We start from the raw sequence: 60948 nt of genomic DNA on the forward strand, positions 1-60948 counted from the left end.
TTAAATTTGCTTCAAACTGTATTTTTTCCCCTGGCTTCTTGTCACATCTCTCTCCCCTCCCTTTTTAAACATTATTCCCTGTTTTTTTCACAGAGCAAGCAAAAGCCAACCCAGATTTTCATATGTCACACACTTTGGCATTTTATAATGAACCCCTCTGGCCTAGGATTAGCCCCGTGAGATAACCTGTGCTTTTTTTGCAGCCAAAGAACAAAAACGTTTTGGTTACACACAAAACCAGAGCTCTCCTCAGCTAACAGTCACAGCAAGGGAGAAGGGCAGAGCCCAGCCATGGTCACAGCAAGTGCTGCCGACGTGCTTCAGACCACACTGGATCTGCTGCCAATGTGGGCAGCCTCTTCACTGCCTATAGCTACAGTAAATTAAAGAAGTTATAGTTGAAGGAAAATGGCTTAAGTAATGACATCCTATCATTACAGGATGGCCATCACCTGGAAAGAGCAGAGGGACATCTGCCCTGGACCGAGGAGGGATGGATGGGCTCCCACACCTCCTGACTCTGCTCCCAAGCAAGGCTTGCTGCTCCTTGTTCCTAAATGCAGGTTGATTTCTGACTTTAAACTACTTGGCAGGCTTCCCTGGAGTATCCACCGTGGTTTCCATGGAAGTCTCCTCTTTACAATGAGATAAAAATGTGTCTGAACTCTTCCTAACGTGTTAGCAAACAGTGAAGGAAAACAACAGAAGCCTCCGTGAGGAAATATTTCAGCTGTTTTGCAAAGACATAAAAATCAGTGATATAAAAAATAATCCATATTAAACATATTAAAGATCGAAGCCAAAATCTCTCTTCTCATTATGAATTATATTTTACGAAGCAAACAACCTCCTTCAAGTAGATGCAGTTATCTGTAGCAAGCAAACAAGGGGTACAAAGCCTGCTCTCAGATAGCATTTCAGGCAACACTTAATGAAACTCCAATGATTTCGGTGCCATTTGCCACACCGTATAGGCATATAGGATGTCTCCAAACAACAGATTAAACATAGGCTGGACTTTTCAAACATCTCTGTCCTGTCTAAAAAGCTTGAAATGCTGAAAGTGTGGTTACATTTTACCTGACATGAGTCTGAGAGGAAACGGGAAGAGGGGCATGGATGGAGTGAGTCAGTAACACACAGAGGGAAAAGCAGTCGCCATCACCTAGACAGTACAGCATGGATCATACAGTTCAATTCTGGATTCATACAGATCCTGGATACATTCAACTATTAGCATGGTGTCCCTGGCAAAATTGGTTCAAGGTAAGTCAAAGAAGCCGTAACTGCATTCACAGGAGACCCAGGATTTAAAAACAATTAATTCAATTTCTGTTTGTTTCATTTCATACTAACTTTGACCCTCGTATCTTATTATATTTCAAAGCACGTGGAACATCTTTAAGTTGCAATGTTGTGGTGTGACATTGCTGAACAGCAACACAGCAGCTCCGTCTGCTCTCTTAACTGGTAATGGTACTTGTTAAAACTCCATTAATAAGACACAACCCTGCTCTAGGAAGTGTTTCACCTCTCTCTTCATCTGCAGATGAATGACAACCTCTCTCATTCCCATTCCCTCTCTTGCAGGCCCTGTCATTTCGTTACCATTCCCCCACACCACAGTGATGGCCATGACTGAAACCACTATCGAAATGAAACCATCTGGATACTGCGCGGGTGAATTTGTGTTGTGAGGTTTTCCTGAGTCACAGCACATCAAGAGCTGGGTGAGACTTGGCATGTCTTGGAATAAAACAGTGACAGGTTAAAAATGTCTCACGATTTCAGGGAAAAAATACCAGGAATTTTAAAATGAGGGGTTTAAAATATTTCTTTCAACAAGGCCAAGACACTCCAGTGTTATAGTTCTGACAGCTACAGCTGCTGAAACAACACTAAGAAGCATTTTGAACTAACCATAAGGTTTTAAAACTGTTGTTCAAATACTGATGAATTCCACATGCATGAAACACTTTCATTTCAGTAAAAGTTTATGAGTATATTGTTTTCAAACGGATACACTTTGCTTCCAGCACGCAGGTAATGCATATCTAGGCTCTTAGGAGCATCCCTGGCAGTGTTCAAGGCCAGGTTGGTCAGGGCTTAGAGCAACATGATGTAGTGGAAGGTGTCCCTGCCCACGGCAGGGAGTTGAACTAGATGGTCTGGAAAGTCCCTTTCAACCCAAACCATTCCAGGACACTATGATTACAATAAATTAATAAATAAGGATAAATCTAGCAGGAATCTTCCCATTAATTTCAGTGGGACCAGAACATCATGAGCTTGTCTTTCAAAAGGATCAGGATCCAGGGACATACCAGAAACGTACATTTACATCTGTGCATGTACATTCACATCTTCTAAGTGGCCTATAACATCCATTGTTCTGTCTATTCCAAAAATGGGATTTAAACATTTTTAAATAGTTTGGGGTTTTTTCCTCCTTGACTCTTGTCTATAATGTTGCAGGCCTCACCTGGCTCTGCTCTTACTTTCAGATCCCAAAGCAATGGCTTTTCCTGATCTCCTTCCCCTGCAATAAACCACATTTCCTCATCACTACTCCTGCCCACCACCACCAAGCGTGTCTTTGGTTATCTGCATGCCAGCAATGGCTTGAAACACAAACAAACACACCCACTTCTCCCTTTTGCACTGACTTTATCTTTGGAGATCTTGCTTTTCCCATGGAAGTTTCATGCACAAAATTCTGTGACACTGGATTATATCTTATTTTAGTTAGCTGGGTACTGGAACAGTCCAGAATACCCACTCTTTCATCCTTCCAGCAGCCCAAGGGCTGTAGGAAGACAACAATCCCTAAACACAGGGCTTATGTCTACAGCAAGTACATCTTACTGAACTAGCTTGGTGTCTTTTAACTGTAAGATGGTGAAGTGTGCTGACATGTGCTAACATTGATCCCACAAAATGCTGCACAATACCCAACCTAATACACTGCACTGACTGATAAACTCCAACAGCACAGAACTAACCTGAGGAAAACGGGCTGACAAAGCTCCAAGTGTAACTGTAAACAAGGAATCATCACCCAGTTGTTTCCAAGAAGCTCCACAGTGATCTATTCTCAGCTATGTAACATCCTTACTGGAAGAAAACATGAAATCATGCTCTAATAAAGCAGCAGATGACACAGTGCAGTGGAGCGGTAACTGAGGGAGAGGATTTGCTGCTGCCAGGGAGCAGGCAGAGGGGAGTCAGTGAAGTCCCGTGTGCTCTGGTGTGGCCAAGACAAGTCCCCATGCTCCACGCTCTCAAAAGGCAGAACTTCGTCTTGGGAATCAGAGATGCTACAACAGATTTGGGGATTAAATACTCCTCTACTCCTCCCCTACTCCACTCTCATGAGACCCCCCCTGTGCAGTCCTGATCCAGCTCTGGGGCAACAGCACAAGAGGAACGTGGAGCTGCTGGAGTGAATCCAGAGGAGGCCACGGTGCTGCTGCGAGGGCTGGAGCAGCTCTGCTCTGGAGCCAGGCTGAGAGAGCTGGGCTGGGGCAGCCTGGAGAAGAGAAGGCTCCTGAAGGGGACACCTTAGAGCAGCTCCAGGGCCTAAAGGGGCTCCAGGAAACCTGGAGAGGGGCTTTGGACAAGGGCCTGTAGGGACAGGACAAGGGGAATGGCTTTAACCTGCCAGAGGGGAGATTGAGATGAGCTCTGAGGCAGAAGTTCTTCCCTGTGAGGGTGCTGAGGCGCTGGCACAGGGTGCCCAGAGAAGCTGTGGCTGCCCCATCCCTGGCAGTGTTCAAGGCCAGGTTGGACACAGGGGCTTGGAGCAACCTGCTCTAGTGGAAGGTGTCCCTGCCCGTGGCAGGGGGTTGGAACTGGATGAGCTTTAAGGTCCCTTCCAACACAAACCAGTCTGGGATTCTACGTTTCTGTGATCACAGTGGTTCATCAGCTAAGCACAGTACAGTTATTACAGAGAGGGAGACACGGCTCCCCAGCATTAAAAACACTAGTAACTCTTTCCCTGGCACTCAGGCGGCTGTTTTCAGAGCTCCAGCACTGTTTGTTCCCACTGCCTTCACAGCCATCAGGCAGACAGTGTCGGGGCAGCCGTCCCCAAGCTAGGCTGTGGACAAGCACCATCCCCAGGGGAGCAGGAACATGCTGTCCCTCTGTCTGGAGCGGGCTCTCACCTGCCTGCTGTGATTTAAAAATACCATTTCCCATCCTCTTAGCACAGACACAGCTCCTCTGCTTTGCAGTTTAACTCCTTGGGAACCACGAAGTGAAAGCTGAATACCTACAGGTGTAAGAGACCATTTAGATACCAAAACCATGTAAATAGCAAAGGCTTTGAGTGGAGTTTCAGATCGTGTCTTTATTTTAAAAGATAAAGGGAGGTGGGGGCTACACGGGAAAATGTCACCCTTCAGTATCCACCCACTGCAAGCTACTGTCAGGAACAAAACACTGAGCTAGATAAACCTTTGGTCTGAACCTATTTTTATGTTCCTGTTCAGTCATACACAGTATTTGAGCACAGCACTGTAGCAGAGAATGCAAATCTTCCCCTGCTCCTGGCACGGCTGGTGTGACTCCCGCTGGAGGACCATGTTAAATTTAGAGCCCACAGTTCATGATGGATGTTGACAAGTCGCAGAGAGTTCAGAGAGGAATATGAAGGGCAGAAAAACAGCCTTTACAGTTACGGATCTGGGAGCTCAATTTATTCGGCTTACGAAGAAAGGAGGTTAAGGAATGACTTGGTTAAAGACTATCAGTGTTTCCAGGGAGAATGAAATGTTGTGATCGAGGTCCTCAAATTGCAGAGGAAAACCTTGACACTGAAAACAGACAGGTTCTGACTGCAAAGATGTGCAAATAATGAACTTATTGCTGCAGCCAGAGCTGGAGCAGACAGGGAGATTCTTCACTACAGGGGTTTTTTAATAACGTTTGGATATGTTTTTTCCCCAAAAAAGACCTGCTGACCTTCAAACAAGTGCAGACAGAAGCAGCCTTATGACCCGTATCACCCAAGGAAGCAAACAGTAATGCTCCCTTTTGCTTTCATAACAATGATAGTTGTCTCTCCCTCTATCAGCAGCGCTGACAGTAATTCCAAGTGTGTAACGGGTGTAATTCTGATCACAGATCCTCCTGGCAGACCTGGTCTGTGTGCAAGCACCAAGTAGATCTCTGGTCTCTCTGCTAATAGTGTCTTACCTACATATGCCTTGAACTGTAAAATAACATCGTGGTGGTGCCACTGGTGCTTGAGCTCCCTACCAGCTGAAGCCGGGAGCAATCGCACCGTGCCACTTCTCCCAACACTTCCCTCACCTCTTCCTGGTGCCTGCCAGCAGTGGAGGATCCACCAATGCACCCTGCTCCAAGCAATGTCAGCCAGTCCTTAGTTATCCATCCTGTGTTTCCCTAATACCCAATGTCAACCATCCTCACTGTACTTTAAGCCCATTCCTCTGTGTCCTATCCAGCAGGATCATGAAGAACAGATTATTCCCTGCTTTGAAGGCACTTAAGGCCATTTTCATGCCTCGCTACAGGCTCCTCCTGACTCGACAGCACCAATTCTTTCTACCTTTCCTGAGAGGTCACAGCTCTCATTAGTTTTGCTGCTGGGCTCATTCCAAGTGCACCTCCTCTTGCTTCAAACATCACCCCCCAAACTCAACACGGGGCTGCACAAACACACACCACAATCCCCAAATCTGTCACAAGTGTCTGAGAGCAGAACTTTGCCCTCTTTTAATCCCATCTCATTTATCAGCAATACAACGTTTTGCACATTATCACCCCAATTATAAAGGCTTGTAGGTGATAATGAGATTCCACTGGATATATTCCAACAAAGCACATTCTAGGTTTTACTAACTTCATTAACCAAGAAAAGCTGGTTAATGGCTGAAAAATGCAGTGATGCACATAATCATACCAGTTGCTTTTCTCCTACAATTATATTATTAAGATGGATCTTTGAGGTACAATTTCCATGTATAATTAGTGGTTTATTCCTTCAGGAAATAAAAAAAAATATATATAACCATTCAAAAACACCCAGAGGTTTCAACAAAATAGTTCTTACTGCAGACACAACTGAAGTCGTGCTCTCAGGGTCAGGCTCCGAATGGGATTTGTGATGGAGCGACAGAAGTGTAAGAATTCGGAAACTTAGCACAGGCTCCCAGGGGATGTGAAATGCTGAAGTGCAAATTGCAATCCACTCACACGTTGCTGAGCACAGAGACCTGCACACAGGAACACCCAGCCACCCTCATCCAAGGGCATCTGTGCCCAGGGCTCACAGGAGTAAGGGGCATGGATGGACAGGAGCCAGCAAGCCCCATCCTCTGTGCAGGAGCGTGCAGGATTATAGGGGACCCTATAATCCAGGGAGTGAGGGAGAGCTTTTGGGGTTTGCATCCCAGCCTGAGCTGTGAGCGTGAGCTGGGAGGATGCAGCCAAGGAGCAAGGGAGAAGCCTTTTGGAAGTACACACAATGGTGGAGAACAGTGAGAGGTGGATGCACCTTCTGTGCGTGTGGCCCCAGCCAGGCCCTCAGTGACATGGTTTAGTGGTGGCCTTGGCAGTTCTGGGGTAGTGGTTGGACTTGATGATCTTAAAGGTCTTTTCCAACCTCATTGATTCTATATTTCTATGGGGTAGCTGCCACTTGCATGGGCAAGTAGATCAAGGGAAGCACCATCCTCTCCACCACACCGAGGCTTTCCCAGGGAGAAGGCTCTGCCATGGGACCCCCATTCTCACCCAACACAGCACCAAGCCTCACAGCAGCAGGATCCAAGAGGTGCACAGCACTGCAGCTCAAGCCCCGACCCCCAGGGATCTGCAGGAGCCCTCCCCAAACCAAGATGTGTTTGATCCGAGATGTTTACATTAACATAGAATCCCAGACTGGTTTGGGTTGGAAGGGACCTTAAAGCTCATCCAGTTCCAACCCCCTGCCATGGGCAGGGACACCTTCCACTAGAGCAGGTTGCTCCAAGCCCCTGTGTCCAACCTGGCCTTGAACACTGCCAGGGATGGGGCAGCCTGAGGGACATTCTCCTTGCGCAGCACAAAATGCTATGAGAAACAACTTGCTGATATTGTCTCTCTTTTCCCATAAGACCAGAGGAGCTCAGACTCCAAACCCCAACCTCCTCTGCTCAGCCAGAGGATACACCCCATGTCCCTAAACATGTCTGCTGGAAATCTCAGGGTGGAGGTGATGAATCTCTAATGAAGGCCTCCTTTCCCCAAAATGTTAAGCCTTGAAGTTCACTGTGACTTCTGAGAAGACAAAAGAGCCCAGAATATATTGGAAACATAAATTATTTTGGGCTGTTTTCTCGACTTGAGTATTCTTGAGTATTCTTCAGTTGTTTCACTCTTTTCTTGGTCATCACTCTTCTTCCCAATAGAGACAAGTTCAATTTCAGATTAAGAAAATCAGCCGCAGCAAGCACGCAGAACAATGAAGAACCTTCTGCTTGCTCCTTTTACCAAACACCAAAGCAGAACACAAGAGGGGTAGTTTTCAAGTTCAAGCCTGATTTTGTCACTTGCTTTTCTCTTACAGTTAAATCATACTTATCAGCTTGACTAAAGATGTTTTTCGCTAGGATTCTTTTACAAATTTAATCAAGTTGGCAAAAGAAATTTATCCCCACCACGTGAAATGAATATATCAGGAACTTATCTTCTGGCTTGCATGTGTGTGTGATCAACTCATAAATACGTCTCATGCTTGGTAAAGTTTCACACAAAAAAGCCTTCAGAAGTGAATTTGTGGTCGTCTCTAAGTCCTTGCTGTGGCTAGCTCTGCCCAGGAGCTTAGCAGGAGCCATGGCTGGATGGGATCAGCCAGGCAGACCTCAGGAATTCTGCTGGAATTCTTGTTGCTATTAGAAATATGCACCAGCAGTTGGTAATTCAGGTTCAGAACCGATTCAGAAAGGAAAAGCAATAAATCCTCATGCAAGCATCTAGCTCTCTCAAGCATATCCTGGAGCAGTAATTTTGGGAGAGGAGGAATACAGAATGGAATGCAGAGTGTCTAGCCAAAATTTTATTTGAAATAACTCTTTTCAATGAATCCAAAGACTTGTCCAAAGCAAAAAGCCTGTGCTTTTTCCCAAATGAATTGGTGTGGCTTGGCTTTCCACTTCCATGACCTTGCACAGGAGACAAGAAAATATGGGCAGCACTCGATGCAATCAATACATAACCCCTTGGCCACCACCTTGGAGTAAGCAGGAGTTTCATCACTGAGCAGGATTTTACCCTGCATCACAAGTCACCTTAACATTTCTCTGTGCTTTGAAAACTCTGCAGCTTCCTGAAATCTAATAGAAACTGCCAACTTTGAGGAAAACTGCAAGTACTGTAGGAAGGCTGCGATGGTAAACACGTGCTTAAGTGTTTGCTGAAATGGGTTTTCATTTATTATTACCCTGGAGTTAAAAGACAGTGTGAAACAGCATTGCACTTCAAATTTAGAAGTGTGAAACCTCTGAACTATCAAACCTTCCAAGAGGCACTGACAGCACAAACCTCTGACACGAAACTCTGGGGCAGACACTGCCAGAGGTGCATGGTAATAACCTGGTGGCCACAATAAGCTCTGAAGATGACACCGTGGCTACAGCAGAGACCAGTGAGCCAGGCTTTCAACCTCTGTGTTTCAGAACGCACAGGCCAGGTCACAGGCCGGTGTCAGCGGGTGCCTTGAACACTGCCAGGGATGGGGCAGCCACAGCTTCTCTGGGCACCCTGTGCCAGCGCCTCAGCACCCTCACAGGGAAGAGCTTCTGCCTCAGAGGTCATCTCAATCTCCCCTCTGGCAGGTTAAAGCCATTCCCCTTGTCCTGTCCCTACAGGCCCTTGTCCAAAGCCCCTCTCCAGGTTTCCTGGAGCCCCTTTAGGCACTGGAGCTGCTCTAAGGTGTCCCCTTCAGGAGCCTTCTCTTCTCCAGGCTGCCCCAGCCCAGCTCTCTCAGCCTGGCTCCAGAGCAGAGCTGCTCCAGCCCTCGCAGCAGCTCCGGGGCCTCCTCTGGCCTTGCTCCAACAGCTCCACGTCCCTCTTGTGCTGTTGCCCCAGAGCTGGATCAGGACTGCAGGGGGGGTCTCCCCAGAGCACAGCAAAGGGGGAGAATCCCCTCCCTTGACCTGCTGCTCACGCTCTGGGGGTGCAGCCCAGCACACGGGGGGGTTCTGGGCTCAAGCACGCACTGAAGCCCGGTCATGGGGAGCTTTCCATCAATCGAAAATATACAGTAATAATGAAGTCCATAATCTAGAGTTTGATTTCATTCACTCTAAAGCTGTAAAATGAACACATTTTCTGTGCTATTTCAGGTTCACAGGATCATTATGGAAGAAGACAAGTCTGACTTGCTGTAAGAAGGAAACCTCGTTCGACATGTAGCAATTGAATTGATTATAGCATTTATTGCACACCCCTGATGTATTCATAAAAGCATAAACACAAATTGTTCCTAAACAAAAACACCCCTTTCAGTTTTCATAAAACCTGATTTTCTCATCAACAGCCTATGTGGATTTCCATGTTACTTTTACATTCTCCATGAGATATGAATGTGAGTTACTATATCCTCAGGAAAAATATGCTTCTGCTGATAAACAGTTGATTCTTGGCTTGTATTTGTGTTCTGCAGTAGTTTGGATGGGCAAGTCAAAACCCTGGCTGGTCCTCTATGACCTTTGCATTCTCCTTTAAATTCCATGCATTTGCAAGAGATGATGGAAGAGCTGATAGTGTGTGCTGTTTATCAGCCACAATAATAAGAGTGGCTACATTTTTGATTGTAAAAATTGGCTTGTAATGGATTTTTTTACCAGCTACTATTTTCAACACATTCAGCAGGGCTCTGAATCTGGAGATTTACAAAGGTCTGTGTCCAGAAAACACTTTGCCTCCTGAAAACTAGCTCAGCTTCAGCTGAGAAACCTTTCTGGGGTAGAGGAAAATCAACTTCTCTACTCTCTACACTGTCAGCCCCCAAAACACGAAGTCTGTTCTCCTCTGATTTGCTGTCAGCTCTGGAAAAGGCTCAGCCATTGCCTCAGCAGCCCCTATGAATGTCCCTGTGCACGCTGACCGCTACAGCCACAGCCAGACTGGTGCTGCCTGGCTGCAGATCGGGCTCTGCTGAAGGCTCGGGTTCAAACCATATGGAATGCAGAAGATGCCATAGCGACAGATAAGATAAAATAGGGAAAACAATGTCATGTTGCTGGAAAATCGAGCACCCAACAGTCAGGCAGAGCCATATTTAGGTTGCCTGTATAACTTTCTGCTATGATGGGCACATTACTTGCATGATCACTACTTGGTTTCTCCATGCCATCCAAAGCCCAGCTTGTCTAGTGCCCATGTTGTGAGATAGCTCATCAATATTTTACTCCAGGTCTTTCAAGTGGTGGAGTTAGTCAAAGTCTGTAGTTAAATAGGATTATTCGTTTCTGTGTGTTTTTCTAGGAGTTGCTCTGGGATCACAGCCCCAGTTCCTCACTTGAACCCTCACCACTACAGTTACAGAGAGCTGGGAATTTTCACGGAATACCAAGACCTGAGAACCAAAAGTCTAGTTCTGCTTCACTGGGGACCTACAACTGCCTCCTCTGGTTTTACACCCATGAATCAGAGGCTAACATCATACTGTCTTCTCACCTGGCAGTGGTGTACTTTTGGAAGCACCTTTATTTTTCCCCTCTCAGCTCTTCCCAGTCGTCTGCATGCGAAGAGGTGGAGCAGCAGTTCTTAGAGAGCTGGCTACCCCTGTGTGCTGCTCTGCATATTTGATGGCTGAATCAAATTAAACGACAGCTAAAAATACAGCTGGCCCTCACCAGCAGTGTTTGCCCAAGTAAACATTTGCTGCCGTTGCCTGAGGACTGTCATATAACTCCAACACTGCTGAAGATGACGGATCCAGTCACTCCTGCCTCCAGCGTGGTGTGTTAAAGCTGTGGTCTGCACCCTGGGGAAGTTTGATACCCTGGTACAGAAACACCGAATGTGTTTGGTTATGCAGAAACAGCCCACTGGGCTCAGCACGGATCACAGGAAGGCGAGACCACCACTGTCAAACAGATTTCTGCCTCCTTGAAGGATCAGCTGCTTCCACACAACAAAAGCAAAAGCACAGCTTCAAAGAAAGATTCCTCAAATAAAAGTTGCATTTCACAGCTGGCTTTTCCTTCCCTAATCCTCCATCCCAGCGTATTTTTGGCAGTAAAAAGGGCTCGAGTCATTTCATTACCTTTCTTACCAACAGCCTCATGCCAGCTCAAGCCCTCCTTTCCCCAAGGCCTGGGGGCTGCCATGCCCAGTGCCCCCCACCTTCCCCACACCAGCGGCATAGGGCAAGGGTTTCCCCCCCCCCAGAATCCCCCCACCAGCACAGCAACCCCATGTGCATGTAGAGCACAAGCCCTTGTGCACATCTCACTTGGGAAAAGGGAAACACTGAGGAAAGTGCTTAACTTATGGGCACATCAAACATGGGCACTGGAGCCTGTGAGCAGACCCTAAGCTGAAGCTCTGCTTTCGTGACTTGTTTTGTGTTCCTCTGCTGAAACGTAACTCACTCATGTTAGTCCCACCAGCTGCTTCCCATCTTCCAAACAGAAGGATCACTCTGTGCTATAAACTTCAGCTTTCCGAACACAAGCATCATCTGTTAAGCCAAAAGCTTTAGACAGAATCCCTGAACACTAGGCTGGGAGTCCAACCAGCACAGGCCATATCTTTCCCGTGTCAGCAGGCACCTAATGTATTTTTAGTGCTGTCAGAAACAAACCACTCCTTGATATTCCAGAGGTGGGGAGGGGGGAGAAAAATCATCTAACAGTGGTGGTGAAGCTAGTATTTTACAAGAGCTTTCCGAGAAGGCACCAGCCTCCTGGGGGAGCTTGTCAACATCTCCCACGTTAAATGAAAGTCGCTTTCACATCCACGGGGGTTGTAAAGAAAAGCTGGAACATATCAAAGCTGCTGGGATGGCAAGCTTCGGAACGTGCACAATACATCAGCACTTACACACACTAAATCCTCCCCAGCCTCCAGGGAGCTAACAGCCCCCCTGGAGTAAGCTCTTTCCTAATGTAGCTCTCAAATGAACTGCTAATCTTCTCTCTAAACTTGACAGCTGTCCTGCGTGCACCCAAACCCCCATGTGCTTAAATCCTTCTATCGCTCTTGTTAGATCATTTTTCCTTTAATATTAAGAAGTGTTTCCTGCAACCCTACACAAAGAGCTCACTGTTGGCACACAGAAGAGCAGCACCACGTTGCTTTGGTCCACTGGGTTTCAGAGGCTTCTTGGTGGGCAGCGATGTCCAGCGACACTGCACCCATGGCATGGAGGGGAGCTCTGCCCAGGCAGGCTCTCCCTATGGTAGTCAGCAGCAAGATGTGGTTTGGTGGCCCAAATCATCCCCACACCATCCCTCAGAGCAGAATGCTGGTGTCCACTACCATGGTTCACGGCTCCCGAGTTTTTGCTGCTCCTGTAGCAAGCAGGAGCTCCCACACCAGTCCCTCCCAGCAGATCTGATGGCTTCCTGTGCTTAAATCCATGACATGGCTTCTCGCTGCTCTGAAGGACCACAGGAAGCTTTCCCCTTCACCGGGCAGAGTCTGGCCTGTGGTGCTGAAGTGCCAACAGTGCCAACAGCTATTTGTCACTTTTGCTCCAGCCGATGGTTTTCCAGGGTTGCTGTGCAGCCTTGCCACAAGAATTCACATCAGACACCAACAAGACAGCTGTGGTCTTATGCTGTCAAAGTCCTTACAATGGTTGCCAAAAGGGTAGTTTGGGATAGAGTCAGAAATAATCCCAAACTCCAGCTGATGACAAAGTGATAGTTTTCCGTGCAGTTCTAAATGTTTCAAATGAAAAAACATTTCCAAAGAACACTGAAATGCCAACGCTTCATCCTTCCGAGGAGCAGTGACTTGTCCGTTAGCTGTTCTTGACCATAGCTTTTGGTTACTGCTTGAAACTGATGAAAGAGTTTCCCCAAGACATTGATTTGCTCCAGTGTGAAGAGCAGCATTCCCTCCTCTTTCACCTGCACTGTGATGTGCCACCCGATGACACCTGATGATGATGAATAACCTGACAGCTCTGCAGAGACCCAGTGCCTGAATCGAGCTGCTGAGTCTTTGCTCCACGTGAGTAGCCATTGGCAACCCTCTGGATAGGGAAAGCAGGGAAATAACTTTGGTGACATAACGTGTACACTTGGATTGCTGATGCACATGAGTTCTGCCACAGCTGTCGGTCAGAGGGTGCTGTTACTGCAGTGCTGGTGACAGATACCTGTCCTTCACGGTGTTTGTCTAGTGAGGATATTTTCGATGCTGCTCCGTGTTCTTCATCACCCTCTGCATCAGCAGTGAGGGGAACAGGAACTTCTTCCTCTCTGCCACAGCGTGAAGTGACATTAAATTATTCATTCTTCAAGACTTCCTCTTAAAATACCTAGAGAAGAAGATGAGTGACAACGATTGCCCTAGGATGCGATGCTGGAACACTCTGATTGCCCTGTGCAGTTTCACCCATCTGTTACCTCTGCCACTGCTCCAGCACAACCTGCAAGCATTCACCCCTCACATAGATGAGGCCAAGCAGTTGTGTTCAGAGAGGCTGTGTCCCTGCGCCTCACTGCACAGGCACCGGAATGCTCCACTGAAGGGAGGAAACGCCTCTCATGTAACTACATCCAGGAGAAGGGCTTTAGGCTGAGCCTGGTGATGCACGACTAAAATGTCCCTGTGGTCACCTAGTGCAGAACCGTGTCCCACAACGAGCACAGATCCAGAACAAGACTTCTTTGACTAAAGGGAGCCCCATTTTCCAGCCTGAGCATTCACGCTCTGCTTCCAGCCATCTCTACTCCCTGCAGCCATCTGCATTATTCCTTCATCCTTGGTACACCCGCTTCCCAGCTGCTTCAGGAGGCTGGAGAAGTGCATCAAGGCCTTGGAGTGCTGGCCACTGGCCCCTCAGGGGGTATTTCTGATACCTGAGTTTATGAAACCTGCCAATTTCCTGGCTTTCAGCAACCTGCTCTAGCGGAAGGTGTCCCTGTCCGTGGCCGGGGGTTGGAGCTGGATGAGCTTTAAGGTCCCTTCCAACCCAAACCGTTCTATGATTTTATGATTTCAGCTGCAAACAAACCACGTTATAAAGCTGCTTCACCTGCCTGTCAGACCTACAAATCAAGGCTGTGCACAGGGGAGACAGATTTACTACTGACAAACCTCCACCCGCCGTGCTCAGCCTTGCAGCTCTTACCAGGGGCTGGAAATTAATAGGATTTTTAATTGCGGCTGCATTTTTAACTCCTCATGTCCAAATGGATGTGCTTCACACAGGAGGATCTGCTTTTTTTGGGGGGGAGGCAGACTGGATGGGAATTATCAAGGGCAGGAAAAGGGACTTGCACCTCGCCCCTCATCCAGCAGCATTGGGCAGCAGCTCTGGTCAGAGAGGTGAGTCCACCAAAACCTGGGCCCACCAGGTTCACCCAGTGGGTGCTGTGGGACACCAGTGCCCATCCTGCTGCTGGGGTCCCTCACACAGCACCCTGCATGGGCACCCGCTGCCCATAGCCTGCTCCCAGCCCTTTTTGGGTTGAATCTGTGGTAGATTCAACCCAAATATATCTCATCTAATATATCTCATCTCATCTCATCATATATCTCATCTAAGACTGTCCTGGTTTTGGCTGGGATAGAGTTAATTTTCTTCCCTTTAGCTGGTGCAGTGCTGTGTTTTGGCTTCAGTCTGAGAACAATGCTGATAACACACCAATGGTTTAGGTGTTGCTCAGTAGCACTTACCCCAATCAAGGACTTTTCAGTCTCATGCTCTGCCAGGGAGGAGGGGAAGCCGGGAGGAAGCAGAGACAGGACACCTGACCCAAACTGGCCAAAGGGGTATTCCATACCACAGCATGTCATGCCCAGTATGGAAACTGGGGGGAATCACCCAGAAGGGCAGATCGCTGCTGAGGTCGGGCTGGGTATCCGTCAGTGGGTGATGAGCGATTGGTATTGTGCATCACTTGTGTTTATTGTTTGTTTCCCTGTTAGTTTTATATTCTTTCCCCTTGTTATTTCCCTTATCATTAATAGTAGTAGCTTTATATTATATTTTAGTTATTAAACATTTCTTATCTCAACCCGTGGGGTTTACATTCTTTCGATTCTCCTCCCCATCCTGCCTGAGGGGATAGCAGGGATGAGCGAGCAGCTGCATGGTGCTAAGTTACCGGCTGGGCTTAAACCACAACAAAGACCCAGCCCAAAACTTCCATTAGTGTTAGACAATAACAATCAAACCCGCTTATTAGAGGAGCCCAGAGGGGAAACCACCTCTTCCCCCCACACCTACCAGCACCTATGGGAAAGCATGTGTTGCCCTTAACGAGTTTACCCAGCACTAATAGCTTTCTGTTTTGGGTTGTCTATCACCAAACATGTTCATAGAATCATAGAATAGTTTGGGTTGGAAGGCACCCAAAAAAGTCTCTCCCATCTTTCTTACAGACCACTTTTAAGAACCGAAAGGCTGCAACAAGCTCCCCCCAGAGCCTTCTCTCCTCTAGGCTAAAAGCATGTTTCATCCTTGCATCGCTCTGACGAAGATTAAGACCCAGACCCGACGGTGCCGGCGCTCTGAGCCGCACCGCTCCTCCCCGGCGGGGCTGGGCTGTGCCGGACCCGACCCACTGGGACCTCTCGTCTCCGGCAGCGGGGGCTCTGAGGGGGCTGAGGGAGCTCTGAAGGGGCTGAGGGGGCTCTGAAGGGGCTGAAGTTGCCCTGAGGGGGCTCTGAGGGGACTAAGGAGGGCTTCGAAGGGGCTGAGGGGGCGCTGAGGGGACCCCGCGCGCCCGCCCCGTTCCCGCCCTCCCTCCGGCCCCGCCCGCACGTGCCTCCACACCTGCGCCTCCACCACGGCCCCCCCCAACCAACTCCAACCCGCCCCGCCCCTCCGCCTTCCAGCCAATCAGCATGAGGGGGCGCTGGGCGGTGGCCAATAGGAGCGCGGGGATCCGCCCCTCCCGCTTACCCCCTCCCTCCCACCCGCCCGTCGCCACCCCCTATTTGAGGCGCGCCGCGCGGCCCCGCGCCCGCAGAGGCGGCGGAGGAGGGCGCGGAGCGGGGCCGTGGTCCCGGGGCACGGGCGGGTGCTCAGCGCAGGGCCCGCGGGGGAGCGGGAGCTGTACCCACATGGAGGCTTTCCCTGGCGGCAAGCTGGAGCAGCACCGGCACCTCCCGGCTGTGGAGTGCCTGCCGGGCGCCCGCTACGGCGGCCGGAGCCACAGCGCCTGCGGGAACGTGTTCAACTCCTGGAACGACTACCTGGGGCTGGCCACGCTCATCACTAAGGCCGTGCGCCCCGGCAAGGGCTTCGGCGCCGAGTCCCCCTCGGTGGTGGTGGCGGCCGCTGTGCCGCCGGCAGAGGAGGAGGAGGAAGAAGAGGAAGAGGAGGAAGAAGCGGCGGGGCCGTACTTCGAGGGCGCGCTGGACTTGCACGACCTGGACCTGTGCGGGCATCACCATCATCATCACCACCACCACCACGGCGAGGGGCTGCTGGAGGAGCGCTTCGCCGACTTCAGCCCGTTCCCCGGTCGCGGCGGTCCCGCCGCCGTAGTGTTGGACTGCTCGGGGGAGCTGCCGGTCCGGGAGGGCTCCGGCCGGGCGTGGGGCGGTGTGGTGGTGGCGGGGCGGCTGCCGGCGCACCCGCGGGCCGCCTCCCGCCTGCTCAAGCCCGAGCTGCAGGTCTGCGTCTTCTGCCGGAACAACAAGGAGGCCGTAGCCCTCTACACCACCCATATCCTCAAGGGACCCGACGGCCGCGTCCTCTGCCCGGTGCTGCGCCGCTATACCTGCCCCCTCTGCGGCGCCAGCGGCGACAATGCCCACACCATCAAGTACTGTCCCCTCTCCAAAATGCAGGCGGCCCGGCAGCTCAAACACGCCCGGACCGCGCTGGGCAAGAAGGGCCGTTAGGTACCGGGACCCCTGCGGCTGCCTCCCGCTCCTGCCCGTTGGGGTTTTGGTCTCTGGAGTGTCCCCCCCTCACACGTCGGTGTATTGAAGGCCGGGCCGGGGTCGGTGCGCGCTGGTCGGTGCGGAGCCCGGCGCGGGGCCGCGGGGATCGCGCAGCGTAGACGCACTGTGTTTGGTTATTGTAAGGAAAAAAAAAAAATATATATATATGTGATTTTTACGGAAACGGAGTTACGGGGAGATCTAACTGGGAAAGGGAGGAGGGAGCCCCGTCCCGAACCGCTCCGTGCCGTCGGGGGTCCGGCTGGTGCTGCGCCGTGGGGACGGGAGGGGAGGGAAGGAGGGAGAGCTGTTACGGTGCCTGCGAATAGCCGGGTGTTTAAGGTACAACACCCTTCGGGTCTGGAAGTAAACAACCGAGCAATTCCCTTTGCCGATCTTAAAAACCGGGAAGCAAATCGTCGTCAAATCTGCGCTCGCTAATTAAACACACCGTTTCCTTCCCGGAATGGGCACATCCCTCCTGGCATGGTGGGAGAGCAGCGCCACGGCCCCCCTCGAGCCGTTCCACTCGTGAGTCCCTGTGTGTGGTGTGCGGCTTTAGGGAAGGTCTGAGGGGAGAAAGCATCGAAGTGCATGTTTGGAAGCGTAATGACTGTGGGCTGAGGGGCAAACTGAGCCCTCTCTGCCGAAGGAAAGGCGTTAAGAATGGCAGGGACCGAGCTTTGACGCAGCTTGTTTGTGGTGGAGAGCAGGGCGGTGATGGGAATCCTCTGGGCAAAGCAGAAACCTGTGCCTGTAGGAGAGGGGTGGAAAGGGAGGTCGCATGTTTTCAGAGTTGAGAGGATGTGGCGTTAACTCATTGCAAGGTGGAAAGGATCTACCCGTGGGGTAAACAGATCTCCTTAACACTATGTAGACTATACAAAACATGAGATGGATGCTGAAGACCTGGACCCCAGGTGATGGCAGCTCCTTGGTAACAAGTACCAGACATGGCTGCATTGCTTCTGACCCTTGAGAGATCAGAAATTGCTTTTATTGTGAGGCAGAGGCAGGACAGGGAGCAGCAGCAGCAGGTTTGTGGTTTGCTTGGGAGCCCTCCGGAGCTGGAAGGCTGGTGCCTGAGTTCCCAGCACGAACTGGGTTACTAAAGCTGTAGTTGGCTTTACCAATGCCTGGGACATGGGGGGGAGCTGGGGCTGGGGGGCTGCCCTGCTAAAAGCAATGGGGTGGAGAGAGGCTTGTGCAGGGTCTGCAGGGGCATAACCAGGAGGGTGAGAAGGGAGACAGGTCCTAACGGAGCTGGGAGAGTGAGGAGTGACGTGGATTCCTTTAGATAAGCTGCTCAGTGGGGTGGGAGATGGGGGCAGAAGAGCGGAGTCAAAACATGCACAGGGCGGGTTGGGGAGGAGGCCCAGGGTTCATTATTCACGACTGCTGTTGAATCACAGCAGTTCAGAGGGAGAAAACTGGTTTTGTGTGGAAATGTTCTCTTAAATCTTCATCAAATGGCTCCAAAGATGGTGTCAGGTCTAATTATCAAATGCAAGGGGGTTGCCTTAAATAACACTTCATAGCTGACCTGCTGGCAGCTCCCTCTTCTTGTGTTAAATACCTTTGTGTTGTCTCTTGCTCTATGGTCACACACCACGGGCTTGTCTGTTAGATGTGTTTGCGTTTGTGCTGCTTGGTCCTCGTAGGTTTAATCTGTACCACCAGTCATTAGAATCAAGCTTGAGTGTGATGTGATGGGAAGAGTTCTCCTCTGTAGTTTTGTTACCTCCTTGTGGGAAGCCTGAAGATCAGTCTATATGTTTTAATGCCATTGACTGTTACTGGACACAACAGCAAGAAAGATGTAAGACAATCTGTCTCGGGTGTTTTCTGAGGGGTGATTCTGGCAGGGCTGGATCCGAGGTGCTCCTTGCAGTGTGTGTGATGTACCCAGCCTTCCTCTGCTCTGTACTTTAACCTGCTGTGTAGCAACACCTGGAAGTGCATTGAGATACCAGAACATCCCCTGCCTTGGATGGCTCTGGCCTCTTGCAGTGCCTGTTTCCTCCCTCTGCCTGTGTTAAACTGTTGTATCGATGGCCTCTGCTGCTGCCTATTCTCCTCTCCTCCAACCCCTGTACTCACAGCCTTGCTGTAGGATGGCTGAGCTGCCCATTGCAGCGGCTACACGGCATTAGGCATCTGATCAAAGGCTTAACAGGTAAGGTGGCAGCTTGAAAAGACCAGTTGTGGTTGAGGGGAAAACCCAAACTATTCCAGAAAGGAGATGGCAAGATGCAGAATTGGCAAAAGGCAGCCCGAGAGCAAGGCTCTTCAGTTACTTGACATGATCATTCATCGGGGTATTTTGCTCTTTAAAGTTTTAGAAGTCAGCATCTTGTAAAGACTGAACCTTTAAGGATGTTTTGGGTTGTTTTTGAAGTCAGCTGCTGTGATTTCCTGTGCACCAGCACACTCCTTGTGGCACTAAGTAAGCAAAAACATGCTTGTTCTTGGCCACTCGGCAAAGCTTATTACAATAGATGGTGCTTATCGTGTTACTTTGATTTCTTTAATACTGGAAACGGTCAACATTAGTAATTTAGGAGGAGCAGCAAATAGATTAATGTGAAAGCAGCCTGGGTTGGAGCTGTTTATGCTCCACTGAAGAGGTCTAAGAAAACCAGATGTTGTTTTCATTTATTCTACATGTATCTACAAATCAAAGTATTATGGCCACTGGTTTACATCAAATTCTTTATCTTCAGAGAATCACTGTGTTACAGGGAAACACTATGAAGCATGTGAGGGGCGGAATGTTCCATAGTGATATTCTGGTAAGAGGAGTGAACAGTGTTGGACAGCCTATAGCCACCCTCCGTTGACCCTAGTCTTGGCAATGAGCAAGCTGCTTCTAATGAAAAACTAATTTCAGATGCATAAATAACTCGATCAGCTGAAGTCAGGTAAGTCTGGACCCATCTGGAGTGGAAATCCTATTTGGACAGGGTTTGCTCATCATCTCCTGACCAGAGGCCCTCCTGTTGCTGCTTTGCCATAGGACTAAACCACAATGGTTATAAAATGTCTTTTTATTTTCCCTTTAGATGTGCCAGTTTGAGCCACCAAATATATAGGCGGATATATACTGGAGATAGTTTGTGACCCATCACGTGAGGAGCAAGATAATTCCTTCTGATATGCCTGTTGTTGGGGCAAACCAGAATTGATGCACTAATACAGAAAGAGCTGTAGAAAAGCAGAAGATCTTCCTCCTGCCCAAGAGTGAAAGGACTAAGGAAGCTTAAATGGCAGGAGAGGAGATGTTGCTTAGCAGAAAGCAGTGGAATAGCTCATGGAATCTCCATCCTACCATAATTAAACGCATTAACAATTCTTTTTAAGAGCAGGACCAGACAAAGTGCAGGGCATTTCAGTTCTAGCTGGTCCTGCTGTGGTCAAATAGGAAGAATTAGGGGGTGGTTTTATGCCACTCATGTCTCCTTCTTTCAGTCCTGTGGTGAGCCACACAGGGTGGGCACCAGTGTGGGCACTGAATAATGGCTAAATTGGGGATTGTGTGTTTCACTGACCAAACCCCTTCACTTTGTAGCTTTACACCATTGAACAGCACCGTCTAGTTGCAGAAGGCAAACTTGCTGATGTGTAGCAGCTCCTGTCAATGGCTGCAGCCCATGGATATTCAAACAACAGAGATGCATTTCTTCTACAGCAAGGCAAGAGCCCCAGAACTCCTCCTGTTTGAGGTGGCTTCCTGCTGTCCTCTGCCCACCTGCACTGTAGCTCCACAATGTGCTCCTGATCCTGCTTGCTCTGAGGCCTGTCTGATGTTGTCCCGAGATGCAGCTGTGGCTGTGCCCAGGCTGGAATGGAACCACTTCATTTGCTGCCCTGCCCTGGGCTGCAGTTCTCGTAAAATATTGTGGGTTTTCTAATTTTTTTTAGAACAAAGGCATTCCAGAGAAAACACAATCCCAGACTGGTTTGTGTTGGAAGGGACCTTAAAGCTCACCCAGTTCCAACCCCCTGCCACAGGCAGGGACACTTTCCACTAGAGCAGGTTGCTCCAAGCCCCTGTGTCCAACCTGGCCTTGAACACTGCCAGGGATGGGGCAGCCACAGCTTCTCTGGGCACCCTGTGCCAGCGCCTCAGCACCCTCACAGGGAAGAACTTCTGCCTCAGAGCTCATCTCAATCTCCCCTCTGGCAGGTTAAAGCCATTCCCCTTGTCCTGTCCCTACAGGCCCTTGTCCAAAGCCCCTCTCCAGGTTTCCTGGAGCCCCTTTAGGCACTGGAGCTGCTCTCAGGTCTCCCCTTCAGGAGCCTTCTCTTCTCCAGGCTGCCCCAGCCCAGCTCTCTCAGCCTGGCTCCAGAGCAGAGCTGCTCCAGCGCTCGCAGCAGCTCCGGGGCCTCCTCTGGCCTCGCTCCAGCAGCTCCATGTCCCTCTTGTGCTGTTGCCCCAGAGCTGGATCAGGACTGCAGGGGGGGTCTCCCCAGAGCACAGCAGAGGGGCAGGATCCCCTCCCTTGACCTGCTGCTCATGCTCTGGGGGTGCAGCCCAGCACACACTGAAGCTGGGTCACTGTGAGCTTCTCATCAACCAACACCCACAGGTCCTTCTCCTCAGGGCTGCTCCCAATACAGTCTCCCCCAGCCTGTATTTGTGCTTGGGATTGCCCAAACCCAGGTGCAGGACCTTGGCCTTGTTGAACTGCATGAGGAGTTCATGGATCACCTCTCGATGTCCCTCCGGATGGCATAATTCAAATGCCTGTGGCACATAATCAAAACTCCTAAGGGACATAATCAAAATGCCTGCACCCTGCTTCTGCTCAGCACCCCAATGGTTCCCAGCCCTGCCCATCACTTGGGGCCCAGGCTCTGGGCTGCTCCTGGAGCAGGAAAGACACTGAACTGTTCATACCTGGTCACCTGCATTGCTCTGCTCTTGGAGTCAAGCAACATCTGCATCCATTTACCCAGCAGCAACCTGAAGTTCTGCCTTCTAAACAGAGCCTGTGGTGTTAGTAGTCTTGAAAGGTTCACTGGACATTTTAGATGTTGAACTGAACATGAATCAATCAAACATAACAACCCTGGGCAGAGAATTGCCTTCAACGTTTTCAGGTAACCAGACTCTGTGCTCACGTGTAACTGGGGCAGGAGATGGAGGTTTTAGCTGTTGGGTTTGATCCCTGTGGTTAATGTTCTGTCTGAAATGATCGATCGGCAGCATAAACACACTGAGCGTGGCTGTGAAGCTCACACCTCGCAGGTCTTTCAAGCTGCCCAGCTGTGAGAGTCCCACATCTTGGCAACATGATCACAAGAGATGGAAGTTAAGAACACAGATTTGGGAGCAGAGCTTTAGCTGGTGCAGTGATCACTCATTTTATCCCCATGTACAAATGGATAAGATCAGATGTGTAACTGGAGGTATAATCACTCCACATCTCTATGATGATGAGAGAAAGGGAAATGTTGTGCCCATCCTCAAAAGTGGTCAGGCCAGATGGGATCGCTTCAGTTCCCTGGGAAAATCATGGAGGAAGCTGTGTCAGAGCATGGTTTTGGAGAAGGTGACTGGGAACAGTCAGCAGGAAGTTACTGAGGGCAAACCATGCCTGACTCACCTGCCTTTGACAAAACACCTCTGTGGACAAGGGAAGGAGCAGTGGATGTTTGTCACCTCAACTCTAGCAAGGCTTTCAGCACTCACACAATATTTTGCACCAAAGTTAAGCTGTTACAGCTTAGGCAGCAAGGCGGGCAGGACAAATGGTTGGGTGTTGAGGGTCAGTGGCTGGACTGCTCCTGGAGTGGGGTGTCCCGGGACCTGACCCAACATCATCTTCTCAAGGACGTGGAGGCAGCAGCACAGGTTTGTGGATGACACCAAAGCTGAAGGAGCAGTCAGGGCCCTTGGGGCAGGGCTGGGCAGGAACCTGATGAGATTCCACAAGGAGATGGGCAGAGACCTGTGCTGTCAAGGAAGCAGCCCTGGAAATGGTAAACCGGGGTGAGGGGCTGGAGCAGGTGCCGAGGAGGAAAGGCTGAGGGAAGAGATTTGGTCAGCTTGGGGAAGGGAAGGCTTGGGGAGACCTAACAGAGCAACAACCAGGAAGCTACCAGGAAAATTCAGACTTCACACAGCAGCGCATAGGCAGGAGCATGAGACACAAGGTAAAAGCTCAAGAGAGGGTTAAGCTTTTTGAAGAACACAAAAATGATCAGAGGGGTGGAACACATCTCCTGTGGTGACAGGCTGAGAGAGCTGGGCTGGGTCAGCCTGGAGAAGAGAAGGCTCCTGAAGGGGAGACCTTAGAGCAGCTCCAGTGCCTAAAGGGGCTACAAGAAACCTGGAGAGAGGCTGTGGACAAGGGCCTGTAGGGACAGGACAAGGGGAATGGCTTTAACCTGCCAGAGGGGAGATTGAGATGAGCTCTTAGGCAGAAGCTCTTCCCTGTGAGGGTGCTGAGGCGCTGGCACAGGGTGCCTGGAGAAGCTGTGGCTGCCCCATCCCTGGCAGTGTTCAAGGCCTGGTTGGACACAGGGGCTTGGAGCAACCTGCTCTAGTGGAAGGTGTCCCTGCCCGTGGCAGGGGGTTGGAGCTGGATGAGCTTTAAGGTCCCTTCCAACCCAAACCAGGCTGGGATTCTGTTTTTTCAGCCTGGGAGCACCAAGCATGGGAAGGGGTTGCCTGGACAGGCTGTGCACTCTGCAGCCCGGCAGGTTTTCAAGACCGTAATGGAAAAACCACTGTTCTGAGTAACACAATCATTTCACAACCACATGGAATAAAAGCTCCTGGGTCCTCTTTAACAGGAATGATCCAGTGATCCGTTACATAAAATGCAAGGACCGCAAAAGGCAGTTGAACAGCAGCAGTACCCACTGCTCCAAATCCCACAGGCACCTTCTGTTACTGGATAGCTGCTGTTCTCTAGTTCCATCCTTTATAGGACTCTATGATGAACAGGGTTTTTTTCCTTAGAAAACACCACAACTCTGAAGGAATTCTGTGACTCAACAAGCAATGACATAACAGGCTCCAAAGGCACAAACATCTGACCAAGTTCTCCCTGAAAAACCTCTGGTCCTGACTAACTCAGAAGAGAGCAGGGAAAGGACAAAAAGAACATTAGCAACTTCTATTCACACCCATTCAAATTAAACCAGGCTTCTCAGGGATGAATAAAATATCCCAGGTATTCCAACGTTCTCCTTCAGCTGGCACAGAAACAGGTACATGGGCAGGAAAGAGTTCTGCAATAACACATTGCAGGAAGTTACTAAGAAGTCAAGACGCTGTAGCAGCTAATTCCTTAAGTTGTTTATTTATCATTGAAGAAACACACAGCAGCAAGTTCTGTGTTGGCCTCAGTATGACCAGATAGTTACTCGTTGTTACTGCACCCAAAGTTGAAGTCAACACAGCCATTACTACAGATCACTTGTTTTGGAAAGGGAAAGAATTGACCCTGAAGACAAAGAATTGGGGGGGAAAATTCAACAATTTCTCCAAAAACCACACATTTTAAATATGACAATATTTATAAATCCTTGAAAGGCAATGAATTAGCCAGGAATGGAAAAAAGCAGTTGTGATGTTGGCAACAGAAAATACACAGCCATATGCTTACCGAAACGCTGGAGTTTGTAAGAGCTGGCAGTGGGGTGGTTGTCCTGCTGCAGCACAACACAGTACTGGAACCATGACTGCAGAACAGCCTCGCGGGCGTCACGGATCCAAGTGAGTCTACAGAAGACATCCCTGCAGCTGATGCTCGTGTTTAGCCTATTTTAAGTCAAATTTAAACAACTTATTGAATTTAGATAGTGATAAAACACGTCTCAAACCGCCTGCCCTCAAAGGTACCCAGGTAAAAGAGGGCTTTTATGTTGGTTTTTCTATCTTTTGGCTAATTATGGAGCTTCGTTTAGCTCTGCTTTTTCCACTGTGTGGACAGAGGTGTTTTTAATGCATGTTCTGTGGTGATAATACCCCGTTCCAAATTAAGCAGCACTAAAACTGAAAAGGTCAGCCTGTTTTGGTGTGAGATAGAAGCATTACTCAGGACAGTTGGGCTTGCTTCTTTTTATTTTAGCAACCAATGACCCATGAAAGAAGCGTCGTTTGGAATTTCACATCCTGCCATTCAATTTCCAACCTTCTGCTGTGAGTTTTGTGCATGATCAATCTATATGAGTAAGTAATTCAAGCTCATGCTTTCATGTTACCTCAAAACATTTGTTAAAGAATTCCAATTCAGAATGTTTATAAGCACAAATATAATCTGTGGATTCCATCAAATCAAAGCTAAAACATTGGTTAAACTCTGGTGATCTCCACTTAACGTCGTACAGTGGTCCACCCTTCCTCATCTGTCTCGTTTTTAGTACGGCGAACGGGCTCACGCTCCTTCTCTGTTTTCCAGGAACCTTTCTCCTTCTCCCCATCTCTTTCTCGATCCTTTGCTGCTGCTGGGGGAGCAGAAGCTGGAGGAGCAGCAGGAGCAGGGGCCGAGCGCCGAACTGGCTCACGTTCTTCTCCACGTTCTTCTCTCCTGTCGTCAGCGCGGCGCCACGAGCTCGCTACAGAGAGAGACAATAAAACCACCTTTGTCATGCTCCACCAGCAGAGTTTAAACAAATATGCCCAGCACCAACAGTCTGATGTACTGACTCTCACTCCTGCCAAGAGGTAATGTGATGACAACAGCCAAATGCAGTTCAATTTGATAGTGAAGTAATGGACAGGAACTACTCGAGTCTCTTTCCAGGTTCAGGATTGTTGTGGGGAAGCCAAGCGTCATCTTTAAAACACGTAAGAATGGTCTATTGATGTACAAGGGTTTGTGATGTAAAATATATTCTTGTCTTATTATCAGAATTAAAAGCACAAAGCATTGAGATGAAATTGAGAAGCAAAGAGATGAGGAGCTGCCTCCATAATCCAGGAGATGGTTGGTGACCTGCTGCTCCACTTAGATGCACACAAGTCTATGGGGCCATGACTGAACCCTGACAATGGAAAAATCCTAACTTAAAACACTCATGGAAGATGCTGAGGTGTTCACTGCCTCAAAACACAGCAAATTACTCTTCAGCCTCCTGAAATCAGAGGTTTACGCAGCACTGGATTATACAACCCTGCTGGTAACAGCATTCCCTGTCCTTAACTCTATGAGGAATTGTTAATGTCCACCAGAAGGGTGTTAAGAATTCTGCCCAGCTCTGTGTGAACAAAGCTGTGTCAAATACCAACCACTCATATGCAAAATCCTCTGGCTACATTAAAAATATAGATAAAACTAATGTCCACATTGAGAACTCTCAGCCTTGGGGTCCCATATGACACGTTCTGCTCCCTGACAGCACCTGCACTCGGGGCAGACACCGAATGAACATGAGAATGCCAGAACTGGGAGATGTGGTATCTCAGGCTAAATGGTTTCTGTTACAGTGCTTTGGAACACAGCAAAGGATTAATAAATGTACATAATTAAAACAGGTTAATGGGTGTAATTATAATAGGTTATTCATCAAAACCGTGCATTAATAGTGTGAAAGCCATAAGGCCTTGTCTGGAAGTATTTCCCTCTTATATTTAATAGTTTTAAGAATTGAGTCAGAAGTTTCTGGGAGGTCTGTCTTGATAATTTTAAGTGCAAGAATTTCATTCACCCTCAACATAATCTTACTATGAAAACTGCACGCTTCAAACGTTATCCTTCCTCTGCAGATGTGAAAATGCTACTGTGCTACAAAAGAGCACAACTAAAAAATGTTAAGATTCAAGGGAAGAATTCTCAATGACACTAAAGCTTCTTTCTATCACTTTGCTTATGCAAAGGGTGTTTAAGTGCCTGAAAATATAATTTATTCCCACTTTACCACATCCTCACACTGTCAGAGCAACATGAAGGCCCTATGATCATAGAATCCCAGCCTGGTTTGGGTTGGAAGGGACCTTAAAGCTCACGAGCAGGGACACCTTCCACTTAGAGCAGGTTGCTCCAAGCCCCTGTGTCCCAACCTGGCCTTGAACACTGCCAGGGATGGGGCAGCCACAGCTTCTCTGGGCACCCTGTGCCAGCGCCTCAGCACCCTCACAGGGGAAGAGCTTCTGCCCAAGAGCTCATCTCAATCTCCCCTCTGGCAGGTTAAAGCCATTCCCCTTGGCCTGTCCCTGAAACAAACATACGTTCTTCACGGTCAAGATCTGAGGGGTGGTCCTCTCCTGAGGGGTGGATCTCTGTCATCAAGTACGTCGATCTCTCATGTCACGACCACCTCTGTCCCATTCTTCACGACGACTTGAATCTCTCCAGCTAGAAGTTTCCTCAGCTGGGCCTCTTCTCCAGCCAGCGTCATCCCTATTGCCATCCAAAACATAAGACTGAATGTCAAGACTTTACCTTTGGTATGGAAAGCAGCAATGCTAAATCACAACACAGGGATTTTTCAGGCCCAGTGGCCTGAATTTTAACGTACTGTGGGCCTCTATTTAACATACTGCCGTATTTCCAAAACCTTTTCTGTTTTTCTGGGGCCTAAACATGAAAATTCTCTTGATAACAGGTTAAAAACAATTAAAACGAAAGTAAAGCATTTTGGAATTTCTTCTGTAAACTGCTAACACTGTCTTAAAATAATAAATCAAAAAGGCTCTAAAGTCATAGATCATATTATCCTAGACTGGTTTGGGTGGGAAGGGACCTTAAAAGCTCATCCAGTTCCAACCCCTGCCATGGGCAGGGAACACCTTCCACTAGAGCAGGTTGCTCCAAAGGCCCCTGTGTCCAACCTGGCCTTGGATGGTCCACTATCCAGTTACTGCCTTCAAGTGCTTAATTTCATACAAACCAACACTGTCCTTTTCACTCAGTCAGGTTACATTATCACCAGGGCACTGCTGTTTAAACAGACACACTGTGGGAGCATTAAGCAGAGACTCCAACCTGGGACGCCTGAAACGATCCTCTCGATCGAAATCCCTCTCTCTGTCGAACTCCCGGTCCTTCTCGTTTCATCACGATCTTTGTCTCTGTCCCATTCACGGTCTCCTGGAGGTCTGGAGTCCCGGGGAGGCCCCCAGCTGTCCTCACGAGCCTTTTCCCGTTCTCTCCATCCCCCTGTGAGTAAGAAACAGTGAAAGCAATGTGTGACTGACCTCTGATCTCACTGGAGACAAAGAACCCTTTGCTTCCCTCACTGAAACTGGTTCTTCAGGTTTGCATCTCTGCGGATCCGACTCAAGATGCTTGTACAAAGTGTGCACGTTGAGTGGGAGCCACAGACAAAACACTGTGGAGTAACATGAAGACACTAATATGTACCTCATCCATCAGTTCTGCCTGCAACACTGCAGCAGAGCTGGTTACACCCTGCAGGCAGAAAGCACAAACTGCTCAAGGGTCTTGAGCAAAACAAGTGCAGGAGGTGTTTTACTTCACTATGTAAAGGGGGTAGCTCAGACAGCAGATTCTTTCTGAAAATCTATGAACGAGGAGATTTTAGGCAAGAAAATTTTTTAAGAGCTTACTGCTTTTTAAAGCACTTGCTTTAAAATAAGACTCTCATTTACATCTGCTTACACAGTGCATCCTGCAGTATCGTGCAGTTATTTATGACTGGGAGTTCTTTATTGTGCTTTTTTCTTTGAAGAGGAGAAAGGAGAAAGCTATTGGAGTGTGAATTTTGAGATTTATGGTAACTTTTCTACAGGTCTGGATTACAGAATTCGTGCCTGTGAAGTTGATGTGGTGCCTGTGAATACGTAAATCTGAATTAAAAGAACCAGGGGATTAAAATAATATCTAATATTTAAACATCAACAGTTCTGAAAAGAATCAGAAACAGTTGTTCTACTCACTGGCAACAAGACTTCAGACTAGAAATAAACCTGACAAGAATAAGATAGTTCAGATTGGAGTGGACGACCTCCTGACACGTCCTTTACAAGCTCCTGCTCAAAGTAGGGTTTTCCACAAAGGTAGACACCAAAGCAAAAAAGAATCATAGTAAAACAAGTAATATCTTTGTACACATAAAAAAGGCCTCTCAAAACCAGACCCACTTCAGTGTACGTATCAAAATCCTCCTTGGGAGAAGGCTGATTTCAGATTTATAGAGGAGAAAGGGTAAGAGACCAAGGTGTGCTAAGAGAGTACGTTTCTCTCCCATCCGAGCATTCAACTTATGTACTCTGGTTTTGCACAAAGCATTACTCTGTGACTTTTAGGTATCTTCCAAGCAAGCACCAGGCATTGCATTTCTTTTATCTTTTTTTTAATCCAACCAAATTAAAAAGGTTGAATTATACTAAGTACGGGAACATCCACATCAGCCAAATTAATCCAGATGTTTTCAGAGCTGATTCCCCCACCTCTGGCACCAAGTACACTACATCCATTACCTGCTGGGTTAAGACACTGTTTGGAGGGAAGATTATTGTATCATCGTATTTTACCTGGTTTACCAAATGGTCTCCAAGGACCTGGCCTTGAATCATCACCACCACGCCACGGACCCCTGTCATCGTCTCGTCTGGAGAGCCTGTCGTCATCTGTTGCTCCGCCAGGGTCCCTGTCATCATCGCGCCTTGACATCCTGTCGTCATCCATCCCGCGCCTGGGACCTCTGTCATCATCCATCCCACGCCTGGGACCTCTGTCATCATCCAACCCGCGCCTGGGACCTCTGTCATCATCTGCAGCACGCCAGCTGCCCCGGTCATCATCCAGCCCTCGTCTGGGTGGCCTGTCATCATCCAAAGCACGTCTGGGTGGCCTGTCATCATCCAAAGCACGTCTGGGTGGCCTGTCATCATCCATTCCACGCCTGGGACCTCTGTCGTCATCTGCTGCACGCCAACTGCCCCGGTCATCATCTAGCCCTCGTCTGGGTGGTCTGTCATCATCTAAAGCACGTCTGGGTGGCCTGTCATCATCCAAAGCACGTCTAGGTGGCCTGTCGTCATCCATTCCCCGCCTGGGACCTCTGTCGTCATCTGCAGCCCGCCAACTGCCTCTGTCATCGTCCAAACCACGCCTGGGCGGCCTGTCCTCATCCAACCCACGTCTGGGCGGCCTGTCCTCCTCCCCTTCACGCCTGGGGGGTCTGTCCTCCTCCCCTTCACGTCTAGGTGGCCTGTCCTCTGCTGAATCCACAGAAGGACGTTCCTTTTCTTCTGCAGCACCGCGTCGGGGTAGATCGTCACCACGTCGAGGTAGATCATCCCCTCGTCGGAAAGATCTTTCATCATCTCTTGCTTCCCCTCGACGCCAATCTCTATAAAACCACGGGGAACAAGCAAAAAGCAGAAGCTGACATCCAGGAAAGCTTTACATATTAGATAGACAGTTTCAAAGCCCTCGAGGCCATTTCTGAATGTATCCACTTAGTGTGTGGTTGCAAACACATTTACAGAGCTTGTAGTTTTCAAATGCACTTTCTAATTGCTTTCATTGCTATGGGAAACAGTAGGTCACCATCCCTGTGGCCTCAGTAAAGACTCAGCAGTTTACTACTTCCTTCAAAACTACAGTTTGAAGGGGATAACGACAGTCCCCTGTTGGTTATCTGATGCAACACAACAAGAGGTTTGGCTTCTCCACCAAGCCTAATGTGACAAACTTGAGCTAAGTCTTAAAGAACCAGTATTAAAAACCCCATAACCTTCAAGTAAGTATCTCCCTTCTTCATGCACGTCCCAACCCAACAGCCCAATCCCTGTTTTCACACGCTTTGGCACAGTCCCAGCCCAACAGATTGGCAATACTTTCACTGACCAGCATCCACAACTAGACAGAGCAGCACAACGCAGTGAACTCCTGACTCAACCCACTGCTACTGCACTGAGTGGGGTGCACCAGGCTCTGGCAGTGCTTGCACAGACTCTCCTTACCAGGGATGTAGGTGGGATGTGAAGAACTGGTGAGTGTTCTCTGGGCTACTGAGTCATCAGTTCATCTTGGAAATATGTTTGGATGTGGAACACTGAGGTGACCTGACACTGCTGAACAACGGTTCAAGCCTTCCACTCTGGTCTCTTTCCCTGGACACACCATTTACCTGAATGTCCACAGGATTTTACACATGCATTTAGACCATAAGCCTTGGTTTTGCATCAGATTCATTTCTTTATTTCAGGAAATTACCCTTTCTAAGCTAGTTCTTCAGCAATGAACAAGGACTAGTACATCACAGAGATGTACTGGTACCTGCTCCTTGGCAAGAGAAGAGAAGCTGCACTGGGGCTGCATCTCATGGCTTCAAAAAGTAAAATCAGAACCAAAACAACCACCCACCACCACTCCCTGGTTTAGAAATCCACTATGTTTCTAAAATACAAACAAAAGCACAGCAAGGACTTGCTACAAAACAACAGATGTAGGACTGCAAGAGGTGAGAACAAAGAGGCAACAGTTTGTGACAACTTTGCAGCTCAAGAAATTCAAGGAATTGGGAGCAGTGTTATTTCCTAGCTTTGGAAGAATGCAATTACCATTGAGCTGTGAGATAAAAACAAGACATGGAGATTGTTAACTTCAATTTAGACTCAAATTGGATCATCCTTTGAAAAACCTGATTATTTTGACATAAAAGACATGTAGATAAATGGTTATAAAGTTCATCAATTGAGCAGGTATTTAATTCATTTATATTCTGGTATTGGTTCAGGGGTTGGGGATTTTTAAGTATATTTTTAAGCTTGCAGCTGAAATTATACCTGTGTTGGTTTTATGTTATATCACATTTGACAACTTTACTGTTTGGATTTCAGCTTTTGTCCTTCTTTCCCTCTTAGAAATCCCCACTCCCACTTAAAAAGTTTACGGACATTAAGTCAAACAGCATTTGATAGATGAGTAAGAACAGAGGGGTGGCAAAGCCCACACTGTAGTGTCTACCTCTGTGACAGGTCTGTAACCTTTCTGCTTGTCTTAACCCAGGCACAAACAGCACAGACATAAATTAGGGGTCAACCCCTCTTTTCTATACATTCTGGCTTTTAGTGTTTCTTGACCATAACCACATAAGCATTTGTTGATCCTTTGGGATAGCAACCTGTGGCACTAACAACTCTAATGGGCTGTGCCAAGTCGGAAAGCCTGCAGCACTGCCCTGCCACTGCTAGTGACCACCAGGTTTATATTAGTTGCTATTTCATGGTCTCAATGAGCAAGTGTCCAGTTCTTGACAGAATTTTATGGCTTTTCTGTGATCTAAAGAACAAGAGGTACCACCATAAAATTACTTTTTCTATTAAATCAACTGGCTTTTAATTAAACTCCTCCATAGCACTTCTATGTTAACCTCTTTCTCCAGCTACAATATTTGTAATATTTTGCTGTATCAGAATTGACTTTCTTCTCTTCCTTGTATTTTATCACATCATTGGTTTTGTTTTGCTCTTGTTTCTTATGGTAACTGCACTGTGCTCCTGCACAGTGAAGGAACAAAGCAAATACAGGTTAGTTATAACTCACTGTAAAGCCACGAGCTGCCCAAGAGCCCTTGCTGGACTCTTCTGCCTTTCTGTAATCTGGTTTTTCTTGTAACTGGAACCATGGTATGGAAAAGACTAACACTGGAATGTGCCAATCACTTGGAGTCCAACAAATTTTATGGCTTCTCTCCTCGTGCTAGCATCCGTAAGGACTTTTAATGTATATATCCAATAGGAGTACTTACATGCTGCAAACTAAATCTGATGCTCTGTTACTGCCTTTATCACTCAATTCAGAAATACACTTTGGAATTACTTTACTCAGAGTTAGATTTGCACTGCTGTCTTTGTATCCAACATACTTCCCTTTAGGATTAAAATCCAACTGAAGGTAGACATGGGGCTACTAAAGAATGCAGAATTAGACCCTTCTTCTGCAAGTATGTCTGAGCCTCATCACTTTGTTATTTCCTAAATTCAGCAAAAAGAAAATAATTGAGAAACATTGCTTTATGTGAAATTCCATAGAGAGATTAATTTTGACTGCTATCGGTATTTCCTTCTAGTATGCCTCAGTATACTCCTTTTAGTAAAAGAGAGAAAGAAAGTTTTACTGAACATGCTACATAACAATGCAAAACATGACTAACTTTAACCCTTTGGCAGTCACTCAGCTTGATTTCTACAAAAGCTGGGTGAAAAATCATAGAATCCCAGACTGGTTTGTGTTGGAAGGGACCTTAAAGCTCATCCAGTTCCAAGCCCCTGCCACGGGCAGGGACACCTTCCACTAGAGCAGGTTGCTCCAAGCCCCTGTGTCCAACCTGGCCTTGAACACTGCCAGGGATGGGGCAGCCACAGCTTCTCTGGGCACCCTGTGCCAGCGCCTCAGCACCCTCACAGGGAAGAACTTGTTCCTGATATCTAATCTAAATTTCCCCTCTGTCAGTTTAAAGCCATTCCCCTTGTCCTGTTCCATGAACACTTCCAGGGATGGGGCAGCCACGGCTTCTGAAATGACTAAGACAACACTTATTTAGAAAAACTCGATGCTATAATGATTCAGAAATTAATATGGGTCACTTGTATCACCCTGTGTGTGTGTGGGGAAGATCACACTGAAGCATATAATTAGATGCATTAAACACTTCTGCAAGATGTTAATAGTTAAAGGCTTCACCCAGGAGTTTCATTTTTGATGGTGCAATTCACAAGAAAGTGGATCACTACCAAGAATGGCAACACAGCTGTTAAGGAAAGACTGAAAAGACTATTTGGCTTAGCGAGAGATGGTACTCTTCCAATGTCAGAAGAAATTACTAGAGAAAGAGTAAATGAATTTGCTTCCACTGGAGTCAGAGTAAGTGTAATGGATGTAAATTGCTGCACTGGAAATGAGGGTTGGATATTTATAAAGATCTATCTACCTGGAAGGCTATTAAGCATCAACACTGCCAACTGGACCAAGCAGTGGTACCTCCATCAGCACAGGTGAACAGATCCAGGACTCCTGAAATACGTAGATGTGAACAAGTGTCTTTTTTGGGGTTTTGTGTGGGTTTGTGTGTGGGGGGGTTGCTGTGTTGTTGTTCTTTGTTATTTCTCTAAAGGACAAAGTACCTCCAGAACATTCTTTCTTCAGAAATCCTTCCTCCTCTGTGCAATAGTCTCTCAGAACTTTGTTTTTATCTATGGCACAGATTTGCTGCTCTGTGACTCACTCCAGGATTTGAATAGTTTTAAGACTCTGAATTTTGACTTTCCTGTTCCTGTATATTACTCTCGATTTTCTAAATGGAAAAGCTCAAACAGTTTCATCATTCAGGATCCCTGCATTTGCTTGTCAACCTTCCCCATTCCGTATTTATACAACTGATACCACTGTTTGAGCGGGACAGAAATTAAACCAGGAACGTTATCAGAATGAATTCCAAGATAAATCCTCCCTCTCATTTTGAGATCCTTACAAAGGATTTGTTTTAGGAAAGGTAACTTTTGGCAATGTAAGGCATGAGGTATTACTCAGTTAGTGCAGCTTTAGCAGTGACAACATCAAGGCAGCCTACACATTCTGAGCCCAATAGTGGTGCTCAGTAGCTCAGGGATTACCTTTCCACTGGTGCTCGTCGCCATTCAGATTCTGTCTCACCACCTCTTCGCCAGGAGCTCTCAGACTCCCGATCGCCCCAGCGAGATTCCTGCAAGTCCAAAGAAATGAGGAACAGTCTCTCTCAATACTTCAAAATGAAGATTTTCAACATAGAATTTACTCCTTTCAGAGCATACTTTGGCCTGAAAAACTCACCTGTCACACTGTAGAGAATACTGAACCATCAAGAGTCTGAGTAACTTATGTTACTTATGTTACATACTTAAGTATGGTCTTAACTGACTAACTTTAGTGTTTCTGGCACAGTTCAAACAACATGGTTCCCTTTGTGCCACATACTTTACCAGTAGGGTGATATATGCAATTACACTAAAGAGTGTATGAACAAGTGTATGAACAATACTACACTGAGCCATAGCTACCACCCATGAACACAAAAAGAGGTTCTAACGTTTTCACTTTTCCTGCTACTTAATGACAGTAGGAATGAATGCAAAGAATTATTTGCTTTTGTGCTTTCTAATCAGATCAGAAAATGCAACTGAATAAACTGAAAGCTCAGTGTAGCAGAGGCCATTTGTTCAGAGCACCTCAATGCACAGAACAGGGGAGGGATTTGTGTTTTACACAACTTGCTTACATGAAGGGCAGAGCAATAATGAATATTGTCTTTTTTTAATAAAAGTAAACTCTCCCTTACTATTGCTGGACAAAGACAAACTATTTAACTACTTTTAACACAGTGCTTATTCCCTCATTCCACCACAAGAAGCAAATGAGATAAACCATGTAAAATACATGATTTCACATCATCGCACAACCTCTTTACAACAGGATATTCTGGTTTAAAGCTGCTCTTTGCAAGTGTTTTTATTTGTCAGAGCTTCAATATGGGGAAATACAGAGGTTGCACAAGATCTTGCATATCCACTGCTCCACACTTGCCTACTTAAATGCTTTTGAACTGACCCCAACAAAGCAGAGTGAGCGAAGAAAGAATCCCAAAACTGCACATGGTATTTTTCAAGTGGTACAGTTATCTCCCTCAGAACCTGAGCCAGCTTCTCCCTATGATCAAGTGCCCATGGCTGGGAGTACCTCTGATGTGAAAAATACCAGTGATGATTGGACTATGGACTATGAAAACAATTTACACACTTATCTTCACAGGGTCACTCAATGGAGGATGCATTAAACAAAGATTATGGCTATGGTGGATGAAACTTAAAACTAGTTCTGTGATTGATAAGTTCTGAGAAAGTGGGAGTGTAGGTTTGTGGGACTCAGTTACATTCATTTAAATCATTAAGCATTTATTTTAACTTTTGGTTCCTGTTGGATTGGGATAATGATTTCCTCCAATGCTTCTATTGATGGGAATGTTGCACACACCTCTTGGTTTTAATTACTGAGTATTTCTTATCAAACTATGCTTTTATGTTTAATCTGGGATTTTCCTTCAGTATTTACTCTAACTCCTGACTTTGGCAAGAGTCACTACACTTGCTTCCAATACAGCTTTCGTTCTTTCGTGTTAATGAAATAGAAGGTTTTATTCAATATTCTTTTTAGTCTTTATTCATTTAAACAGCTTGGAGGTCTTAGCAGTTTCTTTGTTTTACTTTATTACTAAACTACAGGTTCCAGATGCTGACAATGAGCTGAAACTAAGTGACACTAACCTGACTATTAAATTAGCCACTTATGCTACAACTTTCAAAACAGAATTAAGCTACAATTTTCAATGCTACCATCTTCTTCCAAGTCACCTACAGAAGAAGCAGCAGTCAGGAAGAAGAGAACCCTGCAAGTATTACCCACCTTTCTTGAGAACGGGTCATCCAGCCCTCTCCTCTCTTCTTCCCGACGACGTTCCCTCTCTTCTATCTCCATTTCTCTTTGACGCTTTTTCTTCTCCAGTTCTTCCAGTTTCTTGACCCGTTCCTGGTATTCACGCTGCTCCTGCTCGCGTTTCTCACGCTCGATGCGTTCCTTTTCCTCACGCTCTGCAGTTGGAAACATAAATACACTGTGTTACCTCTTCTAAAGCCTTGCAATGGGCTACCAGACAAAGCAATTCATAAAGAAAGGTGTGAGTTGCTTACAATGCTTAAGTTCTCGATCCAATACCAATGTTCCCTTTCTAATCTCTTTCAGATGTGCACAAATAAGTGGCCAGAACTCCAACTAAATGACTAAAATCAAAGACTTAAATTTTCACTAGCATCCCTTACTTTATCTCCTGATTTATTCATCTCTGGGAGAAAGGGAGGGCAAGAAGCATCCTTTTGCTTTCATTTTCCCTTCCTCCCATAAAGCTTTACCATGGTCCTTTATTCCTTTCTGCTTTCAAGGCAGGTTGGATGGGGCTTGGAGCAACCTGCTCTAGTGGAAGGTGTCCCTGCCCGTGGCAGGGGAGTGGAAATGGATGAGCTTTAAGGTCTCTTCCAACCCAAACCAGTCTGGGATTCATGTGCACGGGTAAGCATTCACATGGTGCCTTAGGTAAAATATGGTGCAGTATCTAATAGCAGTGAACACAGTCTTCACCACTCACTGGAAGTGAAAATACTTCCTCCAATATCCTGACACAGGGAAACCAGGAGTTACTTGCATACACATCTGGAATGGGTGAAGCATGCAAAGGACAAAATAATCACGTTCTCAATGATACCTTTGAGCAGCTGTTCTTCTCGTAATCGTTGCTCTTCCTCCTCCTTCTCCCTGTAGTAAGTAATGCGCCTCTCCTCTTTGCGCTGCTTCTTGCGCTCCTCCAGGCGGTTACGCCTCTCCTCCGCTAACCGTTCCTGGAACTGCTTGAGCTTATCCTGAAACACACATGGAAACAGCAGAACTGTAACGTTCGAGAGCTAGACAGTTACAGAGATTGCTAAAGAAAGCTTAGAAGCAAACCAACTGCAGCATATCAACTTTGCTGTGCTGAAAAACAACCACCTGTTTGCCACTTCAACCTCTTCTGCAGCTGATTCCGTATGATATATACTCCTGCTTAGAAGACAGACAATCACCATGCCCAATTCTAGTCCTTCACCTGCTTTCTCAGGAAAGGAATTACCTGAATAATAATTTACCTGTGCCTGAAGTTACATACATTACCTGAAATTACCTATATTGTTGCAAAGAATCATATGCAGCTACTGAACTTATTTTAACATGACACCTTGCTTGATGGGGCTTTTTTAAACAGCTCTTGCTGCAACATGGCCAAATAATCAAAGCTATAAAGGCAAGTATTTCTACCTATTTCTTGGCTTCAATATTATTGTTCATATTATCCCATCCAAGTACTTTTCCTCACTTTAGGGGAATATTTTATTACAATACCATAGCTCCTGTACCTCATAAACTGTTCGTCGTGATGCTTTGAGCCTGGCTTCAAATAGATCTCTATCTTCCAACATCCTTGAGAGTCTGTTCTTGTGCTCAAGGGCTTTCTCGCGCTCCAGCTGCAAAGTGGTGATCTAAAACCAGAAATCACAAAGTATTACACAGTAAAATCTCACTATATATTTGCATTCCAGCTACCTCAGCCACCAGAAAGAGAAATTATCTTTTCCTCTTTCAGATCCAAGGCAGAAGACACTGCTGCCCACTAGCACAATGAAATTGTGAAGCTAACACATCACTCTTTACATCAACTTCTTCCTTTGGATTGAGCTGGGAAAAAAAGGCAGTGCAAACCCCACTATTTTTCATTCACTACTAATGGACTTTATGATCTGAACAAAACCCATCTTACCCTTTCTTCTTCCTGTTGCTCCCACAGCTCCATATCATGCACCCTCTGCTCCTCGTATGCAGTCTTTATTAAAGGAATTTCTTCTAAGCGCTTGGCTCTTTCAAAGTAGTCAATCTGAATAAAGATAACACACCTTCAGCATGTCTCAATGCAAAGACCAAATCTTGGAAGACTCCATCTCCAGCACCCTCCAAAGAAAAGCCCAATATCTGGAGACTTCTCCAATATGTACTATTGTTACAGAAGAACCACACTGGAGCACACCAAAGGTCCACCTAACCAAGCACCTGCCTCTGCTGCTGGCAACTAAATGCGCTCCTAGGCAAGGATGCAAGAACAGAGACAGGCATATATACAACACTCTCTCAGCATCACCAATTTTCAGCTCCCAGCATTGCCTGTTGAAGTGTTTTTGTATTTCGTAAGCATTGGTGGATTTCTCCTCTTGCCCTTTTGAGCTCAAAGGAGCTTCTCATATGCAACAATGTACTTTGGAAAGAACTCTTGCATGTCTATGGCTCACAGCATGAAGATCCACCTTCTGCCTACAAATAGTTCTGAACATGGCTCCTACTACCTTCATTTGATGCTTCCTGGTTCACTATGCCTCACAGTCAGTGCAAGAACAACTGCTCCCCACCATCAGCTGTTACAGCAGGTACATTCTTAGAGACTGCTACCACATCCTCCTCACAGAAATCTTTCAGAGTACTATTTTACATAGACATTTCTTGCACAGAAGCCAATCCACATCACTGATAATCCCTGTTTGCCTCCCCTCAAACTCTCAGTTCAACTGCATCCTTTGTGAGGTATAGACCAGAGATGCAGAAGAACCAAGTTCTCTTTGCTGCCTAAGAATGCTAAGTTTGGAACCTATCCTTTAACACACAAAGCTAAAGATTTGGGGTAGGTTTTTTCTGCTTTCTCTACCTTAGGTATTTTATATCTATCTAAACAGAACATCATTCAAAGACTCATTTTATCCCACAACTGCTTTGCTGAAATTTTCTTTGATGAACAACTTTGTAAAAGCCTTCTGGAATATCCAACTTAGTTCCACCCCTCAGATCACCCTTACTCGTGTTTGTTTTGTCCACTTCAGAGAACTCCAAGAGGAAGCCCTGGCTTACAATGAATGCTTTTATAGAAGCTGTGCTAACCTTTTCAGGTAGATCCTATTTACCCAGGTGACTAATTCTATTATTTAATGTATTTTCTGCTACTTTGCCAAATATTAGCATCAAGTTTATAGGCGTGCAGAATAAAAGATCCTCACTGGAACCTTTTTAACTAACTTTCCCATTATCAAGCCAGCTTTAAGTGACCTGAATAACCAACTGTATCATATAACCTCTGCTTCATTCTTGAATACAGCTGAAGTCCTGGGTGAGCTTCACCTTGCCCAGGTTATGTATTTCTGTTTACTACAACAACATGTTCCTCACACTTTTATAGCCAGCCAAGTTTCAGGCAGGTCCTCTTCTGCCATGTAGAAGGGCTCCAGCAGGGCCATTCCCTCTGTTTTAGCAAGGAGTGATACAATGAATTAATTTAGCTTCTCTGTAATGGCCTCACCTTAGAATCATAGAATGGTTAGGACTGGAAAGGACTTTAAGATCATCTAGTTCCAACCCCCTATTTTCCAATCGCAAGTCTTTCCAACCAAGACTCGGTTCACGAAGACCTTGAGGGTCCTTTTTCAAATCAACTCCATGCATTAAAACGTATTTGTGCACTGATACCAGAAACCCAATTGGTTTATAACTCATTTACCTTTTTTAGTTTGAAAAAGTAACATTTTCAACAACAATATTACATCTATCTATCTGTATCTCCATACAGGAGTTCACAACTTCCAACTAAAGCATTGGATAGATACAGGTTTGTACCCTTCCTACTCTCTACCTTTTTCTCCTGGTTCTTCAGCCGTTCCTGAAGCTCCTTCTTTTCTTTCTCCAGCTGTTCAACTTGTTTAGCCATAATGAAGTCAGGATCCAACTCTTCAAGGTCCTACAACCAAGTAAAGTTATCGATACAAAATAAAGCAAACATGTTCTTCTGTTACAAATGTGGCTGGTTTCTTTATTTCAGCTTTTCTGCAGTTTTCCACTTAACTTTTAAAGTAATTTGCTTCAAAAACATTCTCAGTTTCTTTTCCTCTCTTCTGGGAGAGTATTTTATGTTTTAAAAACTCTCTACAGCATTTGTATCTTGATTCTTAATGGAGACAAAGTCCAGTTACTGTAAAACTGGATCTGGAAGCCTAGTTTGTATTTTAGATACCATTCAAGCAACAAGAACAAAACAAAACCAACCAACCAACCATAAAAACCCAAACCAAGCTGGACTTAATTCCTCCAGGTAAAAAAGGTCCTATCCAAACTCAGAATTAAGGTTTACTTACACTGTTGAGCAAATTAAATCAGAATCATAGAATCAACAAGGTTGGAAAAGACCTTTAAGATCATCAAGTCCAACCATTAAGTGTCAAACTCGCATTTTTAAGAGACTGTTTATAAGACCAGTTACAGTTTAAAACTAGATAAACATGACATTGCAACAGCCTGGCAATGTAACACCCAAAGCATAAAGCCACAAAACATCAATAGGAAGTTGTCTACCTCAATGTCAATATCTTTAAATGCTTTGGCTCCCAGTTCAGTCTTCTTAATCTGCTCCAAGCGCTCACGAACAGTCTTCTTTTTGATCTGCTCATGCTCCTGCAGGATACGCTCCTTCTCCCTCTCCTTCGCCTCCTGGCGCAGCCTCTCTTCTTCAGCCTTCCGGACTTTCTGTAGCTCTGCCTCACGTTGTTCCAGTTCTTCCTTTTCCCGCTGAATGTTTAAGCTTTCCAGGCGCTCTTTTCTTTCCTCTATCGTCTGGCGACGTGCAAGAATACGCTGATGCTCTTTTCTTGAGTTCTTTAAGAAGGCAGTGACTGCCAGCTGATGCTGTTCCTCCTTCTCTTGCTGAATTGGAATTAAGAATAAGACAATGACGTATAGAGCATCTCTTTAAAACGCAGAAAGCACAGTAAATGCTTCTCAAAAAAACCTCAAAGTTAGTTTTATTCTTCAAACTTGCCAACTGCATGGAAATAAAACTGTAATGGCCAATCTAATCATAGAATCAGAGAATAGTTTGGGTTGGAGAGGACCTTAAGCTCACCGAGTTCCAATCCCCTGCCATGGGCAGGGACGCCTCACCCTAGACCATGTTGCCCAAAGCTCTGTCCAGCCTGGCCTCGAGCACTGCCAGGGATGGAGCATTTACCACTTCTTTGGGCAGCCTGTGCCAGTGCCTCAGCACCCTCACAGTAAAGAGCTTCTTCCTTAGATCTAACCTGAAAATAATCACTCATCCAAGTGGCATACGAGGTAGTATCAACTGACAAGAAAGTTGTCTGTACAAGACAATATTCTCTAATACATCTTAACTATGAGTTTCACACTTTCTTCTGTCCAAAAATAGTGATATTATTACTGATATTTAAGAGTCTGAACAGGGGGGGTGGGAGGGTCAATCTATTTTGTCTTTGCATGTGTCAGCAAGTACAGCACCACATCAAGTGTGTTTCACCAAAGCTCCCTTGTTTTTAAAGGCTTTTTCTTTCCAAACACACTAACATAAAGATGAAAATATCCTAACTGACACAAAGCACTATCTGTGAGATGACAAAGAACAGATGAGTCAACAATTTAGGTATAAACATTGTATATAAACCCATTCCAATTAAGTTATAAAAAGCACTACACTTCTAGACACGAGGCTGTTCTTTAAGCAGCCTTCTCACCACCTCCCCATTCTCCTCCAGAGGACCTATACAGTTCTGTGTAGAGATTCATGCTGGAGAGGTGTAATTGTGCCAGCTCATGGAGTTGCCCATTTTAATCACCCCAGCAAGCAGCAAAGCACTGCAGCCTGAGCAGCTCACTGAGCTCCCTGTCATGCTGCTCCTGAAATGTGACCTACCGCCAGGGTATTTTTAGTCCTCTGTCACTTCTAGAGCATTCAACAAAAACACTGAGACACTTGTGCCTTGGTGCAGGTCTGAAAGCATTTAAAGATAAATGGAGGTGCCAGAAACTAACGAATTAGAAGCGTTGGATGAATACAATGATTTTGTGAATCGTAACAAGTTTGACAGATATTTTAAGTTTTTAAGCACCTGAAAAATGTGAGGGTTTGATCTGAATAACAAAGGGGAAAAGTTATCACCAACTTGTTCTGTAGTTTCTCCAACCACACAGACTGATGTTAACCATGATACTGTACTCCCATTTTACAAGTGTAACTACTAGCACTTTAGTTTTATTCAGCTAATTGTACTAATATGAAGTATAAGATCATTTGTCATTTCTATCTATGAATGTAAATCTGATGCATGTTTCTTCTTTCACACCAACAATCTGTCTGATAGCAATCACTAATAAAATCTTTTTAGGGGAAAACTTACATGAAGTACTTTTATCTTAAACACTGTAAAGGTGTTTATAGGTGTATACAAGTGTCATGATACAGCTCTACTTGTGTGCCTATATCTTAATGATATTACACAGTATTTCAACCCATATAAAGACTCTAACATGGACATGTTGCTATCAGCCAGATGTTTTTCCAAAGGGAAAAATTGTCTGTTTTCTATGAAATCTTTCATAAACATAAAGCAAAAGAAAGAATTACCACTGCTCTTTAAAGAGAAGTGAAGGTTTAACTTGCCACAATCAAAGCACGCTGGAAATCCGAGACCTGTTTTACACCTACAGCGCTCTGGAGAACCTGAAATGTGAGCTCATCCGTGAGTCTGACCTTGGAGCCACCAGCCCCAGTGAGGAGGACAGGCAGTGACAAGGACAGGTCAGGTCTTGAGCTGTGGGATCTTTTGTTCATGGTTTTAAATTCCACTAGAAAATTACATTCCAGGTTCTTCACAACAGCAGTTTCCCCAGGAAGAATAAAGAAAGCAGGCTCTTGGATTTCCAAAAGTGCATTAAACAAATCCTACTCCTGCAAGGCCCATCTATGGGTAAGTTATTATTTGGTATATCCTAAACCTGATATATTCAACACTGGCAATTTAAACTCAAGCCTCTTGTGTACATTTTAAGCAAACACTAACTAGTTAGGTGCATTTAAGAATGACGACTTCTTCACAAGCACAAATAGCTGACTACCACCAGGCTGAAAAACATGAAATCAAAAGATCTGATCTGAGAAGACATGTTCATTAAAATATAAGCTTTGGTATAAAGTTTAAGTTATTAGCTTACGTTTCTACTTTTATTTCCACAAGTATGGAAATGCAGCCCATCCTTACTGTCAAATTAGATCAGAGATTGTTACCAGAATGCTCTGAAAAACAGAGCAACACACTTCTGAAAAGAACCCAACGTACAAAACGTACATGGATTTGAGTAGGTACAAAAATGTACCCACTCAGATGCTTGCAGTGTCACGTTAAATTAATCATTAGATAGCTCACTGCCTCTCCTGTCAAGGAAAGGCAAACTGGTAACTCCTTCAATTATGATCTCACAACTTCAAAGGAAGCTTGTCTTGCTAAACCAGAAAATTTAGGTCTATTAGACCAGGTGAGTGCATAACAGATGCAGAAGGATACTTTGTCATTAATAAACACATCCATGTTACACTACGTTTGTATACATTAACACCTCCAGGATCAATTGTTCTGAAGGGAGAGGACAGCAGTATCAATACTGATCACCACTGCACTGAGAACAGTACTGGAAGGAGCAGTTGATCAGACAAGCAGAAGGCTGCATAAGGGTAACAGATAAACATCACACAACCCACATGGGGGAAATGTCAGAACCTGTCTCTGCTGCAGAAGACTTAAAGTGACTTACCAGTAAGTGAGGAGGCTTAATGACTGCAAGAGCCTTAGCCAGAGCTGAGGACATAGCAGTCAACTGATTCCTGATCTGCTCAGAAGGCATGCTTTGTAGCTGAGGGCCTAGCGGAGCATCTTCTCTAGTGCTGTAATTCAGATCTGAGCCAAAACTCAGGGTCCGGGTGGTATGATCAAGGCGAACCTTTGGGGGAAAAACCAGGAAGGATTGTATTAAACAATTTCTCTGTTGTTCTGCCTATGACCAATGTGAGTCAACAGAAGCTCTAAACAGAAATTACCCTGACTAAAGGTTTGATTTCCATGGTTTATACAAAAAAACCCACACAAACAAAAAACATCACTGGAAGAGGCTGAACTTCTAATGGTTCTATGAAACGAGAGCACTGCAAGACAAATTCTTGCCTCTTCCTCCACATTAATGATACACCAAACAAGAATCCTGACTTTAACACAGACAATATCAACACATCTAAAATATAAGCCAAAACTGTGTGTTCACCAAAACAAATTAACTCAGCTTTATCTAAAAACCTCAAGGGATAAATTCTAAGCAACCTCAACTAAAAACTATTTGTATCTCATGACCAGCTTAAACATTTCCTTACAGGCTGTCATTCTTTTAATAGACAACTTTACCAACAAGGCAATCTTCAATTGAAGATTGCTGAAATATCCTAGCCATCAGTGCACATTTCAGACACTGGTGGTTTCATTCAGTCACTTGGTTAGATAAAAAACCGCATTAGTAACTGCTCAACTCTTCAGCCTTGCACAACTAATGCGGCATAGCCAGAAATTTGCATCCCTGTTTTTTAGACTTGCTTCAGGATATGCTGGACTCAATGACTGGGGCTCACGGGGCAAGTTTCAGTGAATTCCATTTCAACTTTTTACTTCTACTGGACTTACATTACTGGTTGTTGACCTAAATCAAAAACAGACACCAAACTGTAAATAATCATCAGTTCTTACTATGTTGTCACTTTTTACTCTAGTTTATCTCCGTTTATCAGAACCAATTGTCTTCCTTGGGTTCAATGTCAACCAGATAGTCTTCATGCAGTGTAATACACATGGATCCACACATCATGTCACAGAAGCACTTACCTGTAAGTCACAATGTCTGGCTGCATCAACGATATTGCGTTCCAGCTGGAAAGCATCAACAAAAGGAACCAGGGTAGCCAGGCGAGAAAATTCAATGCTTTGATAAATCTGGGCCACCTGAAGGTGAACACAAATATTAGGTGTTTTCCTTCAGTGAAAAAGAGATCAGGAATGAAAGTTGTTGTATAAGCTCTAAAGCTTACTAAATTGTCAGAAATTAATGTATACGTAGTAATACAACTGCAGCTACTCTCTGAGGATTTTACTTCTGTGCTGTAGTCAAACTTAAGCTAAGATTCAAAGCTATTCTGAATGGTTTCTTTGTATGAAGGAGACTGGCAGCAGTAGCTATGTACAGCTATGCTGCTAATTAGCCTTCAACTGGTTCTTTAGCACACCAGAAATAACACTGCTCATCACTTGTAACGAAAGCAGGTCAATGAAATGTGCATTTGATACAACACCAAGACACAAAAACCCCACTGATACATCCCACCCAGAGCTTACTCCAAAAAATAGTTTTAAGAAATGATGGATTACCTTAAATAAGAGCTCACAGATCCATAATGAAGAAAATCTAGGCAAGAGATTACACCACTGTATGCAACCACTATTAAGTATAGCTACTACAGTTGTACCTGAATAATGTACAAATCTGAAGATATAAGTTATATGCCCCAAAAAGGTATTTTGAAATCACAATGGGCTTCTCTTTGGTGGAAAAAACTTTACTTCAGCATGGAAGTTTCCAACTTGATGTTCTTCCAAGGCATTTTCTAACTTCTCTGTACTTATGAACATACATTTTCTTTACTCATACCTGCTGCAGAAGGCGAAGGATGGTATTGTTTTGCAGGTGAGGCACATAGAGCTGCAGTTCAGGTTCCTTCTCAGCTTGGTCCTTCACCCAGTTCAGAACCTATCAAAATTCTGCAAAGTTACTCTATCTGCATCAACCCTTACAAACTTCAACAGTAAAATACAAAGCATGGTTCTTAAATACTTAAGTTTTACAGCTCATGAAACAACAGCACCTCTGTCCAGCTACTACATTGTTTTCTGAAGTCTATCTTTTGATCATAACACTTTATAATGGATACCTGACATATTTTGTATGAAGGCGACTGACAGTAGTGGCAACATTTACCACGCTGCTAATTTACCTTCAGGTTCTTTTTAGCACCTCAAGTCTCTTTGTTCCCACTATCAAAGACAAAGAATGTGATGTGCTTCAGCAATTGCAGGATTTACATTAACCCCATCAACATCACATTATTCTACCTCTCAATAATCTACATTTTAATAGTAAGAACAGTCATTGGTGTGTTTTTCCACTTCCCACCAACCCTCCTCCACAAATCAGTATTAGTCAAGAGCAATTACTATATACACAGAGCTACAAAACTTACCTTGCTGACACGGCTGCACAACTTGAGCGGGTGGAAGTCTACTTCAAGCCAATTGTAAAGTTCTTTCACTTCTGGAACAACATATTGCACCACGTTGAACCTTACCTACAGTCAACAACAACAAAAAAACCCAAAGAGCTCAATAAATACAATTTTAACAAATAGTTATGCTTTAAAAATTTTATATTTAAGAAGTTAAATAGGTAGCACATGTACCTTTTAATACAGGAGTCTACTTTTTTTTCATTACACCATTCTTAATGGCAGTGGCAATAACTACACCACTTAACTGTAGTTAAAAAGGAAAAGTAGACAAAAACCATATAACCAAGATAAATATTCAGACCAAAGTACCACCCTCAACTTAGCAGCTGTTTCTAAGACATGGCCCTACTACACAGATACAGGCCCACATCCAAACTAAACCCACACATCTCAGTTCATGAGGAAACTCCTGAAGCTTTAAATTGTGGTTTTAAAGCAAACTCCAGAAGTACAAGAAGAATTAATGTAAACTGTAAAATGAACCTTGAATGTAAGTTATAGGCATGCATGCAAATGACTGCAAGAAATTCAACATCCTCTGAAGATACCTGACTGTAACTGAATGCCTGATTTGTTTACGAAGGTTGGAAGGAAGATTAAATCCAGCCTCCCCTCACATTAAACACAAGGAAGTTTTCATAATCACTCAAGTCCTTACAGTCTGCTATTTAATATCTGACCTGGGCTTATACAAAATACATTTAGAACTTGGTTCAGTTAATTACACACCTTAGAGTAGGGAAACCCCCCCCAAAGTTCTAGCTCACAGCCCTTTCAGAACCCCCAGAGTTTCAAAGCAACATTTGTTGCTTGGGAGACATAAAGGATGATACTGAATCTGACTCCTTAGTGCACACAAGCATTCAGGCCTCCTGTTATTGCTGCCATTTCCAAACCGTCCTTTGTGTGAATCTGAAATGTTAACACTACACATTAAGTCATACAATTAACGATAGAGCTGTTTTAACTCAAACTGCTGTCCCAGAACTAAGCAGAGTGTTCTAGAAGGAAAAGAAGAGGCACCAATGGTTCAAAGCTGCTCATCTGAACACCACTACTCACCATATCATTAATGAGACTGCCACGGGTAGGTGGGGCCTGAAGACCCAAGAGGGTTGCCAGCCGTCGCTGTTTCTCCACGATGATCCCGTCCATATCCAGAAGACGGGCAATGTCTGTTCTCTCAGGAGTGATAGGAATGGACAGAGTGGCCAAAAGGACTCGAGTAGACATCCTGTTGACAAAGTATAACCACAAAAGATGAGCTGCAAGAGAACACTAATTCCTTTTCATAGATGTGCCAATTCAAGAGGAGGAATGAGTAGCACTGATGATGCACTATATAAAAACACCAGCAGTAACAGAGAAGACACTGTGCAATAAGAGTACAGAATGCAGTGTCCATCAGTAACCAGGGGAAAGACTTTGATAACACCTTTCCATTACTTAAATACACGTATATATTTCATGCTTACATGTATATATACACAGAAATGATAAAGAAACTTAAGCCACCTCTGTAAATACCAAAATACTATATAAAATAATTAAATCATCAGAAAGCAGCACCTTTAAAAACTTATTTTAGCTGCAAATCCATATCAGTCATATTGATTGCATCAATTTTCACAATTTACTGTGCAAGCCAGATGTACATTTTCATCACAGAATCCTAGAATGGTTTGTGTTGGAAGGGACCTTAAAGCTCATCCAGTTCCAGCCCCCTGCCACAGGCAGGGACACCTTCCACTAGAGCAGGTTGCTCCAAGCCCCTGTGTCCAACCTGGCCTTGAACACTGCCAGGGATGTAACAATATAAATGACATGAAATATCTAAATTCTGACCTTAGCACCCAGATGAACAAGAATCAAAGAATTTCCACAGAGTATTTATTCCCACCAGATTGATTCTACAAAGGTTCTGTACATGAACTTCAGAGGTTAATGCAGTCAATGATTCTGCATGCCTCAAAAGCCTTGTCAGTGTCATGCTTGTTACCAGAAAGTAAAAGGCCATTTGGCTATACAGACTTTCATATAAGGAAAAGTTTATACTAGTTATAATGAAATCCTGTGAAGTGAATACCACCACTCGGAAGAGAAAAAGGAAGCAAAACACAGATCCTTACTAACTTGCTTAGCTTCCCAGTCAGTAACAGAGAAAGAAGCTTAACCAGCTGATCCTGATGCTTACATTATTTACACCGTAGTTTCACAGAATCATAGAATGGTTTGGGTTGGAAAGGACCTTAAGATCATCCAGTTCCAACCCCCTGCCACGGGCAGGGACACCTCACACTAGACCATGTCACCCAAGGCTCTGTCCAACCTGGCCTTGAACACTGTCAGGGATGGAGCATTTACCACTTCTTTGGGCAACCTGTTCCAGTGCCTCAGCACCCTCACAGCTTTGTTAAATGTCCTTCTTGCTCCAGGGTTCTTTAGAGGCAATTACCACTGGCCGCTTTAAGCAGAGCTGCTCACAGCCATACATGTCATCACCTTCTTTTGGGGTGCAGGTCAGTTTATCTTTGAACTTATGTGGCTAAAAACAGAAAGGAAGATCACACGAACTATTTTTCCCCACCTCTGCATCTCCTCTTGTGTGAGATTCTTTCGCATTTCTCTTGATAAGTGGTAAAGCCGGTGAAGTGTGGACGCATGGAAAAGAGCATTTCCTGATTTCCAGAAGACAGTTGAAACTTTGTGATAGTAATTTGCCATCAGTTGTGGTTTGGGTGGTTTCTTAGACAGTGCGAACAGCCCATGAATATCCTCCACTGCTTTGAAAGCTTCCTAAGTAAAAAGCCAAACAACAAATACACTACTTTAAGGAAGTTGTTTGCAACACTCAAAAATGGGGAAAATATACATTCACTACAGGTTGTAATATATTTAATACCACTGAAAGCTATAATCTTCAGCTACATGAAATGAAATACTTCTTTCCTAATAAAGAAATGCTTTGGACACACTACAAATCCATTCACTATCCGCTTAGCATTTGGTAGTTAACAATTAGTTAGTGTAATCTATTGAAAACTGGTTTCTTTCAGATTTTCAAGCCGCAAACCAAGGGGGAGAGAAGGGAACCCAAACCAGAATAACAACAATTCTACTATTATATCAATTCTACTATTTACTGGGTTTGTGATTTTTCATAATCATTTTTGTGATCAAAAATGGGTATAATTTCCCTAAGGATACAGATAGACTTGTAAATGCCTCACATGTAATTACTTGCATACCTCATCTGGAAACAAGACAACAGAGAACATCCTTCAAATTCACAAACTCAAAAAAAAGACAACCTTTGGCTTTTTAAGGAATTTCTCATTAGAAAGATTGATGAAGCAAAGCACCTTTGAATAATTTGCTTTGATAGAGTTCTCCCTGGCTGGACAGTTAACATAATTCAAGCAGCAATGCTGGAGCCCCAGCCTAATAGCAGGCTTTAATGTCTACCAGCCACCTCCCAGTGATGGAGGCTGTAAGAATGCAGGATGGCAGAGGTGAAAGGTGTCATCACCAACTTCTCACTTTCACAACTCAAAGTGACTTCAGCTACTTTAACATTTACTACTACCAGCAGAAGCTTGGTTTGAAATGCTATGCAGGAACATAGATTCACAGGATGGTTTGGGTTGGAAAGGACCTTAAGATCATCCAGTTCCAACCCCCTGCCATGGGGAGGGATGCTTCACACTAGACCATGTCACCCAAGGCTCTGACCAACCTGGCCTTGAACACTGGCAGGGATGGAGCATTTACCACTTCTCTGGGCAACCTGTGCCAATGCTTCACCACCCTCACAGTAAAGAACTTCTTCCTTATATCTAACCTGAACTTCCCCTGTTTCAGTTTAAACTCATCACCCCTTGTGCTATTGCTACAGCCCCTGATGAAGAGTCCCTCTCCAGCATCCTTGTAGGCCCCCTTCAGATACTGGAAGCTGCTCTGAGGTCTCCACGCAGCTTCTCTTCTCCAGCCCCAACTTTCTCAGCCTGTCTTCATACAGGAGGTGCTCCAGCCCCTGATCATCCTCGTGGCTTCCTCTGGACTTGCTCCAACAGCTCCATGTCCTTCTTATGTTGAGGACACCAGAACTGCACACAATACTGCAAGTAAATCAGACTAAGTATTCAATATGCATGTAGTACCACATTCTAGATACTAAAACTTCAGTCTTTAGCTTTTATCCTGTCTTTACCTTGGAGTATACACCATGAAACATGAACTGTGTGCAACAGATTCTGGAAAGGCTGTAGCCCAGAGTGTGATTAGAGGAGCCCTGCTGCATACCTGCCACAGCTCCATGCTGATAGCACTGTCAAGCTGCACCAGCCTGGTCTCCAGGTGCATGGACTGGCTGTCAGGATTGTTGAGGTTGATTGCTGTGCTTTGGTTATGGTGGCGCTGGATCTGCCCCAGGTGCATCCGCAGGTTATCGCAGAGTTTGCGGAACTCAGCTTTGCGTGTGTACTGCAGGCAGAACTTGAAAGCTGCAAAGTGAACAATATAAAATAAGCATGCTCAGTAATCATAGAACGGTTAGGGTTGGAAAGGACCTTAAATAGTGGTTCTGGGGTACTTCTGAATTGGATTCAAGTATGTAAAGCACTACATTTGAACAATCTTCATTTACCATCCAAAAACGTATCAAAGAAGATGCAATCTGTCACACACAATGAGTTAGTGACAATGCAGAGCACTTCCATTTGACCTGAAAAAATGAAGGTGCTTCTACATAATTAACCTTAAAGAGCAAAGGGAATACTCTGAGTCTCTTTAAAATGTTCTGTTTTAAGCAGGGATTCTAGCTCTTGTTTTGAATTAAGTGCAAATAAAACTCTGTGAATGGCACGGATTCAGCTTTTGGCTTTGTAAAATGTAGGGAAAACAATTCTCAAGTCATCTAAAGAAGGTAAATGAAGTTTTCAAATGACTGGAAATGACACAGGAAAACCAAAACTGTCTTTGATCCTGTAGCTCCTCTCAAAAATGTTTTTACTTTGCCATTCTCCCTCTGAATATTCTAAGGTATCTCTACCAGAAACAGGCACAAAAAGAAGTCTCAACACTGCAGCACAAAGACTTGAATACACTAAAGCACCTAGAACTCATCTCAGTCGTCCTTCCTAAGGTACTTGCACAGTTTGGATCCAGAGTTAAAAATCTAAGAGTCTTTTTTTCAAAGCCCTAAGTGGTATGTACAAAGGAAAACACTCTTCTGCTCATTTCTCACCTTAAAGATGAACATGGAAATATCCATTCTTCTAAAGGCAATTTTTGCAGAATGCCAGATAAAAATGAGACAAGAATTTGTCCCATTAACTTCTGCATAGTATTTTCCTAAGTTACATCTGTGTTAAAATTGAAAGTGCATCATGATTTTACGCAGAAGTACCCCTTTGTGTGCATTCACTCTGCAAGGTACCTGACACAGAACACATTAATGGAAGACACATTTGCCATTCTGGATAACAAAGTGAAAACGTGACTCATTTTGATCAGAAAGTTAGAAAAAATAAAGACACAGCCCCAGTAATTCCCATATTCTCAGTATGTCCAGGAAAAAAAGAACAACTTTCTTTGTGATTTCTGTTACAAGTGTGTCCAGAAACCTGAGGGATTTTAAGGAACCTATGTAATTTTAAGAGCAGTATGTGTGTACATATACAGACTTAAGAGATTAACCTATTTCCAATATCCAAATAGAAATAACCATTCATTTTCTAGTCTTACAGGATGAAATATAGAAGTCCTCCATCTCGTTCTACATTTCCATCTTGTGACTTACCTTGCTGTGCGATATCATGGTACAGGCGTTCCACTCGAGAATTATTTCGGAGAAGATCCAAACATTGTCTATATGATTCCCATAGAAATTTAACCCAGGGTGTCAAAAGCAGGCGGTCTGTACGATCCTGAGTGTCTTCTCCACTCACAGCACTCAAAAGAACACTACAGTTGGGGCAAGGAGGTAAAGGGGAAAAAAGTGGTTTATTCTCCACAATTCTCATCAATTTTTCTTACCAAGATCCAAGGTGAGACTGGACAAATCTGAACAACTAATTCTGCTGAACAGTCTATTTATTGTTTTCAAATTGGTCCCTCAGATTTCTCCCTTCTCCTTTAAAGCACGTAGATAACTTTTCCTGCTGTTAGGTGTTAAACTCTGGCACCTGCATGTATGACTGACATGTACAAGCTCCAGAGGTAAGAGACACATGGTGCTTTTGTATCCCTCGCTCGCGCAAGCTGAAGGACACTAACTCCAGGATTTTCAGTATCACTCTCTTAGATTCAAGGATCACTGTCTCCTCAGACACTTTCCAACTTGCTGAAGCTTCCTTTCTGTCATCAGCAATGCTGCCAGAGAGAGCTCATTTCTTGTTAACATAAGACATCAAAGCATTGTGTGCCTTATGACCTGCAGGCAACAAAACCTAGAATACCTACATTAAAGTATCAAATCCCTTAAAAATTCTGACATGAAAAAGATGCTTAAAGACGCCAGAAATAAGATATGATAATCTTGCATTTAGTGGCCACAGCTGCATTCCCTCGTTCACAGAAATACAAGCTTGGAAAGGATTCCTGAGACACTGACACAAATTCAGTGCTATGGCCTACATGATCCCTTTCTGCTCACCAGACCACCCAACATGACAAACTCAAAATGAATCCTCTTCCCTTCATTTGTAAAATCCTTTTTGAACTATGCTTCTAATAGAAAATCTCTACTCCTGTAACTCTCTTCTACTACACTGCTTCCAGCTCTAATTCACTTCCTTGAGCACTAGCACTACATACGATATGAAAAGTGACATTTCACCAGTGCCTTCTCCTACAGATCAAGCAGTGAACCCAGCATAGAAGTGTAAGTGTAGAAAACAGGACCTAAAAATCACTACAGAAACTGTGGTGCTTCAGACAAAGAAGCGTGACTGGAAAGACACATTTTCTAGTCCTCAGTTACAGAAAAGAGAACAATGAAAAGAGAGGTCAGTCAATCATCAATGTCTATCAGTGGGATTCCTCTGTCACAAAGACTGTTCAGGTACTGGAAATAACACTACTGCCACTGCCATCCTGGAGCAACTGCTGAAGGCTGAAGAAAAGGTCTGTAACATTTTCCTTTCTTTGCAGCCAATGAGTTCCCAACTCCTACCAGAGCCCCATGGAAATCGGCAGCTTTCTACTCCACGCCTTTCTGAGTATTACTTCACTAACATAACTCTGTTCCTCACAGTCGCCTACACAAGACTAAATGTCCTCTACTTTGACAACTTCTTCCAATTTGCCATCATCACTAGATACAACTTTGGCTTTTTCAGTTTCTGTGCCAAGATTTTGAATTGAAAGAATTCCCACTAACTTTACTCTTGCTTCCCATCTCCTTTCATCATTACATGTCACCAGTTTCTCACTGGGCAATGTTTTAGTCCCCTTACAATGCAACTGCAAACATCCCTTCTGGTATGGTACCAACAGCTTTACTTTTCCCAAGATTGGATTTCTGATATCTGGCATTTCTTGAATCTAAAACATTAAATTCTAACAGAATCAGATGCTACGTACCCTTTGGCAAAGCTGTGAATGTGATCCAATTTTTAAATCCATGCACTACTTTCTTCCTTCAAAACTCATACTAAAGACTCGAATGTTACCACAACCAAGATAAGAAAAACATCAGCAACTGATCGGACCACTACTCAGTCCTACATATGGATGATGAGAAAACAGGCTGTCTGCTCAGATGGGTGTCTGCAGAGCTTTAGTACCCAAAATATCTCCTGGTATTTTTAAAACTCTGGGACAGAAATGATGCTGTTATCCAACATAAAGAGAAGGCTGACTTTTCCATCCACCTCAGGTTTTGAGTGGATGGGAAATACCCTATCTCCTTATTCCTGAATCAATAACCTTACAAAAATCAGTAGCAAAGTACTGCTTTAATCTTCAGAGCACACTAGGTAGCTAATCTCAACCCACCCCCTCAGAATTTTACCACCATTTTCCCTGCATTTCTCCACTTATGGCTGAAGATCCTTCAGCTATTTTTTCTGCAAGCTTTAATTTGGGTTGACTTAAGGAAATCTATTCCCTACACTTTTTAATTTCTCTTAAAGGATACGGGCAGATGGCTTCTTCCAAGCTCAGCTGGAATGCTTTGAAACATTTCTTCATCCCCACCTTGTCACCCTCTTCCACGGATGTCACCACATACATAGCTGCACTACTGGAGTTAACGTGAGCATTCCCTAAATCAACAGGTTCATGTGAAGAACACAAACATGCAAGTGGAACTAAACTCACTTTGCTTGAAGCACATTAGGAAGTTCTCTCACACACCATTCTGACAACAGAATAGTGTCTTCTCGTAGAGCTGGAGACTAGTTTCATCCTAACGTGGCACCACATGCCAGTGAAGGTCTACACACAGCCTAAAGCAGACGTGTGCATTGACCCTTCTTCCATTCTTTCTACTTTCTCATTATCCATCCAATTAATTATAACTCTGAATTTACTTTTTATGCCCTTTCTTCTACTATCAGTTACCCAAGCAAGTATAAAGAAACATTCCCTTGTGTTTGCACATGCACAATGTGGTCAGAAAGACTGGAGGTTATCAGATAGAGGAATTAAATTAGTCTAATATAATTAATAGTGTTTGTACCTCAATTGGCAATGAGCAGCTTTCAGTAACAAACTCTCCAATACCACTACAGATGCACATCTGAGCAGACCTCAGAAAGCCAGACCCGACTCCCAGAACTGCTCCTACTGTATCTACATTTTCTGTTCTTTACTCCTTAATTTCTTTGTTTTTCTTTACTTGGACGTGGGATTTTGTTCAATGCAAAATTCCTCGTTTTCCTACCTTCAGAACCTCTGGAACACCACTTGTATTCCATTTCAAATCCACCAGCTTTATATTTCAAAACTGCCAACAGCCTTCATGAAAACAAGGATGCTTTCCTGTGAATTGCTACATTTTGAAGACAGGCCGCCTACCTTTCTGGAGTCTGAATATTATCTAAGTCTTCTATGTCCAGTACCATCTGCTGGGATTCTTCCTTAGCTGCTTCTGTTTTTTCTTCAGCTAATTTTAAATAGGCTCGAACAACATCTTCCAAAGATTTGATGTTCACCTACATCAAAGGCAGAAAATAGGAAGATGTTTCCACCCACAACAGGCAGCAAATACTAAAACATAAATGCTACAAACCCAGGAACGTCTGAAAGTCAGATTAGTTCTAACTCAAAACCAGTCAGTCACTTTTAGATCCTATCAGCTGACACATACCACGCTTGCTACAAATACAATGATAAATAAATAGAAGCCATACCTGCTGGCAAATGTTCTTGTACTGGTAGAGCCCTTCTTTTGCCAGGTGGCTCTTGCGGAGATCCACACAGAGCTCCAGGTACTTCAGCATAATCGGCTCGTGGATTTTCTGCCATGTTCGGTGTTTTTTGCTTTTCATAACATCATAGAGAACATCAAGGGCAGGTTGCTTTTTGCCAACCTCAAGGAATTCTGGAAGTAAAAACCAGTTAGTGAGAGACTTGGAAACCAGAAGATGTATGTTATGCTTAACAGCGTAAACTTCAAAGAATTTAATCAACTCTAACCAAAGTTCATTAATGGTTTATTTGTCCATAACAAAACTGGTAGCAGAGGCAACTGCAGTGTCAGGCTTTAAATGACATAACTGGCAAATGAATGCCATTAACATGAAGATTTCAGGATAGCAGAGATGTCTCCATGCATCAAGGTGTGATGGACGCTTTATGGGCACCTTATACATATTAATCAAGTACACACATCCAGTTTTCAAGCTAGTTACATCAAGAAGGACAAGGAACACACACCACGAGGCTTGTAGTACAGGACCTACCAATGTCATTCAACAAGATGCAAACCATCCGGTGAATGACTTAAAAAAAAAGTCCTGGCCAGGAAGAAAAAAAAGGAGGAAAAAGAAGGAAACAAACTTGACTCAGAAACACTGTTCCATTTTTTTCCTGGTTTTAGAACCATCTCTAGACCATCAGAGTGGTTTAGAGATTCAGTTTCTAGAGCAGTTCTACTAAAAGCTGTTACAGCCCAATTAAAGGGTCAGACGTCTTTTAAAGCCCTGCTGCTGAAAGCAGTGTCCCATTTACTCATTCCCTAAGCAGCTGCTGGTACCAACAGCATCGCTCAGCATCACAGCAACTCCCATCTATGATATACCACACACTCTGCTCAGTACAAGACAGCAAACCATCCACCAGCAAATGTTGAAGCAGCATAGCCAGCTACCTGTATACACACAGGCACTGCACAGAACTTACTCTTAACAAGTCAAGTCAAAGAACACCCAGAACGGGAAGCAAACAGCTTTAAAAGATAAAGAGAAGTCGAGTATAGGTAAAAGGAAACGTGTGCTCTTACAGGCTGAGGGGTGGAGTCAGAACTCCCTGTGAAGTACTTTGGAAATCACTACATTCCTAAAGAAATGATGGCAGCAGGGATTAAAGCAGGGGCCTGCTCTAGGTGCTCAGACATCAGACAGAGCTTCTGAGCTTTGGCATCTCAGAATCGAAGCTAAACATGGCTAAAAGATGTATTTTGAAAGCAGCAGCACAGTTTTCATTTCAGGATCACAACAGTGTGTATTCAGAGCTGAGTTTATATAAATAATGAGCTTGCATAAGAAGAGCAAGTTCCTTTCCAGCAAAAACAGTGTTACATTCGGATCTAATTGAGGTCCCAGTATTCAGCAGTAATTTTTTTACACATCAAGGGAATATTAATAAAGTTATGCTCCATCCCATAATTTACACTGTTATTCTATCTCAGTGCTGCTTTGGAGACAATTACTGTTCAGCTTTACCATTTTTCACTTATGAAAATAAACTTGAAAAGCAAGTTTCACCTGGCACCAATGCCAGTGCCAGGCCAGGCTGCTCCAACCACAGCTCTCAGTGGGCAATAACAACTGGACAAAGCACAAAATTCATTTGTCTTGCTCTGAAACTTCTCATTAACTCTGGGCAAGCAAGTTCTTACAAGTCAGTCACGTAATTAAGGCTAATTTAACAGCCACTGTAGTAAAAGCACATACAAAGTGAACCTGAAGAGTCAAATACACCATGCCTTGCAGTAAGAGCTTTAAGTTATGGCAACTAAGATTTGTAACAGATCAAATGCAAAGCCTTAGCCTTGAACAGTTGTTAGAATTACATTCTGTTATACCACTTAAAATGCTAAAAGGTATTCAAAAACACTAACTGAAGCTCTGAGTGGACAAGAACTAGCTAATGCACATTGACAACTCACCTGCTGCTACCTGAAGACCCCAAATTAAGCTAAATTTTCTATGTGAGAAAATGTACATTGTTACAGAAGGTGACAAAGATGTCATCATTTAATATCTCTGAAAGACAGCAAGCTCTTATCTGCAATAATATAACACTCTCAAAAGTTGCATTACATCCTTGACTACAAAGCAATGCCAAGTATTAACAATAGCTAGGAATCCTAGAATGGTTTGGGTTAGAAGGGACCTTAAAGCTCATCCAGTTCCAACCCCCTGCCATGGGCAGGGACACCTTCCACTAGAGCAGGTTGCTCCAAGCCCCTGGGTCCAACCTGGCCTTGAACACTGCCAGGGATGGGGCAGCCACAGCTTCTCTGGGCACCCTGTGCCAGCGCCTCAGCACCCTCACAGGGAAGAACTTCTGCCTCAGAGCTCATCTCAATCTCCCCTCTGGCAGGTTAAAGCCATTCCCCTTGGCCTGTCCCTACGGGCCCTTGCCCAAAGCCCCTCTCCAGGTTTCTTGTAGCCCCTTTAGGCACTGGAGCTGCTCTCAGGTCTCCCCTTAAGGAGCCTTCTCTTCTCCAGGCTGAACCAGCCCAGCTCTCTCAGCCTGGCTCCAAAGCTGCTCCAGCCCTTTAAGGGTTGGCTTTGACCTACATTTACCATTTCTAAGGAAAATCAGCCTTTCTTATGCATCTTTACATACCTACAATCATTCAAGCTCTTCTTATTTCCAAACATCTGTTATGTATGTTGAGGACACTGAGAACCTGAAGCATAAAGTGCTCCTAAATGCGCACCTAAACCTTACCTATAAAACACAACCACTGAAACTCTGAAAACTCACCAAATGCTCCAATTTGACGTGTCAGTTTAACATTAAACTGCTTCCTGCAACATATCATCTGCCTTAGGTACAACTTCTCACCATCTGTTATACCTGGCCATGGTGAGAATGGGTTTGCAAGGCTTGACACTGTCAAGTCAGGATTGCCAAGGTTTGTCCAGAGAACGCTCCCTTCAGTTCCAATCCTTCACTTCTACTCTACCCCTTCAGTTTGTCAGAATAGGGATGTGAATTTAAAGCTGGTCTCCAATACCAGCAAAGCAACAATAAAATGTCATATTTAAACAGCTTAAGGTCAATATTCCAGCAATGTGACTGGCTCACCAAGTACCACTTACTCTACCCAAGAATTCGGAAGTTTAATAAAGTTTATATACTTTGCACATATATATAATATCTGCATTGTTCCCAGTAACTTCATGCTTGGAAGTTGACTGAAGCTGATTTTATCTTTGACCTTTTTATCTTTGTGGAATGATTTTTACAATGAGTTTTAGGTTGGAAATCTTGAGGATGTGCAGTAATTCATTTAACATTTTCTAGTTAAAATACATAGTACTTCAATTATGTACAGTCCCCAGACTACACAGCCTCTTCAGCTGTCATTTCGAGACCCATCCATCATCCGTAATTTCTGGATGTCTTCAAGTGTCATCCTGCAATCAGCCCTGGGACAATTAAGGGTCTAAATGGTCTTGCTAAGTGCTTAAAATAGGATACTATAAAAAAAAACAAAACTGTCAAAGCCTTGTATTTAGCTTGAGAGAGCTGATAAATATAACCAGTCCAGCTTTGTATATGGCAGTCTGTGAGAGATATCTACAGCACTGTCCTCTTTGGTTTCTATTCCTGGGCAAACTTATGCATCAGCCTGCGCAATGTTTAAGGAGTTTAATCATTTACATTCTCACCAGAGTCACATGAAGGCTGGGACTCCTAAACACGAAGTCCGCAGGATAAAACAGATCCCGCCCGGCACCTGACCCGGTTTTGAAATGATCCCGGATCGGCTGCAAGATGCGGGCCGGACACCTCACCCCAAGCCCCGGGCCAGCAGCGAGCCCCTTCCCAGGCCGGAGGGCTCCCACAGGGCCGCAGGCTGAGGCGCCGCGGAGGCCGGGCCGCGCTGCCCTCGGCACACAAACCCCGCCGCCGCCGCTTCCACCCCTTCACCCAGAGCCTGCCCCCGCGGGCGACCCGGGGGCCCCGCCGGGGAGAGGGAGGCGGAGCCGGGCCCGCTCCCCGCGGCCGCCGGGGCCTCGCCTCCGCCATGCGGTGCGGCCGACGCCGGCAGGCCTCGGCCCTTTCCCCGCGGCAGGGCGGCGCCGCGCCGCCCGCGGGCGGGCTCTCCCCAGCGCCGGGGAGGCGCGGGGCCGGCGGAGGGGCTCTGGGGGCGGGCGCGGCCGCGGGCGGACGAGCGGCGCACGCTGCCCGCCAGGGCGGGGGGAAGCGGGAAGCGAACCGGCGGCAGGATACCGGTGGTGGTGGTGGTGTGAGGGGCGGCCCGCACTGACCGTTCGCCCGCTTAAGGGCATTCTCTGGCCGCTGGAAGTACACCGGCATGATGGCGGCGGCCTCTCCTCACAGGGCGGCGGCGGCGGCTCGCTCCGTGCTCCAGCCAGGCAGCCTGCGAGGCCGGAAAGGGAGGGCGGCCCCGCGCCCGCGCGCGCTGACGCCGGCGGAAGCGGAAACCCCTCCCGGCGCGCGGGCGGGGCCGGGGAGCGCGGGGCGGGCAGGGCCGCGGTGGGTGGGAGATGCCGGCCCCGAACGTGTGGGTCCGGGTGGTGAGCCCGGCGCCGGTCCGAGCTCCGCGGCGCGCCGTGAGCCCCTGGCTTCCGCTGTTGGTGCCCCGGCGGCGTCCCGTGCTGGGGGTTAACTCAGTGATTCGATGCAGAAGAAGGTTTTCTTCCCGGCAGTGTGCGCTCGCAGCGCAGGCAGCGAGCCGCGTCCTCG

The 60948-nt window shown here is 45.4% G+C and overlaps 2 protein-coding genes and 1 non-coding gene across 3 annotated transcripts; 1 reads left to right on the forward strand and 2 right to left on the reverse strand.

Annotated features, from left to right (window-relative positions):
- Window positions 1-16180: 16180 nt before the first annotated feature.
- Window positions 16181-18922, forward strand: NANOS1 (nanos C2HC-type zinc finger 1). Its single transcript, XM_030485790.1, has one exon. The coding sequence runs from the start codon at window positions 16267-16269 to the stop codon at window positions 17050-17052; it is 786 nt and encodes a 261-aa protein (XP_030341650.1). The 5' UTR covers window positions 16181-16266; the 3' UTR covers window positions 17053-18922.
- Window positions 18923-24388: 5466 nt separating this feature from the next.
- Window positions 24389-60682, reverse strand: EIF3A (eukaryotic translation initiation factor 3 subunit A). Its single transcript, XM_030485791.1, is given in 25 exon segments — window positions 24389-25665; window positions 27278-27290; window positions 27292-27337; window positions 27339-27449; window positions 28035-28104; window positions 28107-28208; window positions 29546-30366; window positions 34637-34725; window positions 36459-36643; window positions 37312-37465; window positions 37997-38119; window positions 38398-38511; window positions 40306-40410; window positions 41022-41369; window positions 44268-44453; window positions 45380-45496; window positions 46200-46298; window positions 46789-46893; window positions 47896-48067; window positions 49421-49629; window positions 51136-51335; window positions 52634-52797; window positions 55855-55991; window positions 56190-56380; window positions 60510-60682. Coding segments are annotated over 25 exon segments (4152 nt in total). The 5' UTR covers window positions 60559-60682; the 3' UTR covers window positions 24389-25423.
- LOC115609156 lies at window positions 45699-45831 on the reverse strand. Its single transcript, XR_003991767.1, has one exon. It is a non-coding gene; the product is annotated as a small nucleolar RNA SNORA19 (small nucleolar RNA).
- Window positions 60683-60948: the final 266 nt, after the last annotated feature.

The sequence above is a fragment of the Strigops habroptila genome, chromosome 5, assembly GCF_004027225.2.
Source record: "Strigops habroptila isolate Jane chromosome 5, bStrHab1.2.pri, whole genome shotgun sequence".
Taxonomy (NCBI): domain Eukaryota; kingdom Metazoa; phylum Chordata; class Aves; order Psittaciformes; family Psittacidae; genus Strigops; species Strigops habroptila.

Bases quoted from the DNA above. Each gene is read 5' to 3' on its own strand.
- NANOS1 (XM_030485790.1), top strand. From the start codon at position 16,267: ATGGAGGCTTTCCCTGGCGGCAAGCTGGAGCAGCACCGGCACCTCCCG.